Source organism: Nelumbo nucifera, chromosome 2 (genome assembly GCF_055504915.1).
Source record: "Nelumbo nucifera cultivar China Antique chromosome 2, China Antique-T2T, whole genome shotgun sequence".
In the NCBI taxonomy this organism is placed as follows: domain Eukaryota; kingdom Viridiplantae; phylum Streptophyta; class Magnoliopsida; order Proteales; family Nelumbonaceae; genus Nelumbo; species Nelumbo nucifera.
The window spans coordinates 83,060,192-83,132,280 of record NC_142650.1 but is presented as its reverse complement, the minus strand read 5'-3'; the positions used below and the strand labels follow the sequence as shown (position 1 = coordinate 83,132,280).

At 41.1% G+C, this 72,089-nt stretch overlaps 2 protein-coding genes and 1 pseudogene across 2 annotated transcripts; 1 reads left to right on the top strand and 2 right to left on the bottom strand.

The window, feature by feature from the left end:
* Positions 1–1,561: 1,561 nt before the first annotated feature.
* LOC104589244 (uncharacterized) lies at positions 1,562–5,689 on the top strand. The gene is made up of 2 exons (XM_010247496.1): positions 1,562–1,801; positions 4,481–5,689. The coding sequence occupies exons 1-2, from the start codon at positions 1,562–1,564 to the stop codon at positions 5,687–5,689; spliced, it is 1,449 nt and encodes a 482-aa protein (XP_010245798.1).
* A 13,049-nt stretch (positions 5,690–18,738) lies between these two features.
* LOC104589239 (P-loop containing nucleoside triphosphate hydrolases superfamily protein) lies at positions 18,739–36,425 on the bottom strand. The gene is made up of 4 exons (XM_010247488.3): positions 36,136–36,425; positions 20,949–21,080; positions 19,814–20,005; positions 18,739–19,382 (listed from the first exon to the last, which is right to left on the bottom strand). The coding sequence occupies exons 1-4, from the start codon at positions 36,406–36,408 to the stop codon at positions 19,044–19,046; spliced, it is 936 nt and encodes a 311-aa protein (XP_010245790.1). The 5' UTR covers positions 36,409–36,425; the 3' UTR covers positions 18,739–19,043.
* LOC148802386 (small ribosomal subunit protein uS19 pseudogene) lies at positions 21,088–36,128 on the bottom strand (annotated as a pseudogene).
* Positions 36,426–72,089: the final 35,664 nt, after the last annotated feature.

Below are 72,089 nucleotides of genomic sequence, written 5' to 3'. Positions count from 1 at the left end.
ATTGGGTGACAAATATAGGGATCTAATGGCCCTTCAATACGAGGAAGACCTCTATTTATGGGGAGGTCCCGAGATCCTAAAAGGTAGGAGATGAGGATACTCACTCCGTATCAGGAAAGGGAATATATGATTCATTGCCAATTATTGGGTGTGCTACTAGGTTTACGCCACATGTCTCATGAGGATCTTCTCAGTGATTGGCTTTCCTTATCCTTAAGATCCCTCATTACTCACGTGTGCTACTAACCTCTTTGCACACTATAACTAATCCTGCATGGCATCAGTGACATTATTGTTCGGCGGATGGCGCTTTGTTGGCTCTACGTGGCAGCTCGCCATGTCCTTTGCTGTCATGGGTTCCACGTGCCTCCGAGTATACGCGGGCCTCGCCATGGGCTCGGCCTAGGTTCCCCCTGACCCGTCGCCACGAGCGCGTTAGTGGGCTGTGGGTTCATCGCACGCCTTAGCGGGCGTGGCTTCATCACACATTCTTGAGGGCTTGGTACTCTCGGATGGATTCAGTTGTGGTTTCTTTGGGTTCTAACGCTGACTTTACTCGGTGAACTGCGGGTTTATCGCGATTACTACGATACGTATTTTGGGTTCATCGCAGGGATGCTAGTGTGCTGCTGCGGGTTCATCGTAGCGTAGGGGTTGGTTGTGAGCTGCTCGCGTGTGCTTTGTGGTGTTAATCTTGATGTTTGATATTCTCTAAGGGTCTGAATGAGCACTACATACCTACATTAGCCCCCCTGCTTATCAGTAAGTGGAAGCTTATCGATAAGCACATTGTCTTTTCATATTCAGGTTTTGTGATTCGCCTATGTGCATTGGGTCTGGAGTTTTTCCTACCTTACATCTTTGTGTAAATCCCGTGTACCTTGTGTTCATGTTTGACAGTTCATTATAATCTATGGCTTAGCCCCCCCCTGTCTTTTGGTGATTTGCTTTCTGGCGGCAATTAGTGTCACACACTAATTATGTGTTCCAGCCCCCTAGCTGTTGACAGGAAGAAAATTAGCAAAAGGCAATACAAATTATAGTTATGGGTGTTGCTTGTTAGCAGTAGATGGTTGTTTTGCTGCATGGTATTGATTGATGATGGACCACTTGGTTGTTGTTATCATTTGTTATTAATGGGCGTTTGAACAGGCATTGGGTGATGATCATTATTTTGTTTATCCTAGTGTGATGAATGCCTCATGCGTCATTTGGGTGTTTAGTCTTTAAATTACGGTGGTGCGCGTGTCATTATATCTGAATGAATGTGTCGCTGTGTCCTGTTTTTCGGAGAGTGGACCTATAAGTTATTTTCGACTACTTTTCATGACGATTCGCCTGAGTGCATCTGTTTGGCTTCCTTGCTATTGGGTTATAGTTATCGATATGTGAAGTGAGTTGTGCTTTAAAAGGTGTGGTGTGCCTCGTTGGTTTACGTCTTGCCTACTTGCTCTTGGCTTCCTACTGTGTTTGTCATATTTTCTGTACTTTACATTCAGTGATGGCCCTTGATCAGCACAGTGCATAAAGAGAGGCTAGGGTTCCTGATGTCCTGCACATGATGGACATCAGTGAGGCCGTTGGTTCCATAGCGTCATCTCTAAAAGGGTCATCACTTAAAAGAGTGGCAAATAATTCGGAACTCGCATTGGTCCATGGGTTGCTCATGAAATATTGTGATGAGAATAACGTGGCCCCTTTGGAGTATGAGGCTGTGGACGGCATTCTCGTCCAAGGTGTTCGTTCGCATGACAGGTATACGGTGACCAAATCTGTGGAGAAATTTGTAGTAGCTATTGGGGTAAATTTCTTAAAGCACCCTTAAGGTTTAGCTAATTGACTAACTCCACCCCTAATGTTTGACTATTGTCTTAAAGTACCTATTGTTTCTGAAAATTGCCCTCACCGTTAAATCCTAACGGAGGAAGGTGAATTGTCACTTTTACCCTATCTCACATGAACGCTCCAAAATGTAAATTACATTTTTGACCATCGCTTTAATACAGTTTTGTTGACTGAGTGGAGAACTCAGTTTCGCTGCCTAAATGGAGAAAGAACACCATCGCCTAAATGGGTTACCGCTGCAATTATCATGGAGATGTGGAGGCATATAAGAAAATATGGCAGGTCGTGAAGTGCTACCAAATACGCACCCCGAAGCATTTCTCTAGGGTGATTATGGTAGTTAGCTAACTTAGGTGGAGGCGGCAATCCCCTCATCATCTACGGTGGTGGAATAGACCCAAACCCCAATGATCCGGTAGTGCTAAAGATTTCTCACATGGCTATCAAATCTTGAAGAATAAACTGCAACAGATGGAGCCACCGGAGAGATTGATTATTTTTAGTTCATATGTTGTTTCTGTTTGTTTCTATTGTTGTTCCCGTTTCTGCGGTGGCGGTGGCGGGTAGAGATGATAACAGGGAGGGAGATTCCATTTTTTACCCGAACTAGTGGATCAGATTTGACAAAGAACAACAGTAGTTGCAGAGGCGACAGCAGCAGTTTCTCGACGGAGCAAGCAACATCAACCATATGATGTCACATGTGAACGGCTCGTGACGGAGACTTAATAGTAACGGATATGTTAGTTAATTGTCAGAAACAGTAGGAGTACCTTAAGATAATAGTCAAACAGTAGGGGTGGAGTTAGTCAATTTGCTAAACCTTAGGGGTACTTTAAGAAATTTGCCCTATCTATTATTTAAGATGGCTAGTTGCCTCCCTTCGAACTACCTTCCATCGTCGTTGGTCTTGCATTGAATACACTTGCGATGATGATGTACAATATTATGAATCTCCCTTTAGATCAGTTGTCGTGGTTCATCTTCGCACAAAGGTTGAAGACCTATGAGTGTTTTTCGGCTATCGGTTTTCGCATCGGGCATATTAAAGAATGTGTTGTCCTGCTGGCACATGTATTTTGAAAGGCTAGTCTTGGAGAATCACCATTGGTTTAAGGGCGGTCTCTGAGCGACGTGCGCTGTCGTATTGAGGTAGCCTAAATAATGCTCACTAAAGCTACCGAGAAATTAGAGGCCCTTATGGCGGAGTGCAGTCGTCAGCGTGAATTAGTGGCAGAATATGAAGCAAAGGTGGGAAAACTGAAGGTATTCGAGTCTCGAAGGCTTCTACTTGAAAATATAGTGTTGATGAGAGACGAGTAGGCCGCTTTGTGAGATGTGCATATGAATTTCTGTAATCATTTTAGCTGATTTGGTGTCTTTAAAAGCTGATCGCAAACGACCTCAGGGCTTTTTGAATTCAGTTATATCTATGTGATACCGCTTGCTCATTGTCGTTTATTGTGCTTTGAGCGACATTTCTTCTAATGGGCTGTGTACTGACGTTGTTGTCTCTCTCTGGACGTGGGTGTAGGGGGTTATTACTAACAACGCTAGGTACCAGCCTCTATAGTTGCTTTGGGCATTAGTATCGCTATATGCCCTTCTCGAACTGCTGTTCTAGCAGGGAAGGGAGGGGTAGAGCCCCCTTCTCTGTGATCATTGGATCAGCTTTCCAATGTATGTTTCTTGTCGATTCCGGGTGATTTGGTGGTTTATTAGGGTGTTGTGGTTGAAGGGGAATTAAGAGAACAATCTTTGAGGGTGACCACGTGGCTCGTTGTTCGTGATTCCATAATGAATGCCAGTCGGCCGCACGTGTAGGGTTGCTCCGGTATTCGATACGCATGTGTGGCGTCTCTTTTGAATTAATGCACCGTTTTGGTCCCGCCTTTCTAAGGATCTTTAGGTAAATTCCCTCGGTTGCTTTTTCACTAAGCATCATATTGGTTCCTGTACGGGCGTCCCTTCTTTTTCTCCGGCACTGTTTGGCGTTCTGTATGTGTGGGAGGAGTAGAATCGCTATAAAATCAAGGGAGAGGAACTGCTTCAATTTTCCCTTTACATTTTCTTAGTGTCTCCGTAGGGTTCTAGTGTTGTTGTTTTCCTAGAGTTCCTTGTACTCCAAAGTTGTTTATGTTCCTTTCTTTCATTCTTTGTCTCTCCATTCTGTATCTGTCTCTTCCTCCTCATGGCTGCTCGTTCGAATAGACCAGACTCCTTTTTTTCCGACTTCGTAAGGGAGGTTGATACTACTGAGATGTTAGTGCAAAGGGAGGCAGCCCTAGGGGTTGATGGTGGGCGGGGTTTCTGGCCTCCCATGCTTGTGTCCAGGGGTGAGGGTGGCTCTTTTGTAGATCAGCCTGCACCACCAACCGTGCCCACGGCCAAGGAACCACCCTTCACCTAGGAAGTTGTGGACGAGGTACCTCCCACAGGATGGCGAGCACCTCAACTTGACAAGTACGATGGAAACACTGATCCCGCTGACCATATCGAGGCACTGAAGGCTCAGTTAATGTTGCACGGAGCCTCCGAGGGCTTGATGTGCAAAACCTTAGTGGCCACCCTCACAGGTCCAACCCTAACCTGGTATTCCTCCCATCCTCCATGCTCAATAGCATTGTGGGAGCAGCTGGAAACCCAGTTCCGTGCTCAGTTCATAGCGAGTCAAAAGCATTGGAAGACCTCAACCAGCCTCGTGCAGGTGCGACAGAGGAAAAGTGAGCCCCTCAGGGACTATCTGGCAAGATTGAACAAGGAAGCACTACAAGTCAGGAACCTTAACCAGTCTGTGGCTGTCACCGCTATTCAACATGGCCTCCACCCATCCCCATTCAACTTCTCCATCTCCAGGAACCCTCCACAAACCCTGACTGCGCTGATGAGCCATGCACAGAAGTATATCAACACAGAAGAAGCGCTGACACAACTACGGGATGAGGAAGAGAGGTCTGACAAGAGGAGAGATACTGAGGAGCGAAAGTCAGAAAGATCAAATCTAGACCATAAGAAGCAAGACCGCCGACCCAACCATAGACCACGGACACCCCCGCCGAACTATCGAAACTTCACGTCACTCAATATGCCACAGTCTGAAGTCCTGATGCAAATCCGTGACCGCAACTACATTCGTTGGCCCGAGAAGATGAATACACAAAGCAACAAAAGGAATCACAACAAGTATTGCAAGTTCCATAGAGATCATGGCCATGACACGGAGAACTGCTTCAACCTGTGCAACCACATTGAAGACCTAATCAGGCGCGGATACCTCGATGGGTTCATCAAGAGCGAGAAGTTGGCACACGAGGAACGACACACGAAGGATGCTCGACCGCTGCCCCGAGCTCCCCCTACTGGTGTGATCCATGTCATATCAGGTGGAATCGCCGCAGGAGGGGAGAGTAGCTCGGGGCGCAAGAAGTATGTGCGATTGTGCGAAATCGACAACCAAGGGCACAAGAAGAAGCACGACCAGTCCATCACATTCACCAACGATGACCTTCGAGGGGTTCAGACCCCGAATGACGACACCTTGGAAATAGCCGAGGTGGCCAACTTCAAGATAAGGCGGATCCTGGTTGACATAGGTAGCTCCGCCGATGTACTCTTCGAGGACGCATTTGAAAAGCTCGGCATCGACAAAGAGCGCCTCACCCCTGTCAACACTCCCCTAATGGGCTTCTCTGAGGAGTCCCTCCTACCCATTGGAAGAATAACCCTCCTCCTATTGATTGGAGACGGTGACATCACTACGACGAGCATGGTAGACTTCATTGTGGTTCGTTGCCCCTCTTCATACAATGCCATCCTCGGTAGGCCAACCCTTAATGCTCTGTAGGCTATGGTCTCCACACTCCATCTCACCATGAAATTCTCCACCGAATATGGCATAGGAGTAGCACGTGGAGACCAAAGAACTGCACGGCAGTGCTACTTGCTCTCCTGCCGAGGACCACACCCAGCCGCGGAAACATTGATGGCAGAAGCTTATGACCTAAGGGACGAAGTGAGAGCACAATGCGGCCAACCAGTCGAAGACCTCATCCAGGTGTCGCTCAACGAAGAAGACCCTGAAAGGACAGTCCATGTCAATTCTCTCCTAGATGACCACCTTTGGGAAGAGCTTGTACAGCTACTGAAGGACCACACCGACATATTTGCCTGGTCGGCAGTAGATATGCCAGGGATCGACCCTAAAGTCATCACACACCATTTGAACGCCGACCCCCCGCTACCGACCTATCAAGCAGAGCAAAAGGAGTTTCACAACAAAACGATAGCAAGTGATTGCAGACGAAGTACAAAATTTACTCGATGTCGGCTTCATTTGGGAGGTCAAGTACCCCGACTAGCTAGCCAACATGGTAATGGTGAAGAAAAACAATGGGAAGTGGAGGATATGCATCGACTTCATTGACCTAAACAAAGCCTACCCCAAAGACAACTTTCCTCTACCAAGGATCGACCAACTTGTCGACACAACGGCGGGCCATGAACTCCTGAGCTTTATGGATGCCTTTTCAGGGTACAATTAGATTCGAATGCATCCCGATGACCAGGAGAAAACAACTTTCATCACCGACCGCAGTTTATATTATTACAAGGTCATGCCCTTCGGCCTCAAGAACGCCGATGCCACTTACCAACGGTTGGTGAATGAGGTGTTCAAAGATCGGCTCGACCGAAACGAAGAGGCATACATTGACGACACGCTAGTGAAGAGCAAAAAGGCCAAGTAGCACCTTGCCAACCTAAAGGAAGTCTTCAGTACCCTCAGGAAGTATAAGATGAAACTGAACCTAACAAAATGTGCTTTCGGGGACGGCTCGGGTAAATTCCTGGGGTTCATGGTGACAAAGGGAGATTAAGGCAAATCTAGAGAAAATACAGGCCATCCTCAATATGCAATCGCTTCGAACCCACAAAGATGTGCAACGACTCACCGGTAGAATAGCCGCCCTTAGCAAGTTCATGTCCAAATCCACGGATCGGTGTTTGCCCTTCGTTAAAGCCCTCAAACAACCGAAGGACTTCCAATGGACCGAGGAATGTGAACGGGTCCTTTCAAGAACTGAAGCAGTACCTAAGCTCACCGCCTCTCCTCACCAAGTCGAGCCCAGGGGATGAGCTATTGCTCTGCCTCTCAGCCGGGGATGAGGTCGTCAACTTGGTACTGGTCAAGGAGGAAGACTGGGTACAAAGGCCAATCTACTACACCAGCAAAGTCCTTAGTGGCGCGGAAACCCGGTACTCCAACTTGGAGAAAATGGCTCTGGCTCTGGTTACCTCGGCCAAAAAGCTCAGGACATACTTTCAAGCCCACAATATTCAATTTGTCACCGACCAATTGCTTAAGCAAGTCCTCCAAAGGCCGAATGCATCTGGCCGCTTGATCAAATGGAGCGTGGAGCTGAGTGAGTTCGACACCGAATACACACCCCGACCCACGATCAAAGCTCAATCCCTAACTGATTTCATTGCTGAATGCACATTCACAACTGAGGATCCTGCCCCGCCACCACAAGTATGAACCCTACACGTGGATGGCTCATCCAATCAACAAGGCATCAGAGCTGGCCTTATTCTCCTCGGCCCAAATGACACGGTGTTAGAGCATGCCCTCAGGTTCGAGTTTAAAGTGTCCAACAACGAATCTAAGTATGAGGCCTTGATCGCCGGGCTACGCCTCGCCTTAGACCTAGGAGCTCAGAGAGTAGAAGCCTTTAGTGATTCTCAGCTGGTAGTCAACCAGATCAATGGACAATTTGAGACGAGAACGCTCACGATGGTAAGTTACCTACAGAAGGTGCAGGAGCTCATCCACCGACTAGAGCACTTCAACATCCAACAGATTCCTCGAGCCGAGAACATGAGCCGACGCGCTAAGTTAGCCAGCTCCCCAAGAACCGACCTCGGCAAGATAGCACGGTTGAACACTCTGGCCCAGCCGAGAATCACACAGACAGCTCTCCTCATCCCCCCGGTACAACATGACCCATCCTAGATGGACCCCATAGCACAGTACTTCCGGGAAGGCACACTTCTAAAAGATTGGATAGAAGCAAAGAAACTCCAGCACAGATCAGCCCGGTATTGCCTTATCCAGGGTCAGTTCTACCGCCACTCACACAATCTCCCCTACTTGAAATGCCTCTCCCTATCCGAGGCAAACTACGTCCTTAGGGAGATCCACGAAGGTATCTATGGAGATCATCCCGGCGCACGCACACTAGCACACAAGGCACTCTGGCAAGGTCATTTCTGGCCGACGATGAAGCAAGAAGCAACCCAATTAGTTCGAAGATGCGACAGTTGTCAGCGACACTCCAATCTCCATCACCAGCCTACAGTCCCCCTAAAGCCAATCACCAGCTCATGGTTGTTCGCACAATGGAGGATGGACATCCTCGGCCCCTTCCCCACTGCGGTTGCTTAGAAAAAGTTCCTCCCGATGGCGGTGGACTACTTCACCAAATGGGTGGAAGCCGAAGCTCTAGCATGCATTACTGTGCATAATGCCCATAACTTTTTTTGCCAAAGTATTGTCTGCCAATTCGGTATTCTGCGCATCCTCATCACAGATAACGGGACACATTTCACCGACCGAAAGTTCGAGGCCCTCTGCTCTGACCTGAAGATCGACCATCGGACCACGGATGTACACCGACCCCAGAGCAATGGGCAGACCGAGGTGACCAACCGAACCTTGTTGCACGGCCTGAAGACTTGGCTAGACCAGGCCAGGGGGAGGTGGGTCGAGGAACTGTTGAGCATACTCTAGGCATACAGGACTACTCCGTGGATAGCCACCGGTGAGACACCCTTCAGCTTGACCTACGGAGCTGAAGCTATGGTACCTGTAGAGATTGGCTCTCCAACCCTCTAGACTGAGCTCTTCGATGAAGACCAGAACGACAAGGACCTCCGCGCAGAATTAGACAGGATCGAGGAAGCCCAAGACCGAGCATATGTCAGGATGGTAGCACAGCAGTAGAGGATGGCGAAGTACTACGACACAAAAGTCAGAAGACACGAGTTCAAGACAGGTGACCTCGTCCTCCGCAAAGTCATAGTGCCCACGCTCAGAGAAGGAAAGCTCGGACCAAACTGGGAAGAGCCGTATAGATTCACCAAGGTTCTTGGTCCGGCCACGTACAGGATCGAAGACCTAAATGGCCGACCAATATTAAGGAGTTGGAACACAAGAAACCTTCGGATGTACTATCAATGACTCAATATTAAACAGCACCTTGTTCAAGCAAAACATTGAGCGCCCGACACACCACATGCGCATACACCACACAGAACACACACGCCACTACACGACCAAGCTACACGACTGCACTACACGACCGAGCTACATGACCACGCTACACGACCATACATGTCTAGCTCGGTATAACCCATTGGCTCGGCTGACCTCCGAACGACTTGAGCCCACAACGCACAACTAGGCAGCGTATTGCCGACCTACCTGACTCAACTAACCTCCGAACGGCCTGAGCCCACAATGCATAGCTTGGCAGCACATCGCCGACCTACCTGACTCAACTGACCTTCGAATGGTGTGAGCCTAAAGCGGAGAAGAACGCCCACGCCCCTCAAGGCCTGAGGACGGCCAACCAAACTCTACTCGCCTACCGACTAAGTCGGCAAAAGCTAGCCAAGCAACGGCTAGCCCTCGAAGGGCCCTAACGGCACCCGAGACCGGAAACTAAGCATCCCAAAGACGAGAGCTCGGAATGCACTCTCGCTTCACAAGTCGGAGGCTAAAGATTTCGGCCAAACCAAACCTTGGCCAAGGCAAAGCCGAGGAAACAAAAATAAAATATATAAGTTGCACACAAGTTTGGAACAAGAAAATTTCATTAAGTTAAAGCAACCAGTACATTAGGCGAAAGCTTGGCATACCGAGCCATTACAAGAGCAACAAAAAGAAAAAGAAGGGACCCATGGTAGTTCAATCCGCGGAAGGGAAGTTGGTGGCCTTGTCATCCCCATCTTCATCAATGTCACCACATCCGCCTTCCTCCCCAACAAGCTCGTCTGAGGTCGGGGGCATTTCATCGTCATAGACTTCCCATGTCTGCGCAACATTGGATAGCTCGGGACAATGGCACAGCGCTCTCCGCCGGAAGACGATAAAACCTGCTTCGTAGGAAGCCGAAGCATACCGATCCATGTTCTGCCGAAGTTCCACTAAGTTCTTGTACCACGCCACTGCCTCCTCGGCGGCTTCTTGCTTCAGTCGTTCCCTCTCTACCTTGAGTTTGATGATCCTATGCTTTAAGCCATGAACCAACTCTACTTTCTCGGCCACCTCCTTCTCTAGTGCAGCATATTGCTCCCCGGCCGCCTGAAGCTCGGCCAATTGCGCCTTCAACTGCAGGTACTCGGAATGCTCCTTCTTGTACCACTGCCGCAACTCACGAAGGCGGTCAACCACAACAATGGCCGAGCATGCGTTCTGCGAACACTAGGTGCAATGTTAGCACAAGGAAACACACTTCAAACAATGAAGGCACTTAAGTATGAACTTACCTGAGCTGCAGCCCGAATGAGCGAGCACTCTAATGTGTTGCTCCCAGTACTCCCGGCCTCTTCAGTGATGTAGGACATCATCATTCCGCGGAGCAGCTGCTCGGGAACTCCGGGAGTCTCTAGCCTATCCCAACTACAAACTATCCAGCACGGCACATGGATGTCCGAGCTGCTGCTCCCCACCTCGACCTGCGTAGGGAAAGCCGTTTGGCGAGTTTCCCCGGGTTCCATGACCACTACGTCCTCGTCGTCGTTCCCATGCCGCCGAGCTCTCTTCTACCGGCAAGGTGCCCTCTCGAAAGACCTCGGAGGAGGGGAACTACCTCAGCACGGACTTGCAATACCGCACCATCCCGGTTCCGCCTCTGGCGATTCTCCTTCATCCGGTGTATGATCTCCTCTTCACTCGCCATTTCTACACCTACATCACAGAAGCACGACAGTAAGTACAAGAACAAAGAAGTAAAGAAAGTACAGGAAGATAAAGCAACAATAAGGACATACCAGCCACCCTACGCATCAGCCCACCGAGCATCAACATCTCCGAGCATGTATACACAGTTACGTTTATCTCGTGGATCATGCTCAAAGCCGACCTTTCCTCCCAAGTAAGCGTTGACCATTGAGATTGGGGCACTCTCGTTCTCGGCTCTTGTAGCACAGCCGGGAAGGGGAGGCCCCCAGGATAGTGGACAAAGAAGAAAGTCTCCTTCCAGTGCTTCACAGAGGAATGAGCCCCGACCAGCACTTTGACGTTCTTCCTAGTCGAGAAATAGTAATAGCCCTGCTGGTGAGGTTTGAGTTGAAGAAGGAAGCTCACCATATCCAGTGTCAACTCGATAGCACGGACGGCACAATAGGACAGAAGGACGACCAAAAACCTAAAGGAGTTCGACATCAACTGCACTTGAAATACTTAGAACCATGTAAGTACCTCAGCAACCCCTTCGTTCAAAGGAAACCTCAGCCCGACTTCCAAATTGTTCTCGTACATACAAAGTTCGTCGGGCCGAGCATCGGTTTCCACCTCGTCGTGTTGTGGTCACCTCATTCGGAAGTCCTCGGGGATGTCATACATAGCTCAGATCCGAGCCATATCCTCGAGGTCCAACGTACAAGGTGTGGTCCCAAACCGGCGACAAACCCGTAGCGGAAGCTCGGCTTCTGCACTAAAGGGACCAACCTCGGCCTCCTCAACCTCGACCCTCTCAACCTCGGCATCCTCGAAAACCCCAACCTCGGACTCGTAATCAGACCCACTAGAACCAGAAGAGATAGAAGCAGAAGAAGAATGGGAAGATGAGGAAGACATCTTACCGAGCTTGAAGCCGAGGAATAAAAATAAAGCACTGAGCAACGTTGACAACTCCTCGTCGAGCTATCCCAGCAACTCCTCTCGCAAATGGCAAGGGGAAAATGCCCCTCCACCCCTTTTTATAGCCCATAGAAACGCGAATCGATGCCAGATCTACGATAAAGATCAAGCGCCGCCTTGACAAAGCTCGGGAAGACCAATCGACGCGACTGTTACTGCAGACGCAAAGCCTCAGAAATCGAAGCAACAACCTTGACAAGCAACGGCCAGGGCATGAATTGCTCCGGTCCACCCCGCAGTAGCAGTCCAACCACCGATGCAAGTGGCTGAGGTTCGCCCAAGCCCAATGGGTCAACCAGTTCAACTGGTTTCCTCGGGATGCCCAACAACAAAGGAGGCCTCGCTCTGCCCCAGCCGAGCATCCCACCCTTCGACTTCAAAACTGGGGGAGTGGTGCTCGGATCCCGAAATTTCAAGAACAAGTTCCTCAGTCGAAGAGCATCATAATAGCTCAGCACCCGCGAAGCCCCCAACTCTGAAGCCCGACATACCACAACCGAGCATCATAATAGCTCGGCACATGCGAAGCCCCAAACATCGAAGCCCGCCATACCACAACCGAGCATCATAATAACTCGGCACCTACGAGGCCCTCATTCTCGAAGATCGGCAGGCCACAACCGAACGTCACAACAAGCTCGGTACCTGGAAGCCCTCGAACATCATGAAAGCTCGGCACCTGGAGGCCCTCAGCTTCGGAGCTCGGCAAGTCATAGCCGAGCATCGCAATGGCTTTAGTCCCACAACTCGGCACCCACAAGGGCCCCATCTCCGTAACTCGGCACCCCGTGGCCGAGCATCACAACCTCAATTCCAAAGCTCGACCTCTGACCGGAAACAAAAAGCCATTCCTCTGCATACAGACGAGCTGATCCCTGACTCCGAAAGCTCGACACACCATGGCCAAGCATCACAACGGCCTCAACTCCGAAATTCGGGCCCAACTCCAAAGCTCGGCACACCATGGCCGAGCATGACCATGGCACAGAAGCTCGACTTCCACTTGGCAACAGAGCCACTCCTCGGCCCCACTAGGAGGATGGACCTGGAAGCTCAGTTCGACACCTCGGCACTCTGTCAAGCTACGCAACCGCACAACACTTCAGACCAAGTACTCCCCCTCTTTGACTCCAGAACTGGGGAAGTGGTGTTCGGATTCCGAAGTCGAAGATCTTAGAGTCCTGCAGCCGACGATTGCGGCAGGCGCCGAGGAACACCAAAGGGGCCAGACGCTCATCCTAACATCAACTTGGAAGTTCCTCAGCCAAAGAATGAGTTGGACTACTTCATTCCTCGACTTCAGAACTAGAGGAGAGGTGTTCGGGTCATGGCTAAGCTGGCCCTGCGAGACACGTGGCCGCCCAACTATAACCCTGCCACGTCATCCTAGCTCGGCCACGTCGGCATAGCTCGGGCGAGCTACGCTATTATTGTGGCCCCCCATCTTATCCTTCCAGCCACGTCAACTACACATCACAGGGATGAGCACAACTACAGATAAGGAGGAATAATGAAGATGACTCCGCTGGGGAACAAGACTATCCCAAAAACCTCGATGGCTAACCTCATTTCGACAACCCCGGAAGATCAATCCGACCATTACATAGACCTTCAGCTATAAAATGGTACTCCACGCTCGAGGTAAGGGATCCCCAACTTGTAAGACCTACACTACTATTTAGCTTGGACCAGCATCCTTATATCTCAGCCCGACCACCTACCACCTCCTACTGACTTGAGCGTCGGAGTACTTACCCGGGGATAACCCCTCGAGCCTCTGACTTCTTCTTCCTTGATCACAAGTCTTAAAGCACAGCCTCGTCCTTGTAACTCAGCCCTGCTCTGCCAACAAGAACTATCTGATTGTTCTCCTCAGTTCGTGCACCACCTCAGATTGAGTAGCATCAATTGGATTATGTTAACTTTTATGATTTTGAGTTATGCCTTATGGTGATTGTCATATGAATGAAACATTCATTTGTATATCACATTGCATATATAGATATTTAGAAACCTATTGTCCTATTAGGAGAGTGACCAGTACACTTGGAGAGTGACCAGTACACTTGGGCCATTGGGACTAAGAACTCGATGAGACTAGTGGAAATCTCTCAACCAATCACTTACCTAAGAAACCTACATGGATGAAGGTTTGAAGATTGGTGACATGAAACCATGGATCTACGTGTCACACCCAACCTCATGCATTATACTAGAATTCCATCGGTGAACCGAGAGTTTTTCTTTTGCAAGAGAGCTTAGCATGGAGTAGGACGTGTGTTGATTGTCATTTTATTTTGCCTTTTTTTCTCTTGTATTTTTTATATATTATGTTACTTAAAAGACAAAAAAAAAGAAAACTCATTTAAAACTTTTCTTTTCTTCCAAACACATTTTTATCAAATAAAGTGATTAATATGAGCATGTTTTCCCTTACTTTTTCAAATGTTTTGTAAATATCTTTTTTATTTCATTTTATATTTTTCACAATGAAGGTCCATTCGTTCTTTTTCTTACAACATTTGTCATTGCATTTTGTATTCCTTCGACTTAGTCAACCATAAAAGCATTGGTAACTTCTCTAACCTCAACCCCTTGACCGATCCATCAGTTAACCATACCTAGCACCCCTAGCTAGACTATTTTCATCCTAATTGCAACTGGAGCTTAATAAGTTAATACCCATCATAGTTAGCTTCTTAGCTCTCATTTTTTCATTACCACCTCAAACTCAACCCTTAGATAACCAACACATAGCAGCCTAGCCTATCCATAGTTGGCTAGTCCCTTCCCAACTTCATGCATGTTTTTTATCAGTTTAGGTTTTGACTTCAGTTGGTGTCAATACCGAAATTTTGTTCGCCCCCCTCTATCCACTTCTCGCACTCTGGATACCTGATTAGACCTTTTCATTCATTTTAGAATATGTTAAAACTCCAAGAAACCAAATCTTGCCTCATATACCCTCAAATCCACCGTCGAATCCACAAGATTCCCTTCTACTAATCACAATTGTGCCACCTCACCACACTGTCATACAATCAGACTCTCACATGAAGTAAAACCTTTAAACAACCAGCTATGCCAAATTTCGGCCTTAAAATCCTCCAAATCCTTTTTAAATGAACAAGAACATGCTCAAAACCTTGATCTAAACCAATCCACAACTTTGATCGAAGATCCATCACTCCCATATAATTTGGAATGTTCAAATATACTTACCATCCAAAAGTTCATCTAAAAAATTCCACGTTTGACCTTCCATCGAGTAAAGATTCTATTTTAGCAAATCTCATTAATCCAAACTTGTCAACCATTGATCTCCATCATCCTAATCCCATTTGACCAATCAGACCTCACTACTATGATCAAAGACTCAAAAAACCCCAATACACCAATTTTCATACTGAATTTACCTGTTTGACCATTAAACTAGAAAGATGTCATTTCGCGGATAAAATCGCCCCTTTATATGTGCCACCCTAAGACCACAAAGGAGAAAGGGCCAATGTCATCCCTTCACTTAATCCCTCCCTAGCCTATTAGACTAATTAGGATAAGCCAAGTATACCAAAATAACCCCAAAACTCCAAAATAACCCCTCTTGACACTAGAAATTAACATAAGAGCCATTATGGTAACTTCAAATTTACGTTTCCTGCCACTAAGATGTCAGATTCAAACTTAACATGAACAAATTTGAAAACAACACCATTGGGCATGACAAAACCAAAGGAAATCATGAGAACCTCAGATTGACTGATTGAACCCCTGGAAATCTTCTGAAAAAGCTTGTTAAATTGAAATTTTGGGGTTTCTTTGCATGCTCAAGCATATCTAAAGCCTTGAATACATGGTGAGTTGTCTCAGACTTGCAAGGAAAACCTAGAGGAAAGAACGAAGAACTTGTGAAGGGTAAAGCCATTCTCAAATCTTCAATCCTACTCCTCAAGAAGTGGTTGCATGATCTTCCTTTGTTTAGAAATACATGGTGGTGATCGGGGCAACTCCACTGATTTGCTGCAAGAAACAAGTGGCTAAAGTTCATATTGCCGTAGTATGGAGGATGCACTTGGGAATCTTGCCATGAAAAACTAAACAAAAAGGAAAACCATGATCGAAAAATGTGAGGGAATAGGAAGAAAGAAAAGGTAAAAAGGAAAAAAGAGAAAAAAAAAATAGCAAGATAGAAAGATAATGATCAATTGAGCAAATATTGTTTTGCTATATTGCAATATTTGATATGTGGCTTCTCGATCAAAGGCTTGAAACAAGGGTTTCAGAAAGAACAAGCACACCATTGACAGCACAATCTAACACTAAAGAATTCGACTCCCGCAATGTTAGCCTTCAATGTTGATAACACTAAAGAAAAGAGAAAAAAATAGCAAGATAGAAAGATAATGATCAATTGAGCAAATATTGTTTTGCTATATTGCAATATTTGATATGTGGTTTCTCGATCAAAGGCATGAAACACCATTGACAAGGCAATCTAACACTAAAGAATTCGACTCCCGCAATGCTAGCCTTCAATGTTGATAACACTACAGCCATGGGTAGGGGTGATCATGGGCCGGTCTAAGTCAGGCCTGGTTGGGCTTAACACCAATGATAAGGGCATTAAGCTAGGACAGACTCAACCTGATGCTTTGGGCTCATGACATCAAACAATAAAAATTTAATTATTTAAGTTTTTCAATTTAAATTGCATGCAAATGTAATAATACAAAAAATATTACACAAGCCAAAGCTAAAATGGGCTTGCTAGGCTTTAGGCCTATAGCATAAAAATATCATTTAATTGTTAGGCTTGATTTAGCTTGGGTTACTATCCTTTTATAAATGAAGGCAACATTCTTGAGAAATGTAGAACTTTGAACAACACTAAATAGTTGGTGCAACCATCGAGTATTTTCTCAAGTCCCACATTGCTCAGGGAATGAGAATGAAGGCTTTGTTTTCATCTATATAAAGCCTTATTTAGGAGAACAGTTTTAATACTTGAATTGACTCAAGTGTTGCCATATGTGCGAACACATCTCAATTCATAAATATTTATTTATATGCTAAAATAAAGCTTAAAACTTTTATGTTTATATTTTTTATATAAAATAATAAACATTTAATATAAAATAAAGTATACTTGTGTAAATATAACATATAAAATATAATACACATTAGGGTAAAAGACTTAAACCTCCCCTGTCAGAATAAGATTCCATTAAATTTAACATAAACAATAAAAGACTCTTTTATCCTTCATTATTCTCTAAATTTAAAAAACCACCCAAACTAGCAAATAAAGAATTACTATTGTCTTCTTTCCTAGAAGGGTAACTATTATATCGGTATGATGTACAAATCCATCTCTTAACCTTTTGTTAGAATCATTCAAGTTCTCAATCCTAGTACGTTCAACCCATTCATGATTCAACCACAAACTTATTTATTTATTTATTTTGGGTAATGATTCAACTACTGGCATAGAAACCCTCTGGATTGCCCACAAAATGAAGCAGTTAGATTAAGAACTCAGTGCAAGCAACCTCCAAAATAGTGGTGTACAGCCATTCTATCAACAAGCCAGATGCAATCATATCTGACCAATAGACAAGGCCCAACCCAAATGAGCAAAGTGGCAATACCTTATGGTGGTGTTGTTGGTGAGAGGCAGTCGTTTGTGGATTGTAGACGTTAGTGGTTGGGTTGTACAGGGAGTGCAGACCTCTATCACGTTTTTGGGTATGTGATACATTGACACACTCAAAACAGGGCAATGGACAACAATGGACAGAATTGGGTTTTAGGAAAAAAAATAACTCCCACATAATGTCTACTGCTAAGGGATTTGGACGGAATACTATCATAGGGAAGCTTTTGTCTTATGACGTCACAAGGCATGGGAGGTCTTAGTCCAATTTGAAGGAGGGGATGTTTTTACCCTACAATATTATTATATATAAAAATATGTATATTATATATATATATATATATATATATTGCATGTCAGGTCCCCCCTATGGGTCAATTAATTGTTGATCCCCATACGGACACAAGGCCTCTATTTAGAATATTATCTTCATTAACCATTATTCTAAAATTTTCTTATTAATGATCCTTCTTGAATTTTAAAAATCATAAAAAATAATAAACTGAATTTAAGTCTGGTCAACCACGTTTGACCATCATAAATCATACTTAATTGTTACAATTCCATAGTCAGCCATCGTAAACCTCTCAATGTTAGAAACTGATACATAACGATACCAAGTGTATCAAATGTTAGAAACCGATACATACATGGCCATTTCAATTTTGACATTATCAATTAATGCTGTTAGAAGTTTTATGCATGGCTGCTAAAACTCGAACACAAATCAGTCAGAGGAAATAGAATGATTCTTTCACTAAGCTGTAAGGCTGCAATTTGTTGAAATAACATGTATTTTAACTTTCTACGACATTTTATCAATCAACTTCGCACAAACTATTGAAACTTTCTTATGTCTATCTTTGTATTTATTACTTCATCATTTCAGACAGATTTAGTTTTATTGATATTCTTGAGAACTGTTTAAACTTTAAAGTGTATCCACGCATACCCAAGGCCTATCCAAATGTATTTTAAAATTGTCTTCTCCTAAACTGAGTTTTTGATACTCCAAACCTTGGGCAATAGATGCTCGGAGTTCAGGTTCTATGGGTCCACTTCTGATGCAAGGAGTAATATTAATTCTTTTACCATTTTCCAATGTTTCCTTGGCATATCCAAATGGTTACACTTCACATAAACTATTAAAACTGTTTCTTATGTCCATATTTAATCATTTCAGACATAGATTCAGTTCTATTGATATTCTTGAATTTATTTGAGTTCTTAAGTTTTTCCATGTATACCCAAGGTGTATCCTATACTCTGCCTTTCTAATACTCCAAACCTTGTGCAATAGATGCTCGGTGTTCAGATTCTGAGTCCAATTCTGATGCAAGGAGTCTCCTAGCACCATCTTTAATTTCATTCTAAAACCTGAATGCTCCACAAGGCATTAAATAAATGATTGTAACTCCAGACCAGATATATGACTTTATATATCTGAACTCTAAATGCACTGCACCAACCAAGCTTACCAGCATATCCCTTAGTACAGCAAGGAGCTACAAAACAAGGTTCCCTGAAGGGCTTCTTAAGGATAGACCTTAGGGTAGCTGCAGACAGTAAACTATCATGAATAATAGATTAGGAAGGAAAATAAAGGAACTCATTCTGTACAAACTAGATGACAGCATTCCTTTGCTGAACTCTAGCTTTCTCTGCATCAATGATGGACTCCACCATTTTAACAGAACTCTCAAGTTTCCCCTCTTCATTCACAACCACATAGTCAAATTCCTTTAGATGTTTGATCTCCTCACGGGCTGTAGCAATCCTGACAAGAAGTCTGTCTATGGTCTCTGTCTTACGATCAATAAGTCGCTTCACAAGGGCTTCCTCATTCTCTGCAAGAAGGAAAATGAAGATAGCAGAGTCTCCAAGGATAGACCTCAATGTAGCTGCCCCTTGTATGTCCACCCTCAGAACAATGTCAAATCCCTTCGACATGAAATCATGAATCTGGATACCAAGACAAAAGGCCTACGTTACCAAATTATATAAAAACCTGGTTTGTTTCTCCAAATGCCTAATAATCAACAGAAATACATGCAGAAACCTGCATAGGTGTGAATCAACCATTTAGAGGGTCCCACTAAAAAATGTATATACTAGGACAGAAAGGATCAGATCAATCATAACTCTAAAAAGTTTATATTCATGGATCTTCATTTTAATGAATCAGAAAATACCCCCAGCTGTCAAAAGTTGTGAATCTATACCTACCTTCTGAATTAGGAACAGAGACTCCCACCCTTTTCTATACATGTCTCCTAAAAAGGGATGCAAAAAATAAGCATTGTAATAATACCACAAGGCTAAACTACACTATGTTTTGTTTCCAAATGAAAAACTCAAATGCAAATTAATATGATACAGTGGTACACAAGTACCTGTTGCTTTGGGATCCCTTTATATTCGCCGTAAACAAGAGCATATTCTAAGAGTTCATTCCTCTCAATCATTGAAAGAAACTGCTCTTTTGTAACAAAGTAGTAATCTTTTCCATCCACTTCACCCGGTCGCTTTTCTCGGCTTGTTGCTGTGACAACAAAGTGAATGCCATGCCGAACTTGCTGTAGCCTCTGTCATAAGACCACTAATTAATAAAAGATTGGGAATCCTTGGAAACTATGGTCTTCCCAACTCTTTAAAACAATAACATAAAAAAGGCCATTACCCAATGGTGATCTAAGCAATCCAAGGTCTTTGTAGGGGTGGACTGGGTACCATTCCTATCCTCCAGCATTTTTATTTATTTATTTTTTCATGAAGTGGCTCCACCAAGGCTCAAACCAGCATTCCCATGCTTGTTGGCACAAGCAAAAAACCCTTCAAAAATATACATGCACATACCCAGAAAAAAGAAAAAAAAAACTCCTAAGCTACTATGTAGTCATACCTTTATTTAACTAGGAAAGTTACCAAGTAGACATCTAAACACAATGCCATTATAGCTGGCACCACAACCTGGAGACTGATGGTGCAAGTTGAGATGCTTCACAATGGTCATGACCTAATTGGCTATTGTGGTTAAAGATGTCAATAATAATCAATGTTTCCTAAAAGGGAGTGTATGGCCTTATATTATGTACATCAAATTGAAAGAGCAGCTTTGGAGAATGGTAAAGTATTAACTGGCAAGAATGGGAATACAGGTTTGAGTCTGAGAGTGGTGTGAAAAAAATGCCAAAGGCCATTTGATGACAGCTGGAATGGCTGAACTGAAAAGCTTATTGCTTTGTCCTTTAATGAATAAGTTTTCAAAGGTAGTAGGCTCCTTTAATGACTGAAGCTAAAGTTCAGTAGATTACTATGTCCTTGAATATTTAATCATTTAATTATTTTATCCAATAAAAGACAAAGCTACAAGTCATTAAATTCAGCAATTTCGGCTGTTACCAAACGGCCCCCACGTCAATATCCATCCAGTTCACCCCTCTCAAGACCCGAGATAACTGGACAAATATTGCATGAAGACCCTTTGAGGTGTAAAAATTGAAACAACAAAGAAAATAAAAGTGATACCTTGATGACAGCATCTTTACCAACACCACTTGGTCCGCTGATGACAATAATCAGAGGGTTTGGGGTTGGTGATAGAGGCTCCAAACTAAAGGATGAACCCAATGCAGCTTCAACCTCCCTTAACAAATCAGCCTACCAAGGCACCCAAAAGGAATGTTGACATGACAAATATAGATGCTATACTTTTTTTTTATGGAAAAAAAAAATCAAATGCATATACAAGATGCTATACATTACAATCATTTACTACATTGTAAACCTATTTTGAATGAATCAACAGTTAACAAATACTTGAATTTTTCAGAATTTGTTTCAAGAATTAATGCATGTACAAATGCTCAATTCAGGTAAAAACTCACAGGGTACATTACAGAGAACTTTGTACTTTGGACAGTATGACACTTGCCCCCTGTACTTTTCTCTTTTATGAAACTTACCCCTGTACCTTCATATAATGTTCAAACCCCGTGAAAGTGTGTACAGTGAGTTGGCAATTGGCAATTAACCGAATTGCCAACAAACATTTCCTATGCATTTTGGAGGGAGGAGGCATTGGTTATAGTAATGGAGGTGGTTATACAGGCTAATATGAGTAAGGAGAAGCTAGAAACAGGATAGGACAATAAAGAGTCAATGGTAAGGGCAATGATAGAGGCAGACATAGACCTAGAGGTGAGTAGTTGGACATGACAGAGATGGTGCCGATGAGAATGGTCAAGGCAGAGGTGAAGAAGAAGATTAAGCAGATGGTTGTCTGTGGACAATAGTAGTGCTGGAGGATATGAGGGAGGTGACAATGTTGGGGATAACAGTGGTAGAAAAGGTGGTGGAGTGAGTGAAATATTGATGGATCATTTGGATATCGCAGATTAGTTGACTACTCTTATGAGGCCATTTTTATGGCTAAGATTGGAGGAAGTGGTAAAGGCAAGTGAAATGATGAAGTAACGAGTAAACCAGTGTGAAAGCAGTGGTGTAGAGAAAATTAAATTGGTCATTGTTGGCAAAAGATTTTTGCTGAGGATGTAAAGGATCAATTATCAAGCATCCTAGCTTTTTCCCATTCTTTTTTTTTTTTTTTTAATCTCTGAAATCTAACAGAAAATCTGATTCGTGAACCCCCCCCCAAATAAAAGTTGGAACACAATCAAACAAAGATTGGTTAAGTTTAAGACCCTATAGATATTTTCATGTCATTCATTTTTATATATCCCAAGACAATTCATGGATCAAAAGTTATGGTCTTTTGTATTTGGAGACCTAATAATACCATATTTTTCAAAGAATTGCCTAGGCAACTAGGAGCCCTTGGCTAGGCACCTCACCTAAATGCCTTGACTTATAGCAACAAGGTGCCCATCTAGGCAACTATGCACCTGCCTAGGCAATAAAAGTAACACAGTTACCTTATTATAATATCATTCATGTTGCTACATCTTATTAATATGTGTAAAGCATTCTATTATCATACTATATATACAATTCATACTTTTTTTTTTTGTTTTCTACTCCCTCCCTCCCATGTCTACATTAAATAAAACAGCAGTTCCACCCGTGTTCTTTTTCTCTTTAAATTGCTCTATATCTTACAATTTATCATCTAAAATTATAGCCTTTGTTAGTCGTCAATTTGATATGAAGCTGATCTATTAAATCCTTATTATCCTTTCCTCACACATTAAATAAAACAGCAGAACCCTTGTTCTTTTTCTCTTTAAATCGCTCTCTATCTTAAAATTTATCATATAAAATTATAGCCTTTGTTAGTTGTTAATTTGACATGAAACTGATCTATTAAATCATTATAATAGTACTATTTTTAAAGCATTAAAATTAATATATCCATAAAAAAAAAAGTGTTGAGATTAATATATTTGAAATATCATTGTCCTAGATATGATGATCTGCCATGTATTGAGAAGAAATTTAATGCTTTAAATAAAGAGAATTGTTATCTTTAAAATTAAAATGCATGTTCAATAGTATATAAAACTATGGTAAAAGTCAAATTTTAGTTTTTTATTTTGTGAAATTTTATTGCCTAGGGCATACACCTCTTGAATTGAAGGCAACTCTTTACTTCCTAAAATTTAAACTCTAAGAGGTTCATGTACAGGGTTTAGTCCCAATAAGAAGGCAAAGACCTGTTGCTAAGAAACCAACTTCTTATGGGCTTTAGCATCACCATTATGTTTCCATTCTATAGCCTGATAGTGGTCCAATTCCTTCCATACTGAGATAAGGGCTGAATAATAGGCTGACAAACTACGGTTCCCCTATTTACAAGTTGAGGATTCAGCTTGTAACTAATAAATCTTGGCATAGTGCCTTTGCTCAGAATAGGTGGTTTTGGCATGTTCCCATATCTCACTACTGTCCACATCAGTTTCCATGGTTGCTAGAAGCCAAGACATCACCATACTATTTTCTTGGTCCCACCTATCATGTTCAACTGTCACATTCTTGGGTTCTTTCACTCTTCCATTTATGTAACCAGTTTTTCCATTGGTTGTTACATAAAAATTTACACCTTTAGCCCACTCCAAGTAGTTCAGGCTGTTTAAAGGGGTAATTGGCATAGAAAATTGAGACTCTTGTAAAAAATGATAATTGGAAATTAGTGGATCAATCAAAAGGGAAGAAACCTATTATGTGTAGAAGTGTAATTACAGTAAAATACAATGCAAATGGTTCAGTTGAAAGACACAAGGCTCGACTAGTTGCAAAGAGGTACACGTAAACTTATGGTGTTGATTACATGGAGACATTTACACAAATCACCAAGATGAACACCATCAAAGTTTTGTTGTCACTTGCTGCAAATTTCTCATGGCCATTATTCCAAATGGATGTTAACAAAGCTTTGTATGGTCTAAAGCAATCTCCAAGAGCATGGTATGACAAATTTAAACCAGCCTTGGGAAATTTTGGCTATGTACAAGCCCAGTCTGATCACTCTTTTTATCAAGAAACCAATTCAGCCTTGACTCTTTTGGTTGTGTATATTGATGATATTGTTGTGACAGGGAATGATATTGATGAGATTAATTCACTTAAGTGGTTACTCAAGCAGGAGTTCGAAGTGAAGGATCTAGGTGAAGGTATTTCTCAAGAATTGAAGTTGTTAGATCCAAGCATGGTATTTTTCATCTTCCAGAGGAAATATGTCCATGATCTCCTAGAGGAAATTGGAAGGTTAGGGATTAAACCTGCACACACCCATTGAGCAAAATCATAAGATAAATGCAAAAAAAGGTAAGCCTCTTGAAGATAAAGGTATGTATCAATGGTTAGTGGGAAAGCTTCTGTAACTTTGTCTAACACATCCTGGCATTTCCAATGCCATCAGCGTTGTTAGTCAGTATATGCACTCACCTAGGATAGCTCATCTTCTAGTTGTTGAAAGAATTCTGGCCTACTTGAAGAGGTGTCCAGGCCGAGGTATACTCTTCAAGAATAATGGTCATATGAAGATAGAAGTGTACATTGATGCAGATTGAACAAGGTGTGTTGATTATAGGAGATCCACTTCAGGGTATTGGCTCTTGTTGGAGGAAACCTTGTTTCTTGGAGTAAGAAATAAATGTTGTTACTCGCTCCAATGCTAAAGTAGAGTACTAGTCTATGGCTAATGGTGAAGCTAAAGTGTTATGTCTGAAATCCTTATTTGAAAAATTGGGCATTGAGTATGAAAAACCCTTGATGTTGTACTATGATAACCAAGTTGCCATTGGCATTGCTCATAACCTAATACAACATGATAGAACAAAACATATTGAAATGAATCAACATTTCATCAGAGAGAAAGTAGCTCCCCAAGATGTTTGCCTTCCTTATGTAGCCTTTGATATGCAACTTATTGATCTCTTCACCAAAGCAGTTGCCAAAATCAAGCTAGAGACAAATTTACACAAGTTGGGAATGATAAATATCCCAACTTGAAGGGGTGTATAGAGATGCAATAAATTAGTTCGTGGTCCCATTGGTTATTATTTCTTATTGTCTTGTTATTTTGTATTAGACTGTTCCTTGTTTTTCTTTCTTACTAGGCGGTGGGGGTATTAGATTTTAAGTGATTAATATAAATTGTCTTTAGGATGGCAAGATAGTTAGATTTTCTGTACCCCTTTTTTTCTCATTCTTCGTGTCTTCTACCATCTTCTTCTCCTTCCCTTTTGTTTTCTCTCTTCTTTTTTTTTTGATGAATAATAGTAAGTTTATTGATTCAGAAGCAAATTAGAGTGAGTTCATACATCATCCCAGTGAGAGGCGCGAGCTGCAGCCCCTCCTTGAAACTTACAAGTAAACTAGGAAAGAAAAACAAGAATCACAACTGAGCCCAAAATAATTCTTCCCTATTTACCCCTTGCTTAGCTAACACATCTGACAAGGTATTTGTTGATCTCCCCACCCACTGTACAATGACCAACATATTCCTTGTCAACCAACTAAATTTCTTCATTTCATTCTTGTATTGCCACATAGCCTCTTCAGAATTTTTCAACCAACCCACCACCACTTTGGAATCCCCCTCGATTATTAGTTGTTGTACCCCCAGCTGGTTTGCAAATTGGACCCCTTGTACAACAGCTAAAAGTTCTGCCCTGATGGAATTCCCAATTCCCAAAGGACCTGAGTAGAGCAGCAAAATCTCTCCCTTCTCATTTCTCAAAGCACCCTCCATTCCGGATAATCCTGGATTACCCATGCTGCTTCCATCAAAGTTCAACTTAATTGAGCCTTCGGGTGGAGGAGACCAGCTTGTAATTGATTTGGCCTTTAAAGATGAGCACCTTGCTATTGCTAACCAATTTCTCCAAATGTCATTAAAGGAGAATTGACGAAAGATTTCCAAGGTCTTCAGCCAATGTATTGCCTTGTTTAACACACAGTCTTTCAAATCTTTCTCTCTTCTTTTTCTTTACTAAAACAGGTTTGAATACCATCGATTGTAACCAACTTACAATAGAGTTCCAAGAGAGAAAATATGGCAAGTCTTGGAAAAGAAAGGCGTCCCCAATAGGTATATAGATCTAATAAAGGATATTGTGAGGGTGCAATAACCAATATATCTGTAGGAGAGACATCAGATTTTGAAGTTACGTTGGGTTTTCACCAAGTTTCAACATTTAGCCCTTGCGTATTTGTATTAATCATAGACTAATTGACTAAACATATTCAACATATTCAGGAGGTCCCATGGTGCATGTTGTTTTTTGATAAATGATAGAATTGTTTTAATCGATAAAACGAATGAAGAATTAAATGCAAATGAGGATACACATATGATTGGAGATCAAGAGATGATACAATGTGACCTTTCTGGTACCTTTGTTCAAGGGAGTGATTGAGGAGGATGTTTCCCATAGAATTAAGTGGGATGGGCAAAATGGAGGGGTGCATCCGAAGTCTTATGTGATAGGGTCAAAAAATGAAGCAGAATGTTGGGCAATCAAGAAACATGTCTAAAAAAATGAATGTGGCAGAATGCATATGCTAAGATGGATGAACAGAAAAACTACAAAGGATAAGGTCAAAAAATGAAGTCATCAAAAAGAGCCAAGGATTAGCTCTAATCGATGATAAAATGAGAAAGTAGACTAAGATGGTTTGATCACGTGCATAGAAGACCACTAACAGCACCTAGAAGAAGAATTGATCAGTTGCAAGCTAAAGGGGCCATAGTTTTCAAGGCACCAAGGCGAGGCTAGGCGACCACAGGGTGCCCAGGCGCCTAGGCATTGGAATTTTAAAATATTAATTTTCTTGAGTTTTTACTTTATCTATGCTTCTGTAAGCTATTTTATTGGTTTTGTGTGCTAACTAGCAAGCATGTACACTAACTATTTTAATGGAGATCGAGGTGCTGGCAAAATGGCTCAAGCTAATATTCCCAAATATTCTCAAGATCCTTTGCAAGGAATCGGTGGTCCAATGACTAGGGCAAGGACAAAAATGATGAAAGAGGCTTTACAAGGCTTAATCATGGAAGTGCATGACAAAAAAGCTGTTCTAGAAGATTCTAAGACTGTTCTAGAAGTTTCCAAAGCTTCACCAAGAATAATCACCTATCTTTATGTGCAAGACGATGTGCAAGGCTTAGATCTTGAAGAACAAAGCTTGAAATCCATGACATAAGACCAAGGCACATGGACATGATAAGAAAATTCTCAATCCGCATGCTAAGATGTATTGATGGGCTTGGTGCATGGACATGATAAGAAAAGGCCCAATCCGCATGCTAAGATGTATCGATGGGCTTGTTTTTTTGTCTTGTTTTGTTTTACTTTGACTTTTCTATGCTTACTTGTCATTAGTTGTAGTCTTTTAGAAGGATTCCTATTTCAAGGCAGATTTGTTTTCCTAAATTAAAGGGATCCTCATTAGTTAGGAGTTTCCTTATAAGATTAGGAGTTTCCTTATAATATAATGATGTTTGCATGCCTATATAAAGGCCACAACTATGTAAAACGAGATCATCAATAATATAGAAGTATTTTCAGCAAGCTTAGCTTTGCCTTCTTGTGTTCTTGATAGAATACAATATCTTAACTCATCAAGGGAGTGATCAACCTTTGTGGCGTCTTCAAGATTGGATTCTTTAGGGACTTAGTTTCCTTAAGGTTCTAATCTGATCAACTACAACTTGTTTTCTAGCTTCTGAGTGTGCATAACAAATTGATTCAAGAGTTCCTAGAGTAGGTCGTCTAGTGGGTTCTTATCATTTTACTCTATAAATCATTCAAATGAGTATAAAACTATAAATTTCATATAACTAGCAAGGATGTACACAGTACACTAACTATACACTAACTAGCAAGCATGTACACTAACTATTAACTAAAAAAAATAAATAAATAAATAAGTGCAGGAACTAGGAAGGGAGGAGAGGAGTATAGGGGCAAAAGAAAAAGAGGAAGAAAAGAAGTATAGGGGATTAGGGGCAAGGAGGAATATAGACCCCTGTTTTTTCAAAAAAAAAAAGGGACTGAGAGTCTGAGACTATCGACTAAGAACAGTCAAGGGCGGAGAGGAGTATAGGAGTGGAGCCCCTGTTTTTTCAAAAAAAAAAAAAAATAAGGGACTAAGACTAGGACTAGCGACTGAGAACAATCAGGGGCGGAAGAAGAAGAAGAAGAAGAAGAAGAAGAAGAGAAGAAGAAGAATGAGTGGAGGTATGGAGGAAGGGAGGAGTATAGGGGCGGAGCCCCTGTTTTTTCTAAAAAAAAAAAGCAAAAAATGACTGAAGCTGGGCTGGAAGAAGAAAAAGAAGAAGAAGAAGAGAAAAACTTACCTGCTGAAGCTGAGGTGCGATGGAGTTGGGCTGGGGAATGAAGTCTTCGGTTCTCCTCCCTCTCCAATCGAACCGAAAAAACCCTTATGCATGTAATCGAAGAAGAAAAAGGCTTTTATTGTTGTCTTAATAATAAAATAATGATAGTATGTAACCGGTTTTATTTTAAAAGAATATAACATCTAATAAAATATCAAAATAACAAATTATAAAAAAATTATTAGATGTATGTAGGTGCCTGCCTAGTTGCCTAGGTGCCCACTTAAGGATCTGGGCGGGTGTCTAGTATACAAAATCCGGGGTATTTGGGTGAGGAGCTCAGGCGCCCATGGAAAACCGCCTAGTCGCCTTGACAACTATGGAAGGGGCTAGAAAGGCTAGGAGTAGACCAAAAGGGACATGGGTTAAAGTAATTAGAAATGAGTGTATGACCATTAAATATAATGGAATGGTAAAATGGGATTCATGTACCCCATATAGTTGGGATAAGGCTTGGATGATGATCATCAATGTAAAAGGTTGATCGAATAGATGCAATTTACATTTCTAGAATGTACTTCAAGGGGGATGCAAGGGTTCTCTACAAGGAAGCAGTTATCTTCTTCTCATTCCCCTTAGTGGGAACTTCTTAGCTTACTCTTAAAGAAGAGGAAATTGTTAGGTAGAAACCAAGTGACAATCATATTGCATAGTACACTTTTTGAGGCATAGAACAAGAGTCTATGTCCAGTAGATTGTCAATGAAGATGATCAGTTGGAATGTGAGAGACTTAGGGAACGAAGGAAAAGGAGAGTACGGAAGAATTTTCTGAGGAATAAGAAATTGAAAGAATAAATGAAGAATGGATGACGAGTATTTGGGGGAAAAGGAATAAGATATGGGTTTTCCTACCTGTTGTAAATAGCACTAGAGGGTTTTAGTTGCTTGGGAAGACAATCAAAGGGTATGCGTGCAGGAAATTATTGAAAACTTTACATTGTCTATGAAATTTAGAGAGAGGAGTGGGGCTGAATGGTGGTTAACAAATGTATATACGCCTACATCTTATAGAGAAAGGGAGAACTTGTTGGTGGAATTATATGGTTTAAGTAGGGTTTGTAAAGGGGCTTGGTGTGTAGTAGGGGACTTTCACACCACCCGGTTTTGTAGTGAGAAGAACATGGGGCCCTCGAGAATTTCAAAAAGCATGAAAAGCTTCAATGACTTCATTAATGAATGCATGTCCCATTGATGAATGCACAGTTCACTTGATCTAATCTACAAGCAATGCCAATGTGTTGTAAGATGGATAGGTTTCTAGTAACAATGGACTGCGAGGACTTTTTTGCGTTAGTGGTTAAATCTTTGGCTAGACGAATCTCTGATCATTGGCCTATTTTGTTACAACTTGATGGAATTATGGACCCACTCCTTTCAGGTTTGAAAGAATGAGGATTACACACTCCACCTTTAGATAGAACATTGAAGATTGGTGGAGGGAAAGTTGGGTGGAAGCGTGGACAGGATTCCAATTCATGAAAAGGTTAAGGTTAATAAAAGCAAAACTGAAGGAATGGAATCGGCAAGTGTTTGGAGAGTTGAGGAAAAAAGGTGGAGTTGCTGAGCCAAATAGAGCTTTCAGACAAAAAGTGAAGGGGCTTGGATGAGGAGGAAAGACAGAAAAGGATGGAAATGAGAGTTGAACTGGAGGCAACAATTAGAAAGGAGGAAATCTGTTGGCGCCAAAAATCTAGATGTCAATAGTTAAAAGAAGGGAATGGAAATCACAAATTTTTCCATGTGATGGACAATTGAAGGAGAAAGAAGGATATGATTTTGAGAATGATGCATAATTGGAATGAAATACAAGATAAGGATGAGATAGAGGCTATTATAACTTCTCATTTCAAAGGCTTATTTGCCCTGACTTGCCAACATAGACACATTTTGGAAGGGATTCAATAGGAAAGAATTCTGAAAGCGTTAGCTAGGAAATTGGAGGAACCATTTTCAATGGATGAAATCAAGAAAGCAGTGATGGGAACAGGTGGTGATAAAGCACCAAGACCTGAACTTTGGCCTTTATCAGGAATGCTGGGAGTTAATTAAAGAGGATCTGAACGGAATATTTGATGAATACAAAAGAGGGAAAGGTAGGAAAGGGGATGAATGCCACCTTTATCTCCTTGATTCCAAACTGTGGGGATGCAGGTTCAATGAATGAGTTCGACCTATTAATCTTAACACTAGTTTGTACAAGACTGTGGCTGAAGTCTTTTTGTGAGACTGAAAAAGGTGCTTCATTCTGTGGCACCATATGAACACAGAGCTTGTCAAAGAGAAATTTTGGATCAAATTTTGAAAGCAAATGAAGTTGTGGAGGATTTTAGGAGATCAAGAAGAAGAGGCTTTATTTTCAAGTTGGATTTGGAAAAGGCTTATGATCATGTTGGCTAGGGATATCTTCAGTGGGTGATAGAAAAGATGGGTTTTAGGTAGAGATGGATCAGATGGATGGTGTGATGCTTGAGGTCAATTCATTTTTCGATACCCATTAATGGGACCCCAAAACATTTTTTCAAGGCAACGGAGGGCATTAGGTAAGGAGATGCTCCCATATTGTTTATTTTGATTATGGAAATTTTCAACAAGCTTTTGAGAAGGGCGGATGAGAGAGACCTTCTTAAGAGTTTTAGAGTCAATAGAATAATCAATTAGTCTCTCATTTGCAGTTTGCAGATGACACATTGATTTTTGGGGAGTTTAGGGGAATTCAGGATGTGAGGACTCTTAAAAATATTCTGGAGATTGTAGAAAAAAATAACAGGGTTGAGAATAAATTTAGTCAAATGTAGCTTGCTGGGGATACAAATGGAAGATAAGGAGTTAGAGGATTGCACAGCAATTTAAGCAATGGCCAATTAGGTACCCTTCTAGGAGGTGGTTATTGAAAGGTTTGCTACAATACTGAATAACTAAAAGAAGATCTACACTTCTAAGGCTAGGTGGCTTAATTAATTAAGGCCACTATGTCTAATTTCCAAATTTATTTCTTGTCAGTGTTCAAGGCCCCGGCAAGAGTAGTACAAAGAATTGAGAAAATAATTAGAAACTTTTATGAGACCCAGGAAGCATGAAAAGAGATAATCTCATGAGTTGGGGAGAGGTGTAAAGCTGAGAGGGGGTGGGCTTGGAATTGGGAAGGTGATAAAAAAGGCTTTGTTAGGTAAATGATTGTCGAGGTTTCCTAAGGAGGAGAAGGCATTATGGCATTTAGTTATTAAAAATATATAAAGGTTGTTGCTAGAAATTCTTCTTTGCATATCCCATGGAAAACTATTTTGACCATCTTACCAACCTTCATACAACATATAAGGTATGATGTTAATTCCGGTACCAAGGTGAAGTTTTGGGAAGACATTTGGTGGGGTAATTCTACCTTTCTTTAAGCCTTTCCTAGAACATACAACCTTTCTTTATCCAAAAATATTTCATACTTTCATTAAGCAAATGAACCTTGACGAATGGGTAGTACCAATACCTGGCCTACCATGTTTAACTGGCTTGTAAGTGATAGAGAACTCGGCAAGGTAATGACCAATCATTTCGGGCTTGATTTCGACCTGGTTGAAGGTCTTTCCATTATAAACCCTAATGATGCTTCCAATCATTTCTGGTATATGATCACGTTTCGAAGGTGAGTTCTTACTGGCTCTGGCTTCTCACCAGGTGGAGCCTCCCATTTCGCCTTACGTAGTTTCTTGATCAAAGCCATCGGCTTCCTCTTCAGGCCTCGTTGAAACCTTTTGCAAGCCCTGGCATGGAAGAGCTTCACAAGTCCATCAATAGACATGTCAAGCAAAGCATCCAAATCGACCCCTCGGAAGCTGAACTTCTTAAAAGTTCTCTTCTTTGGCTGCCATGGAGCAACATCTATTTCGGGATCCGCCTGCATGACTGAAGATGAAGAACCAAAAAAACCCTAAAACCCTAAAGTAGCAAGCAAATCCTCTCCCTCTATCACGGCTAAAACTTCAAATTTTAGCTATACAAGAGGTGAATCTATTTTCTAGGAGAGTAGACGAGAGAGTATGGACCCAAAATGTCAATGGTACCTTTTCTTGTTCTTTGTTTTTTAAAACATTCTACCAACCAATTGAAACAACCTTGTTCATGGTAAAAGAAATTCGGGGCAATCCTATCCCTCTCAAGGTGAAGGTTTTTTGTTAGGAAGCAGCCAATCAAGTTTTTAACACCTCTGATAGACTACAAAATGGAAAAGTTGGTGTTTTTCCCCTCATGTGTGTATCCCCTGCTTGGGGAGTGGGGAAAGTACCAACCATCTCCTCTTGCACAACATCTATGCCTCCCAGGTTTGGGAAAATTTATTTTCTTTCTTTGGATGTGATTGGGAGACACCACATGAAGTAAAGGAACTCTCAGCACCAATAGTATGAGACACATTACAAAGAGGCAAAGATTCTATAGCAATGTGTAAGAGAGGGTTTCTAAGTTAAGGGTCAACTGGAGGAAAAGTGGTATAATAGGAATTAATATGGAAGAAGGGGAAGTCCTCAATTTAGCAGAATTATGGGGGTGTGAGGCTAGGAGTTGGCCTTTAGATTACCTAGGTCTACCACTTGGAGGAAACCCTAGGTCAAATCGTTTTTGGAAGCTGGTGGTGGAGAGATTTGTAAAGAAATTAGCTTTGTGGAAAAGAAATTATATCTCTCTAGGAGGAAGAATAACTTTAATCAGAGCTACCTTGTCAAATCTCCCCATTTACTTCCTGTCCACTTTTCACACCCCAAGTAGAATTGTAGGGCAACTAGAGAAATATATGAGGGACTTCTTATGCGAGTTGGGAGAGGAAAAAAAGAATCATTTAGTTAAATGGGAACAAGTTTGCAAACCAAAGGAAAAAAGGTGGCTAAGGTTTAGGGAACCTAGCTCTTAGAAACACTACTTTGCTAGGTATGTGGTTGTGGAGGTTTCCTTTTGAAAGAGATAGGTTGTGGCACAAGGTCATTGAAAGCATTCACGGGGTGGAAGAAAACAGTTGGGATGCAAAGCTAGTCCCCCACACAACCTCAATTTCTCCTTGGAAAGCCATTCATGAGGTATACCCAACTTTCTTCAACTTAATTCGTTTTGATGTGGGAAAGGGTAACAAAATCCAATTCTGGGAAGACCTTTGGATAGGGGAAACATCACTTAAAACACAATTTCCTGAACTTTTCTCCCTCTCTAATCTCAAAGGAAAATTTGTTTCCAGAATGGGAACCTTCTCCCCTCAAGGTTTAAATTGGGAATTAGGCCTCAAAAAGGGACTAAGGGAGAACGTATGTGATTTTCTTTTTTTTTTTTTGATGAATAATGAATGTGATTTTCTTATCCACCTACTTGGACTCTTAGAGGCTGCTTTTTTGGGTGAAAACCTTGAGGACTCTAGAATTTGGTCAGCATCTTCCGATGGTTTGTTCACTTGCTCTTCTTTTATCAAAATCCTTACCTTCCCACTTATGTAGGGGTAGACTTCCTGGTGAAAGAGATTTGTAAGCTTATTCCACATAAAATCCAAGCTTTCTGTTGGGAAGTTTTCCTAGGAAAGATTAATAGTTGTGATATGCTGCAGAAAATAAGGCCTAATACCTACCTCTCCCCTCATATGTGTTTTCTATGCAGGGATAGTGGCAAAACTCTCTCCCGTTTATTAATCTCCTGACCTTCTGTGCTTTGCATTTGGGAGTTTTCTGTTTTCTCTTTGGTTGCAGGTGGAAAGTTACAATGGAAGCAGTAGTTAGGGTGGTTTGGGAAGAAAGGAATGGAAGAGTCTTCAATTGGAAAACTAGATCTTTGGAAGAGATTTTGGAAAGCATCAAAATAAAGGTTGCATACTAGGTAAAAAACCTTGGAAAGCTTTCATGTTTTCACTGTTACTGATATCTTTAGAGCTTGGAGCCTTGGACAGAGGTGGCACAATCATCGAGAGAAAATGAAAAGATAAGGCTGGATTTGAAACCTCCTGAAGGCAATAAAGGAAGCTGAATTTTTTTTTATCAGCAAAGCAAAGGTGAACTTTGATTGTAGCTCCTTTGAAAATCCGGGTATGGCTGGAGTAGGTGGTGTGACCAGGAATTCTGAAAGTAGAATACTGGCTCTCCATTCAGGACCCATAGTACTCTGGCAAACTCATTGAAAGCAGAACTTTTGGCCTTGCTACAACATCTTCGATTAGCAAAACAACTGGGATACAGACAGATGGAGGTGGAAGGAGATTCAAGGCTAATTGTTTCATGGGCTAGTGGTAGAAGACTCCGTGGACTCTTAGACATGCTTTTAGGGAAGTGGAAAGTATTGCTAAGGAAATGCTGAATTTAAATGGGTGGAAGGACTGCTAATAAAAAAAAATGATTTCAAAGGCATCACCATAACTGATCTGTTAAGATGATGGAAAGTAGTAGCTGATTTCCAAGTTGGAAGACCTGAAAGGTTGGTAGAATGAAGTGTACCACTAGTGGGAAAAATCAAATTTAATTTTTATGGGTGTTGTCTCAGTAATCCCGGAGTTTCAGGTATTGGGGGTGTGATAAGGAGTTGCAGACAAGATAACCGTAAGTAAATTGTAAAAGTTTGTAAAACCTAAGAATGTAAGAAATTTTAGCTTGAGCCTTTTTTTATAAGTAATTTTAGCTTGAGCCTTGAGAGGGTGAAAGAAAGAAATACCAAACTGATTTTGAAATGGTTGTGGTGTTTCTCCATGAAACCCAATTCCCTTTTTAAGCAGAGAATCTATACAAGCATTGCTTAAACAGAAGTAAATGGAATTGCAATGCATGGTGAGGCAAAAATGTGGCAGATGAGCTTTCTAAATGTCCAGAAAATGAGTGTGGCAGAAATGTGTATGCTGAGATGGATGAGTGGAAAAACTAGAAAGGATAGGATCAGAAATGAAGTCATTCATAGGAACATAGGAGTAGCTCCAATAGGTGATGAAACGAGAGAAAGTAGACTAAGATGGTTTGGTCATGTGCATAGAAGACCTTCAACAGCACTCCTAAGAAGATGAATTACAAATTGAATAGTATAGAAAGGAGAAGGGGTAGACCAAAAAGAACATGGGTAGAAGTAGTACGAAACGTTTCAGTGCAATAATTTAACAATGATATGGCATTAAACAGAACAGACCGGCAAAACAGGACTCATGTAACCAACACCATATAGATGGGACAAGGCACAGATGATGATGATGATGAACTTTCTAAATGTTTAATAGTACATCATACGTCTGATACCTGGTGCTGGCAAGTATTTTTGACATATTGTATTCTGGTGTAGCATATTATTTATATGAATAAGTTGACATGGTCAGCAATCAAACAAAAATCCAGGCATAAGTACTCAAGACTCTTTAGGTTGCATTTGCAGCCTTCAGTTATTATGTAAAATGCCGTTTACGTTTCATACAAATTACCTCATTACCGGCCCAAAATCCAAAGAAATTCTTCGCTAGCTCAGAAAACTAATTCTAGTCTTTCAACAAGCATTATACAGGCACTCGCCGATGTAATCCAACCGTTTGATAAAATGACTAAGCATTTCTAAGGATATTAAGATAACCATTTTGGCCATAACTTTGTTCCAGAAATGAGTATTTACCGTCCCATCCAATCAACTCTATGAAAACGGTTACTTCAATCTGCACGGTATGCAGTCTACCAAAACAATATGATGAAGAATGAGACCTCGCGTGCAAAGAATATAAGAAAACAGAATCACCAACATGAAAAGGAACCTTCCCGCCTCGCAGATGAACGTAATTCAGTAACATTGTGGAAGTAAAGACTATGTTTCTCAAACAATCTATCATCATAAACTTGAACAAAGCCATTGTACGAGAGAGAGAGAGAGACCTTATCTGCAGTAACGGGAGGTCTCCTGGTGTCGCCCATCTGGAAGGCAGAGGACATGCGAATGGAAGACAGGCAGATATTTCTTTGAAATTTCAACCACCTACTTCGGTCGGAGAGTCTCCCTCCGGCAGGAATCCAAAGACGGCCGGAGAATTCTCTGGAAGATATTAATGGAGACGGGGGAAGGTCTCGAAGGTTAAGTGAAGAAAAGATCCGACGGAAGAGCATCGAAGATGACAACGATCTCTTAAGGCTTAAACCCACCTTCCCCATCTTCGTGTGTTGCCATATCTTCTTGCTCTAATATATCTGGGCATTTTTACAGTACCGAAAAGGTTCAGTACCCAAATGATTCATCAAACAAAATTATTGGTTGATCATTATTTTATCAGGCACCATACCTGCCTTAAACTTCCTTTGAAAAAAAATATATCTTTAGGTACTGAATGGAGTTGATCGTTATTAGTTTATCATTAGTTTATCAGGCACCATACCTCTGCTTAACTTTTGTAACTTGTGAATGGGATTGAGCACGGTTTTGTCATCGTAATTGAGCCAGTGCAGTTGTGACATGGTTATGTATAAGCATTGCACTGTATGGTTGGTTGCGTGTAGGTGCGGAGTGACGTGGTCAGTCCCCAAATTTTTTAAAAATCTAAAGAAGGTTAGCCGCCAAATATTTTAAAATTTTCATCAAAAACAACCTCTAAATTTTCTGAAAGTTTCAACAAAGAATGACCCCCAAATTTTCTGAAAATTTAAACAAAATTATTAGGACTAATCATGGTTCGGGCCGGGCTTAGCACCAATGATGAGGGGCTTTAAGCTAGGCCTAGGCCTAGATTATAAGCCCAAGCCCGGCCCTACACGAGTCCGAACCGGGCTTATGGGCTTTCCGGGACTAATGAGTAAAACTTTAAGTCCATGTAATCAAATAATAAAATTTAATTTATTTAAAATTTTAAACTAAGTAATATGTAAATGTAATATATATAAAAAAAAATTACAAGTCGAAGTTAAATTGGATTTAGCTAGGCTTTAGGCCTATGGCACAAAAAACAAGGCATGAGGTTCATTTAATTGTTAGATTTGAATTGGCTTAGGCTATTTATACTTCTATAAAGGAAGGCAAGGCATTCATTCTCATTCGTGAGCAATGCGGGACTTAGAACAACATTAAATAATTAGTATAATCATTGAGTGTTTTTTCAACTCCTACATTGCTTACGGATTGAGAATGAAAGCTTTGCTTAGGAGGACATTTCTCATACTTGAATTGACTCAGTTGTTGTCATATGCATTAATACATTTTAATTCATAAATATTTATTTATATGTTAAAATAAAATGTAAAACTTTTTGTATTTAATATAAAATAATAAACATATGTATATGCGGGCCTTGGGCTTAAGTATTAATTAAGCCCAAGCCCGTCCCTATATTTTTCTAGGCTCGATGTGGGCCTTGGCCTGGGCCAAGCTATACACAAAAATCTAGGCCCAAGCCTAAAAATTTGTGGGTTGGGCCAGTCCGGGCCAAGAATAATCAGCCCTAAAGAATATCCCCCTGTATTAGTGGGGTGGTGTTAAATAGTATTGGGCGATGAAAATTTGTTGGAGGGAGATTCAAAATTTCAAGAATCTCTCTCCTCCCTCCCTTGTATTTTGAGTTTTGTCTTTTCCTCTTCCCTCTCTTGGCGACCGATATGCGATCACCCAACTGTACTGTAGGGGGCAAATGTGGTTTTAAGGAGAGTGACCAAATGACACGACTCAACCCTCCTCTCTGCAAATTCTTAGTTTCACTGTTCTACAACACTACGCTATTGCAAGTTCCCGATTTGGAAAGCGATTACCGATAAGTTTCATTATGCCTTCTTTACTATTTTCCAACAATCTTAAAACCGCATTTATGGAACCTATACTAACCCTTTCATGAGGAATTAGATACTGTCAACAGTTCCCGATTTCTCTAAAATTGAACCTTTCAATGGAACCAATTACAAGCGTTAGACACAATGCCTTTTGTTTGCCTTATAATAATTAGGGGTAGCATTTGCTTTGACTGAACCGAACCCATTAAACATGGAGGAACCAGCCCATTCTGCTGTTGCAAAACACTAGACTACGATTAACCACCTTTGCACAAACCATATCCTCAACTGCCTGTCCAATGAACTATACAATGTCTACTCCTCCTACAACTTTGCCTATGAAATATGGAATGCTTTGGATAACAAGTATGCTCTGGAAAATGCTGGAAATAAAATATATATATATATATATATATATATATGTGTGTGTGTGTGTGTGTGTGTGTGTGTGATTGCCAATTTTCTGTATTTTTACAATAAAAAAAGACATGGACGTGTTTGCCCAAATATATGAGTTTCAAGTTCTTGTGGGGGAACTAACAAAGGAAGGCATGATACTGCCAAATGAGTTCATTGTCGGTTCTCTCATAAAGAAATTGCCACATACATGGAATGATTTCAAGACTAATATGAAGCATAAAAGGAAGGACACTACATTGGATCAAGTAGTGGTCCGAATTAAAATAGAATAGAAAGAATAGAAAGAAAGATGAGGATCAGATTCCCAAAACCAATCTAGTTGAACAAACGACTACAATTTTTATAATAAAAGAAGACATGGACGTGTTTGCCCAAATAGATGAGTTTCATGTGCTTGTGGGGGAACTAGCAAAGGAAGGCATGATACTGCCAGATGAATTCATTGTCGGTTCTCTCATAAAGAAATTGCCACATACATGGAATGATTTCAAGACTAATATGAAGCATAAAAGGAAAGACACTACCTTGGATCAAGTAGTGGTCTGAATTAAAATAGAATAGAAAGAATAGAAAGAAAGATGAGGATCAGATTCCCAAAACCAATCTAGTTGAACAAACGACTACAATTTTTATAATAAAAGAAGACATGGACGTGTTTGCCCAAATAGATGAGTTTCAGGTGCTTGTGGGGGAACTAGCAAAGGAAGGTATGATACTGCCAGATGAATTCATTGTCGGTTCTCTCATAAAGGAATTGCCACATACATGGAATGATTTCAAGACTAATATGAAGCATAAAAGGAAGGACATTACCATGGATCAAGTAGTGGTCCGAATTAAAATAGAATAGAAGAATAGAAAGAAATACGAGGATCAGATTCCCAAAACCAATCTAGTTGAACAAACGACTGCAAAATTCAAAAAGAATCTAAATGTAAAGAATAATAAGAAATTCAAAAAGCAACAATAGAAAGGAAATTGCTATGTATGTGGCAAATCCGGGTATTACAAGAAAAATTGCCAATATTAAAAGAATAAAGACTTTGGGAAACCAAAAGTCAATTTAACTGAAGATGTTATTGCAGTCATGGTAACTAAGGCAAACTTAGTTAATAAGTCGAAAGAGTGGGTATTGGTGTTAGACAGTGTTTGCTCTTAGCTCCAATTAGATTGATGTATATTTGACATTTTTTGTAAATGAATAAAAGTACATAATTGATTCATGTTATATCTGATATGTTTCTGGGTAATTACCCTTAAACTAGACACTTATGAGACTCGTGTTAGTTTATAATGTTTACAACCATTGGATAGACCTAGGGAGGTTTATCTTGCCAAGGCTGACACTAATATGCTGCCAAGTCGGTTGGGGCACCTTGTCTCAACTGCCAGGGTTAGACTCGAAGCACATGTACTGTGGGTTACTTGAAACTCTGAACCAGACCATTTTCCAGTTATGCCCTGGACCTTGGAGATAGATGTGCAAAACTGAAAAGTTACACCTAACCCATGGACTTAATTATGGTACTGCACTAGGTGTTGGATTGGGTTGTCTTTGATATGCCAATCAATGAGATCCTTAGCGGGGTCAAAACCTGAGTATATTGGGGCAGTCTGAGAATTCACCTGAATCGAATCATTTTCTAGTTATGCCCTGGACCTTGGAGACAAATGTGCAAAACTGGAAAGTTTACACCTAACCCCTAGACTTGATTATGGTACTGCACTAGGTGTTGGATTGGGCTATCATTGATATGCCAATCAATGAGATTGTTAGTGGGGTCAAAACCTAAGTACGTTGGGGCAGTCTGAGAATTCACCTGAGTGGGTGATAATAGTGACAGAATCAGCCCCTTTGTCGAACAAAGTGATTGATCAGGAACAACACTCTCTCTGATGAAAACCTAAACTGTCGGCAGTTGATTTCAAACTTGTTTGTGATATGCTTTACAAAATACACACACACACACATATAGATCCATCTTGAGTAGAAAGTGCGACACTATACCTTGCAGTCGAGGGGGAGGTCCTCTCTTATCAGACAGTGTTTGATCATTATGGGTTGAGAGGTTAAGTGTAAGACCCTTTAGGGCTTATATACCTAATGGGCTAATCTCACTTAAGACCATAGTCCTTGGGCCTTCATAAGGTGGCTGAACTCAAGGACCATTTAATGTAAATCTTGGGCCTGTTAAGAGTGAAGGGATGACAGATCCATCATATGGATGGCCGAACCCTGTAGTAAGGTTGGGCGAAATTTCAAAAATTTCTCTCTCTCCCACGTGAGAATCACATTCCCTATTTTAGAAAACTGCATTTTCAACGATCAATCTTGAACCTAAACCAGACCAAATCTGAAACCAAAAGGGAGTGGAGGGTTATACCTGATACGAAGTAACAATAACCTCCAATGAAAGTGTTCACGCCCAAGGAAAGATCCAAAGACTGCTTCCACCGAAAATGACACGGTGCAAGATGAAGCAGAATCAATAGGATGGCTCTTCAGCAAGAACCTGATTCTTCAACAAGAATCTGATGGAGGGCTAGTGAGCACGACTTTTGATTACCTTTTCTGCCAAAAGGTAATAGAACTCTTCTTGATCGCTCTCACAAGTGGAGATTGAACTGGTATGGCGGTAGGAGTAGGAGAGAGCAACAACAGAAGACTGAAGCAGTCAAACAATATGTTATCCTCTCTCTTAAATCAATAGACTGATGCATGAATTGGAGGTTCACCCTACTTCTCTATTTATAGCCTTAAAGAGAGGTTGTCTTAATCATGTTAGGAGTTTCCTAATCCAAATCTTGTATTTGGATCTGGACTCTCTTTAAAAGATAAAGACAGTTTGAGACAGTCTGAGTGGGGGTCAAAACCTAGGTATGTTGGGACAGTCTGAGAATTCATCTGAGTGGGTGATCATAGTGACAGGATTAGCCCCTTTGTCGGACAAAGGTAATGATTGGGGATGCACTCTCTCTGATGGAAACCAAGACTGTCAGCAGCCGATTTCAATTGTTGAAATTTGTTTTGCAAAATATATTTTATACGATATATAAAAGTATATATATTACGATTCTAAAATGTTTGCAAAAGGTTTTAATTCCCGGGATCCATATAAGCAGAGAGTGCAACACTGTTCCTTGTAGCTGAGGCAGAGGTCCTCTCTTGTCGGGCAGTGTTTGATCATTATAGACTGAGATGTTAAGTGTAAGACCATTGAGGGTAATACCTAATGGGCTAATCTTGCATCTGCCCACAGTCCCTTGGTGTTTCAGGGGGTGCACTGTCCATTACAAGGCGGCTTGGCCCAAGGACCACTTAATGTAAGTGATGGGCCCAATAGAGGCCCATATGATGGGTTTCAGGGGGTGCACTGTCCATAACACTGTATTCGGCCAGGCCTTGTAATAAAGGTTGGGCTGAACCCATGTGGCTGATGTGTAGATCGATGTTTAGGTCCCACGCCATACAAGAAAGCCCAACTGGGCAGCAGTGGGTCGGTTAGTTTAGGCCCATATGATTCATGTTCCTATGGTGTGTTTCTATGTAATACCCTTAAACTGGACACTTAATGAGACTCGTGTTAGTTTAGAATGTTCACAGCCAGTGGGTCGGTTTGGGGAGACCTATCCCAATAAGGTTGACACTGATTTGCCATCTAGTCGGTTGGGGTGGCCTGTCTTAGCCGTCAGGGTGAGACCCGAGGCACAGGCAGTGTAGGATTAATGGGCAAAACTGAAAAGTTACACCTGACCCCTAGACTTGATTATGATACTGCACTAAGTGTCGGATTGGGTTGTCTTTGATGTACCAATCAATGAGATCCTTAGCGGGGGTCAAAACCTGGGTATGTTGGGACAGTCTGAGAATTCATCTGAGTGGGTGATCATAGTGACAGGATCAGCCCCTTTGTCGGACAAAGGTAATGATCAGGGATGCACTCTCTCTGATGGAAACCAAGACTGCTGGCAGCCGATTTCAATCGTTGAAATTTGTTTTGCAAAATATATTTTATATGAGATATAAAAGTATATATATTACGATTCTAAAATGTTTGCAAAAGGTTTTAATTCCCGGGATCCATATAAGCAGAGAGTGCAACACTGTTCCTTGTAGCCGAGACAGAGGTCCTCTCTTGTCGGGCAGTGTTTGATCATTATAGGCTGAGAGGTTAAGTGTAAGACCATCTTCAGTGGGAGCAGTTTTTGGATCCTTCCTTGGGCGTGAACACCTTCGTTGGGAGATATTATTTCTCCGTATCAGGTATGATCCTCTCCTACTACTTTTGTCCAGATCTGGTTCGATTAATGGTTCAAGATTGATCGTTTAAAAATATGATTTTTCTAAAATAAGGAATGCGATTCCCAGTTGGAGGGAGAGAAATTTTTGAAATTCGCCCACCTTATTCGCAAGATTTGGGTGTCCATATGATGGATTTCTCATCCCTTCATCAGTTATGTTAGTTTCCAGAGAAGGATGGAGAACAAAGAAACCATTCTCAAGTTCTCCTTTTGCGAGGAATTTGTTATTTTTTTTATAGTAATCATATTACTAAAGAGAACAAAATATCCATCGCACACAGTTTTGAAACAAAAATCAATTTTTTCTCAAATTAGGTACATAAAGACAATTTTTCAGTACAATAATTCCTTCTCTGAAAATTAACTCTATAGTTCCTATAGTTGTAGCTGCAACACTTGTAGAAGTCCCCAAGTAAAGAGTCACATCTCCGTCACTTAAATCTTCTGCTTGTCCTGAACCCCTGCAGTGAGTTACACACATGAGTTGAAGCCCTAGAGTCAATACACCAGGAAACAGAAGTTACCAACAAATTGGTTTCTATGACAAAGGATTTGAAATTACCTTGTTTCTTAGACTCTAGGTACTGAGGACAGTTCATCTTCCAGTGGTCGGCCTGTTTGCAGAAGTGACAAGCATCTGATGCTTTGTCCTTCCTCTACCTTTTGGACATGGTAGTTTTCTTCTGAGGCTTTTTCTTTGTCTTCCTCTTCTTCTTGCCCGATTTACCAGCTTCAACAAGCATGGCAATGGGCTCATCCTTGTTGATCAGTTCCTCTGCCCTCTACAACATATTGTTGAGTTTCTGGATGCTAACATTTAGCTTATTCATGTTATATACTTCATGATGAACTGATTGAAAGGAGGCAAACAATTTAGGATGACGTCAACTTTGGTGACATGATCAAGCCTGGATCCAAGAGCCTCAAGTTCATTGATGTATCCCATCATCTTAAGACAATGGTCATGAACTTGCTGGTTCTTGGACATCTACGTGGTCATGAACTGTTTCAAGACCTTTTGACGAGTAGAACGATTCTGCTCCTCATACATCGTCCTCAGACTATCCAAGATATCATTTGTCACTGTATCGGATTATCTAAGGAGGCTATGATGTAGCAGCGGGTAGGGGAATTTTTCTCTTCCCATTCTTGATAGTCCCTCCTACGGGGCTCAGAAGCCATATCACCCGGACGATCCGGAGTAGGGTTTTTAGCTACTTTGTCCAATTTTTCGGATGTCAGGACCAGCATAAGGTTATGATACCAGTCAACGTAGTTTGAGCCCTTAAGTTTGTTGTCGTCCAATAATTTAGCGCCCCACACCATACAAAGAGAGCCATGTTAGTCATCAATTAAAAGGGGAGGTGAACCCACTTACTTAATGGGCCTAGAGCCCAACATTAATATGATTAATCAGTATGGGTGAATCTGGGTTTAGATATGGGTTTGGATCAGCAAATAAGGATAAGAGGATAAGTTTTATCCACTTAAAGAGTCCAGATCCAAATAGAGATTTGGATTAGGAAACTCTTAATCATATTAGGAGATAAGCTCTTTAAGATCTATTTAAATAGAGGAGGGCGATCTGCCAAAAGGTTACACACTGCTTTCAGTTCTCCCTCTCCTTCTGCTCTTACCGCCATATTCCCTATTCAATCTCCATTCTTGGACTGATCAAGATTGGATCTTGATTTTAATTTTTACAAGAAAAATCAGATATGAATTCGTGCTCACCTCCCTTGCTTGATCCTTGCTGAAGGATTGTAGTTCTTGTTGAATGACTACATTGTTGATCCTGTTTCATCTCAAGCTGTGCCATTTTCAGTGGAGGCAAGATTTGGTGTCCTCTTTGGGCGTGAACACCTACTTTGGGAGCTACGTTTGTGGATTCCGTATCAGGTATAGCCCTCCCTTTATTTTGGTTCCAGATCTGGTTCGGTTTGTTTAAGGAACGATCATTGAAAATGCATTTTTTCTAAAACTGGGAATACGATTCCTGGAAGGAAGAAAGAAAATTTTTGAAATTTCGCCCAGCCACCCTGCATGGTTTGGCCATCCATATGATGGATCTCCCTTCCCTTCAATTGGACACTGGTGCTACCAATCACATATGTGGGGACTGCATCTCTTTCTATGAGAAACTTACAAACTTCGAAGGCCATCGGCAAAGGAAAGGTGCTCCTAAAATTGACTTCGGAAAAAATCTTGATGTTGAATGATGTGCTACATGTGGCAAAGATCAGACAAAACTTGGTATCGGGAGCACTCCTCAACAAAGTAGGACTGGAGCTCACATTTGAAGTAGACAACGCTGTGTTAACTAAAAACAATGTATTTATTAGAAAAAGGATACAATGCTGGTGGACTAGTTGTCAGGGGTCCGATTCCCAGGTTGAACGGTCCGATTGCCCGTTCTAAAAAAAATAAAAAAATATAAAAAATAAAAAACAATCAAAACTGTTCGAATTCAAGATATACATCGCAGCCGGATCAGAGGCCATGGGATGCCTATTAGCACCGGAAGATGACAAAGGTGTAGAATTTCTCATATACTATGCCAGTAGGACCCTTAAGCTAGCTGAGAAGAACTATTCCCATATGGAGCAGCAGTGTTTAGCGCTAGTCTTCGCCACACAAAATTTCAGGCACTACATCCTTGGTCAGAAAGTCAGACTCAACGCACGGAATAACCCAATTAAGTTCTTTATGAACAGACCTCGCCTCTCCGACAGACTTGTCAATTGGATAATGCAACTTAGTGAATATATGATAGAATACATCCAACCCAGGGCCATTAAGTGTCAAGCAGCAGTAGGCCTGTTGGCCATCTTCCCTTTAAGTGGCGATTTTTCCATATCAGAAGCAATACCTAGAGACATACCCATGGTTGCGGCGGCCAAAAGTAGTGAGTGGGTCCTGACCTTCGACGAAAGTAGCACCAGCACCTCGGCCGGCGCCAGGTCACCTTAACCTCACCTGATGGACAAACATCTGCCTATTCTTCCAAGCTCTATTTCCCCTGTTCTTACAACATAGCAGAGTATGAGGCCCTAGTCTTAGGTCTGATCAAAGCAAAAGAGTCTGGGGGCAAAGAAAATCAAAGTGATCGGTGATTCTAAATTGATGATTGGCTAGCTCGATGAAACTACAACAGAGAAGGAATTTGAAGGCATGAGAGATCCATCATATGGATGGCCAAACCCTGCAGGTAGATTGGGCAAAATTTCAAAAATTTCTCTCTCCCATGTGGGAATCACATACCTAATTTTATAAAACAACTTTTCAATGATCAATCTTGAACCCTAAACTAGACCAGATCTGAAACCAAATGGTAGGAGAGGGATATACCTGATACGGAGTAGCAGTAACTCCCAAGAAGGTGTTCACGCCCAAGGAAAACGCCAAAGACTGCTCCCATTGATGATGACACAGCGTAGGGTGGAGCAGAATCAGCAGGTGGTTCTTCAGCAAGAACCGAACTCTATAGCAAGAATTCGATTGAGGGTGAGTGAGCACGACTTCAGATTAGTTTTTCACCAAAAACTGATATCAAGAATGCTTCTTGATCGCTCCTACAGGTGGAGAATGAACTGGTAATGGCGGCAGCAATAGAGGGAGGCAAGAGCAGAAGATGGCGTCAGTCTAACTGGGGTTCGCCCTCCTCCTCTATTTATAGCATTAAAGAGAGTTTCTCCTAATCCCATTAGGAGTTTCCCAATCCAAATCTCATTTGGATCTGGACTCTCTTTAAGAGATAAGGATAAACCCTTATCTTATCTACAGATAAAGATCAACCCTCCTAATCTTATTCAAAGTTTCCTAATCCAAATCTTTATTTGGATCTGGACTCTATAAGTGGATAGGGATAATCCCTTATCCTATCCACTGATCTAAATCCCAGAACCGCCCCTCTTTAATTAATCAAATTAAATATGTTCGATTTGGGCTTTAGGCCCATTAAGTCCATGTGCTCACTTAACCTCCAAACTGCTGCCCAGTTGGGTATCCTTGTATGGCAATGGACCCAAACATTGATCTACACATCAGCCACATGGGTTTAGCCTAGCCTCTGTTACAAGGCTTGGACGAATTCACTGTGGGAAACAGTGAACCCCTGAGTCCATCACCATGGGCTCTTAATGGACCCAACATTTACACTAAATGGTCCCTGGGTCAAACCACCTTATAAAAACCCAAGGACTGTGGGCAGATGCAAGATTAGCTCATCAGGTATTACCCTCAATGGTCTTACACTTAACCTCTTAGCCCATAATGATCAAACACTGCCCGACAAGAGAGGACCTCTCAATCGGATGCAAGGAACAGTGCTGCACTCTCTACTCACATAGAATAGGTAACCCATGGAGCCCTTGGGGTAGCCTACGAATAGGCAACGACTAGTCTTGGATTTCAATTTGTCCGCACTCGCTCTTTTAACATGTGCCGGACAACCCCGAATCTTCAAGTGTCTCACACTTAGTTTTTTCCGGTCCAAAGCTCCTAGGGAGTTTTCGGAACTGATTTGGTTGGAACCTGGTTTAGCACGTATATCACAGTCTCCAATGCGAAACCCCAAAAGGATGTGGGCAACTCTGAGTGTACGAGAAGTGATCGGACCATATCCAATAAAGTCCTTTTCCTCCTCTCTAACACACCATTTAGTTGTGGTGTAGCAGGAGGAGCTAGCTGTGATATTATTCCGTTGACCTTTAAGTAGTCCTTGAATTCGTCAAAGAGATACTCGCCACTTCGGTTCGATCGAAGGGTCTTAATTTCTCTTCCTAACTATTTCTCGACATATTGTTTGTACTCTTTGAACTTTTCAAATGATTCAGACTTGTGTCTCATTAGGTACACATAACCATACCGGGAGTAATCATTGGTGAATGTAATAAAATAAATGTGTTGGTTACGTGTCCTAACACTCATGGGACCACATACATCAATATGTATAAGGTCAAGCGTGCCTGTACATCTTTCGGGCTTACCGTTAAATGACCGCTTCGTCATCTTACCCAGAAGGCAAGGTTCACAGGTTGAAAGATCTTCTACAGTTAGAAAATCCGAAGGACTATCCTTTACCAACCTTGTGATACAATCTATGTTAATATGGCCAAGTCGGTAATGCCACAGGCACGTGGGATTAACTGTATCACGGGTTCTTTTTTTGGGGATGTCATCCGACGTAGTTTCGGTTATGTTAGTTTCCAGAGAAGGATGAAGAACATAGAAACCATTCTCATGTTCTCCGTATGCGAGGAATTTGTTATTTCTTTTGATAGTAATCGTATTATTAAAGAAAACAAAATATCCATTTGCACACAATTTTGAAACATAAATCAATTTTTTTCTCAAATTCTATACATAAAGACAATCTGTTAGTAAAACTATTCTTTCTTTGAAAATTAACTCTACGGTTCCTATAACTGTAGCTACAACACTTACAGAAGTCCCCAAGTAAAGAGTTACTTCTTCATCACTCAGTCTTCTGCTTATCCTGAACCCCTGCAGTGAGTTACACGCATGAGTTGAAGCCCTAGATTCAATACACTAGGAAGTAGAAGTTACCAATAAATTGGTTTTTATGACACAAGATTCGAAATTACCTTGTTTCTTGGATTCCAGGTACTGAGGACAGTTGCTCTTCCAGTGGCCGGTCTGCTTGCAGAAGTGACAAGCATCTGATGCCCTGTCTTTCTTTTCCTTCTTGAACATAGCAGCTTTCTTTTGAGGTTTTCTCTTTGCCTACCTCTTCTTCTTGCCCGATTTACTGGCTTCGACAAGAATAGCAATGGGCTCATCCTTCTTAAGCAATTCTTCGGCCCTCTACAACATATTGCTGAGTTTCTGGATGCGGAGGCAAAGAGTTTAGGATGGCGTCCACCTTGGTGACATGGTCAAGCCCGGATCCAAGAGTCAAGTTCATTAATGTAACCCATCATCCGAAAACAATGGTCATGAATCTGCTGGTTCTTGGACATCTGCGCGGCTATAAACTGTTTCAAGACCTTCTGTCGAGTAGAACGATTCTGATCTTCATACATCATCCTCAGACTTTTCAATATACCCTTGGACAATTCGATCTAATCGATTTGTCGCTGTATCGGATTGTCCAGGGAGTCAATGATGTAGCAGCGGGCTAGGGAATTTTTCTCTTCCCATTCCTAATAGTCCCTCATTCGGGCCTCAGAAGCCCTATCACCTAGACGTTCCGGGGCAGGATTCTTAGCTACTTTGCCTAGTTTTTCAGAGGTCAGGACCAATATAAGATTACGGTACCAGTAAGCATAGTTTGGTCCCTTAAGTTTGTTGTCATCCAACAATTTAGCGAATTGTCCATTTGCCATTTTTGATAAAATGCAAACATTAGTCCACAACCTAATTTGATTCATGTTATCTACATAGATATGGCTTTTAATTTATGTTCCATTTCCATCTATTCATCTCCGAGATTTCCTTCCTATCTCAGTGACGGAGACTATGAATTATGTCTTTACAAATGTGGAAAATCACATAGGGTGCATGGAGCCAACTATTTCAACTGCATAACCCCACCACCTTTCTGTGAAGGATCATATCCACTCATCTTATGAGCTTTCCCTTTGGCCTCTATCAGACAAGGTTCATTGCCATTTTAGGTTAAACCTTTCTGTCCAATGACTGTTCACCCATCATATTCGTGAACACCAACATACCATAAGAGAGTCTTCCATTTTAGGATAGGCCCCTCCCACATCGGTCTATGATGCACCTATCATCTTATGAAACATTCCAACAGATCCCACAGCAAATGGATAGCCCAATTTTATGGTGCGTTTCCTCATTATTGAAGGACCCATTTTCATGCTAATGATGGAAGGCCTTTAGAGAGTTCATCATATGAATCTCCCTATCACATGCACCCATATATCAGGAGGGAACAAAAGTTACGCCCTAATTTAATTTATGTCAAACCAAAGTGGCTCCCACTGATTTTCATAAAGCCAGATTTCGGTGGGCCTTAAACGGCTAGGGTTCCGCACCTCTTTAGGGGAGGTGTGGGGCCCACCACAAAGGGAGGATCATCCAATGATATTAAGGACACCATGGCAATGATGTGCATTCAGCCATGGTGTGCGCAAGAGCCACTATCATATCAGCATGGGCCAAGTACTTATGGCCCATGAATGTTGCACATCACACATCCATACATCACATGTAGGAATAAAATTGATCCAATAAATTAATATCTGTAAAGCCCATTATTGAGAGCCATAATTCATAATATTTCTAATTAATATTATCTAGGTATATGGGTTGAATAGCAAAGAGCAGTTCGACCCCTATAGCTTTATCTATTTAATGGCTTAAGTAGTTTTACCACATTAAAACTGGGCTTTACAGGTGTGGGCCGAATTAGGTCTTGCAATTAACTATCAATCCCTTGATCCGAGAGTGGAAAATTAGGGCTGAGAACAGCCCCCATCGAACCACAGATTTGATCTAACCTGTTTGGTCCAATCTGGTTCGAATGGGTATAGGGTTTGATTTTTAATTCAAGAATTAATTCAAGATTTGATCTGAAATTAAATTATTAATTATAGACAATCAAGAATCAATACTAGGGCTGTTCACATATCTGCTACCTGCAAAATAGATGTTAGATTACAGTTTGTAGTTTCACAAACTACAAATCACAGATAGCGAAACCCTAATCTACGAAATCTCCTCCTTCTGCGCGATCAACTTCGAACTTGATTGAAAATAAAATAGAAAAACCCTAATTTTCTATTAATATTACATCAAATCAAAATACTATACATTCAATCTAGAAAATTAAAAAAAAAATTAATTACAGACCAGAATGTAAAGAACTGCAAATTGTAGTTTTCCTGCGCCATTAAAGAATGCGATCTCCACCGTACGAACAACCCATCAATCATGATAACTAAAAAGAAAAATTCTAAATATATATTAGATTTAAAGGATTTAATTTTAGATCAATCGCCCTTAATCTGGGAACCGATTTCCCAGAAAATCTATTATCTGTGCAAATCGGGTAGAACACCTTGAGCCCATTTGCGTAGTTTTAGATCTGATCAATTTTGGTTCAAGACTTGAACTTGGCTCTGATACCACTGAAGGGATGAGAGATCCATCATATGGATGGCCAAACCCTGCAGGTAGGTTGGGCGAAATTTCAAAAATTTCTCTCTCTCCCATGTGGGAATCACGTACCCTATTTTATAAAACTGCTTTTCAATGATCAATCTTGAACCCTAAACCAGACCATATCTGAAACCAAAAGGTAGGAGAGGGATATACCTAATACGGAGTAGCAGTAACTCCCAACGAAGGTGTTCACGCCCAAGGAAAACGCCAAAGACTGCTCCCACTGATGATGACACAACGTAGGGTGGAGCAGAATCCGCAGGTGGTTCTTTAGCAAGAACCGAACTCTTTAGCAAGAATTCGATTGAGGGTGAGTGAGCACGACTTCAGATTAGTTTTTCACCAAAAACTGATATCAAGAACGCTTCTTGATCGCTCCTACAGGTGGAGAACGAACTGACAATGGCGGCAGCAATAGAGGGAGGCAAGAGCAGAATATGCCGTCAGTCTAACTGGAGCTGTCTTCTCTCTTGAATCTGTAATCTTGAAGGATAAACTGGGGTTCGCCCTCCTCCTCTATTTATAGCCTTAAAGAGAGCTTCTCCTAATCCCATTAGGAGTTTCCTAATCCAAATCTCATTTGGATCTGGACTCTCTTTAAGAGATAAGGATAAACCCTTATCTTATCTATAGATAAGGCCTGGCCTCTGTTACAAGGCCTGGCCGAATTCACTGTAGGAAACAGTAAACCCTAAGTTCATCACCATGGGCTCTTAATGGGCCCAACATTTACACTAAATGGTCCCTAGGTCAAGCCACCTTATAAAAACCCAAGGACTGTGGGTAGATGCAAGATTAGCCCATCAATGTTGTAGCAGGGACTGGGCTGAACCCATGTGGCTGATGTGTAGATCAATGTTTGGGTCGCACACCATACAAGGAAGCCCAACTGGGCAGTAGTTTGGAAGGTTAATGTGCACACAGACTTATTGGGCCTAAAGCCCATTTCGAATTGGTTTAGTTAGACTAATTAAAGAGACGGGCGGATTTGGGATTGGATCTGCAGATAGGATAGGGTCTTACCCTATCCACTCAGAGAGTCTAGATCTGAATACAGATTTGGATCTAGAAACCTCCTAATGAGATTCGGAGAGAGCTGATCTAATCTGCAGAAAAGATACGGTCTTATCCTTATCTCTTAAAGAGAACTCTTTATCCAAATACAGATTTGGATTAGGAAATTCCTAATGAGACTAGCAGCTCTCTTTAAGCCTATAAAAGGAGGAGGGGGTGAACCATTCATCCCATCCCAAATCCCAGAGATCAGATCTCAGTTTACATAGAGAGAAGACAGCACTAGTGTGACTACGCCATCTTCTCCCTGCGTTCTCCTCCAATTGCCACCCTAGCCAGTTCAACCTCCATTGTTGTAGGAGCAATCAAGAAGCGTTCTTGATATCATTTTTTGGTGAAAAACTGATTGGGAGTCGTGCTCACCTACCCTACAGCGAATTCTTGGTGAAGGATTTGGTTCTTTGGAAGAACACTGCTGATTCTGCTCCACCCTACACTGTGTCATCTTCAGTGGGAGAAGTCTTTGGATCCTTCCTTGGGCGTGAACACCTCCATTGGAAGATATTATTTCTTCGTATCAGGTATATCCCTCTCCTACTATTTTGGTTCAGATCTACTTTGGTTCTTGGTTTAAGATTGATCCTTGAAAAATGCAGTTTTTTCTAAAATAGGGAATGTGATTCCCAGATGGGGAGAGAGAAATTTTTGAAAATTTGCCCAACCTACCTGCAAGGTTAGGCCATCCATATGATGGATCTCTCATCCCTTCAGTGGTATCAGAGCTAGGTTCAAATCTTGAACCGAAATTGACTAGATCTGAACCTGTGCAAATGAGCAGAAGCCGTTCTACCCGATTTGCGCAAATTAGGGTTTTTCTCGGAAATCAGGCGAATGATATGAAATTAATTTCTATAAATCTGGAATTTATTTAGAACTATTCTTTATTATTTTCTTGATTTATGGGCTGTTCGTACAAAGGAGATCAAAATCTTTAATGGCGTAGAAAATCTGCGATTTCGCAGTTCTATTCATTATGGTCTGTAATTATTTATTTATTTTATTTTTTAGACTGAATGTATAGGTATTTGATCTGATGTAATATTAATAGAAACACTAGGGTTTTCTATTTTATTTTATTCATGATCGAAGTTGGCAGCGCAAAGGAGGAGATTTTGCAGATAAGAAAATTGCTATCTGCGATTTGCAGTTTATGAAACTGCAAACTGTGATCTGAAATTTGTTTTAAAGTTTGGAGTTGTGCGAACAACCCTGTGGCAGATTCTTGTTTGTTCTTTGATTAGTAATTAATTTTTGATCATTTCTTGAATTATTTCTTTAATTAAAAATCAAACCCTAAACTCATTCGTACCAGATTGGTCCAAACTGGTTGGGCCAAATCTGTGGTTCGATGGAGGCTGATGTCAACCTTAATTTCCCACTTTTGGGTCAAGGGATTGATGGTTAATTAAGAGACTTAATTCGGCCCACACCTGTAGGGGCTAGTTTTAAAGAGTTAAAACTGCAAAAGCCCACTATTTGCTGGAAAGCTATATGGGCCAAACTGCTAACTGCTATTCAGCCCATATACCTAGATAATATTAATCAGTAATATTATGGTTTAAAATGGGCTTTAATAATAGGCTTTACAGATACTAATTGATTGGATCAATTTTATCCTTGCATATGATGCATGGATGTGTGATATGCTACGTACATGGGCCATAAGTACTTGGCTCATGCAGATACGATAGTGGCTCTTGCGCACACCATGGCCGAATGCACATCATTGTCATGGTGTCCCTAAAGATAATTGGATGATCTCCTTCAGTGGTGGGCCCCACACCCCTGAAAAGGATTCGTGCGGAATCCTATCTATTTAGGGCCCACCTAAATCTTGTTTTATGAAAGTCAGTGGGAGCCACTTTGGTTTGACCTAAATTAAACTTGGGCGTAACTTTTGTTCCCTCCGGAAAAATGAGTGCATGTGATAAGGAGATTCATATGATGAACTTTCTAAAGGCCTTCCATCATTAGCATAGAGATGGGTCATTCAGTAATGAAGAAACACACCATAAAATTGGGCTATCCATTTGCTACTGGATTTGTCAGAGTGTTTCATAAGATGATAGGGGCGTCATAGACCGATGTGAGAGGACCTCACCAGAAAATGGGAGACTCTCACGGTACCTTGGCATTCACGAATATGATGGGTGAACACTCACTGGACAGAAAGGTTTAACCTAAAATGGCAATGAACCTTGTCTGACAGAGGCTAAAGGGAAAGCTCATACGATGAGTGGATATGATCCTTCACAGAAAGGTGGTAGGGTTATGCAGCTGAAACAGTTGGCTCCATGCACCCTATGTGATTTCCCACATTCCTAGAGATAATTCGTAGTCTCTGACATTGAGATAGGAGGGAAATCTCAGAGATGAATAAATGGGAATGGAACATAGATTAAAATCCATATTTATGTAGATAACATGAATCAAATTAGGTTATGGACTGATGTTTGCTCTTTTATCAAAAAATGGCAGACAAACAATTTGCAAAGATGTTGGACGACAATAAGCTTAAGGGCCCAAACTTTGCCGACTGGTACTGTAACCTAATGCTGGTCTTGACCTCTGAGAAACTGGATAAGGTGGCTAAGAATCCTGCCCCAGAATGTCCGAGAGATAGGGCTTCTAGGGCCCGGAGAAGGGACTATCAAGAATGGGAGGAGAAAAATTCCCTTGCCCGGTGTTACATCATTGCCTCCCTGGACAATCCGATACAGAGGCAGTGCTATTAGATCAAACTAGCCTATGACATATTGGATAGTTTAAAGACAATGTATGAAAAACAGAATCATTCTACTCGACAGAAGGTCATGAAACAGTTCATGACCGCACAGATGTCCAAGGGGAAACAGGTTCATGACCATTGTCTTCAGATGATGGGTTATATCATTGGGCTTGAGGATCTTGGATCTGGGCTGGATCATACGACCCAGATAGATGCCATTCTCAACTCTTTGCCTTCATCCTTTAATCCGTTCATTATGCTCTATAATATGAACAAGTTGAATGTCAGCGTTCAGGAACTCAGCAATATGTTGCAGAGGGCCAAAGAACTGATTAAGAAGAAGGTCAGCGTTCAGGAACTCAGCCATGCTTGTTGAAACTAGCAAGATGGGCAAGAAGAGGAGGGCAAAGAGAAAGCCCCAGAAGAAGGTCACTAAACCCAAAAAATAGAGGAAAGACAAGGCATCATATGCTTGTCACATTTGTAAGCAGACTGGCCACTGGAAGAGGAACTGTCCTCATTACCTGGAATCCAAGAGAGGTAATTTCGAATCCTGTGTCATATAAACCAATTTGTTGGAAACTTCTGCGTCCTGGTGTATTGACTCTGGGGCTTCAATTCATGCATGTAACTCACTGCGGGGGTTCAAGGTAAGCAGAAGGCTGAGTGAAGGAGAGGCGACACTTTACTTGGGGACTTCTACAAGTGTTGCAAAACTGTGTAAAATTTGAGGAGAAATTTGATTTCTGTTTCAAAACTGTGTGCGGATAGATATTCTGTCTTCTCTAGTAATATGATTACTATTAAATGAAACAACTGATTCATCGCATACAGAGAACTTGAGAATGGTCTCTATGTTCTCCATCTTTCTCTAGAAACTAACATAGCCGAAACTACGTCGGCTGATATCCCCAAGAAAAGAATTTGTGATATAGTTAATCCCACGAGCCTGTGGCATTACCGACTTGGCCATATCAGTATTGATCATATCACAAGATTGGTAAATGATGGTCCTTTGGATTTTCTAACTATAGAAGATCTTCCCACTTGTGAGCCTTGCCTTCAGGGTAAGATGACGAAACAACCATTTAATGGTAAGCCTAAAAGATGTACTGGCACGCTTGACCTAATACATACTGATGTATGTGGTCCCCTGAGTGTTTGGACTCGTAACCAGCACGTGTATTTCATTACATTCACCGATGTTTATTCTCGGTATGGTTACGCGTACCTAATGAGAGGAAGTACCATGTACTGCGGGAGATTGTTGGTAGAGGGGACATCCTGATTCAAAAGGTAGCGTCAGCGAAAAATGTAGTAGACCCATTGACTAAGCCCCTCACATAGAAAGTGTTTGAGAAACACGTGGAAAGTCTGGGACTTCGGCTTATACTAGATTGGACCTAAGTGCAAGTGGGAGCTGTTAGACAGTGTATGCGCTTAGCTCCAATCAGATTGATGTACATTATGACATTTAATATAAATGAATAAAGTACATATTTGATTCATGTTATTGTGGTGTGTTTTTGTGTAATACCCTTAAACTAGACACTTATGAGACTCGTGTTAGTTTAGAATGTTCACGACCGTTGGAAAAGTCTGAGGAGATTTATCCTGCCAAGGCTGACATTGACTTGCCACCAAATGTAAGGGTGGCCTGTCTCAGCACCTAGGGTTAGACCGGAGGTACATGTAGTGTAGGTTTACTTGAAATCCTGAACCAGACCAGATTTCCAGTATTGCCATAGACCTTGGTGATTAATGGGCAAAATTGGAAAGTTACACCTGTCCCCTAGATTCGATTACGATACTATAGTAGGTGTCGGATTGGGCTATCTTTGATATGCCAATCAGTGAGATCCTTAGAGGGGGTCAAAACCTTGGTATGTTGGGATAGTCCGAGAATTCATCTGAGTGGGTGATCATAGTGACAGGATCAGCCCCTTTATCGGACAAAGGTAATGATCGGGGATGCACTTTCTCTGAGGAAACCAAGACTGCCGGCAACCGATTTCAATCGTTGAAATTTGTTTTTGCAAAATATATATATATATATGGTGCAAGATTAGGAACACCGGCAACCTACTACCCGTAGAGAAATGGACAAGCAGAAGCCACAAACAAAACCTTAATAAGGATGCTGAGTAAAACAGTGGCTTATAATCAAAAGAATTGGGCAGAAAAGCTATCAAAAACCCTCTGGGCCCATTGCACCACCATCAAGAAGAGCACATAAACCACACCTTACTCATTAGTATATGGCTAAGAAGCAATGTTGCCAGCAGAAATTTGGGATGTGTCTGCTTGCGTAGCCTTCACAATGGGGAAAAAGGTCAAACCTGAAGATATGGATCACTTACTCGCAGGTAAGCTAGAAGCCATAGATGAAGTCATAGATAGGTCCTTGCAAAGATAGACCAAATACAAACAAGCCCTAGCTACAAATTTCAATAGACTTTTGAGACCTATGAACTTCAAATAAGGAGATAAGGTACTCAAGACAACGATAAATGTTAGACAAGGCAAGTCTACTAGAAAATTCACCCCAACATGGGAAGGGACATATACGATCAAAGAGACTCATACATTTGGCTATTATATATTGAAGACTGTAGATACAGGGGAACAAGATGAAACAATCAATGGCTATTAGTTGAAACCTTACTTTGAATAACACCTTACTTATGTAATTTCATTACTGCATGTACTTACTTTAGAAGTGAATGTATCAGGAACACTGTCTCAATGTCTCTGCTTTCTTATGCAATTGTACTTTACTTATGAATAAATGTGTTGAATTCCTAGTACATATATCAACAATTCGCATTCTGCGATAAAGTTTCTTTCACAGTTTTGTTTGCAATAAACTCTTGATGTATCCATATATTTTGATGATGTGACAAATTCATAGTTCCTTGCTTTGAACAATAGAATCTGTATAATAACCTTCAGATATGTTTTCCATCTACACTCACATTCCCTGGCAGCCCCAGGCGTGCTCATATTCCCTGGCAACCCCAGGCGCACTCAAATTTCCCGGCAACCTCGAGATGGCCCTGGCGACCCCAGGCGTGCTCACATTCCCTAGCAACCCTAGGAAGGCCTTAGCAACCCCAGACACACTCAGATTCCCTAGCAACCCTGGTCAGGCCCTGGCAACCCTAGGCACGTTCGTATCACCTAGCAACCCCAGACTTGCACTCAAATTCCCTGGTAACCCCGAGAAGGCCCTGGCAACCCTAAATGTGCTCATTTCACCTGGAAACCCCAAACTCGCACTCAGATTTCCCAGCAACCCCGGAAAGGCCCTAGTAACCCTAAGCACGCTCATATTCTCAGGTTATGACAACATTCATCTTAATCCTTAGGAAAATTGCATCCTCCTATGAAAATATTCAATTCCCCTTTCCTATGCTCATGCTAAGTTGCTTGCATTATATGGAGAAAACCTTATTGCACCTAGCAAAGTTTCGAGAAATGGAACAACAATCGATTTCTTTCTTCTCTCTAACGATTTGTGATTAGAGACCAGACATACAGAGGCATTCACTCATGGTGAAGGTTCCCAAAATATTTGATTTTGATTACTTGGGTTTTATCTGATACCTATAGACACAATTTGCGATAAAGTTTGTGACTCCGAATACTCGCACCATGTTACTCAACAATCGTATTGGGCCTTTGAACCTGAAACCACGCCCAATAGGTTTTGATAAGTACCTACGGTGCGATGATGTTAGTCTTCAATTTTCTTCAGAATTGCATGGCTCAACGTTAACATACATTCGGTATATTTTGGGAATCAGTATGACACTCGATTCCTTTCTCTAGCGGCCAATGATTAAAGTCTGAATTGTACTAATGTTAACACCCATTCACGTTTACAGTCCAATCATAGAAGTACTCAATTGCGACAAAAGTTCGCAAAGCACCTGACTTTAAATGATTGAATCTTATTTTTACAATCACACCGAATTTCCAAACTAAGAAGTATGCACAATTTGTTTCGCTAACACGAAGAGTTGCGATAATGTTTTCTTCAAAGCTTTGATTCTGGGTGAACATATGATTACTTTAGACATGAACGTCGTATCTCACGAAATCACAAAATTCCCTTAAAATTCAAAATCCTTTTATTCGCGATTAAAGTTTTAGCAGATACCGATTGCCTTTTCATAACCGATTACACCTAAGTCTCGAAATGATGTTTAAATCTTACTCGAGCATAAACAAAGTTACTTGGGGATGCACTAAAAATACTAACTGCGGTGAGGAATCCGATGAGATATGAACTTCAATTTTTTTCTTTTTGTGATGATATTTACCTCTCATACGCAAGGAAGTCCATTACAATGTCAATTAAACCAAAGTTACGATATCATTTGACTTCCACATACTTGATACTCAAGGACAACCGTGGTTCTCTGTTAATTTGAAAAACATGCCCAATACTCCTTTTAGAACAATATGATACAACATTAGCACACGAAGGGCACATTTTAGAGACACAACCCTCTTTCTTTGATCTACGATTAAGTTGTGAGTCGTACTCAGCACAAAAACCGTATTTCATAGAATCAAAGTTTTCACAATATTGATACCCTTTTATCACTAATCAAAAAGCTCTCACGAATATGGGTCACGTTGCAGACCACAACACCACGCTTAAACCCAACCCACGTATGAACGTAATAGCGATAAAGTAACTAAGGCACAAATAACAAACTAACAACAAAAAAAAGCATTTTAGCAAAAAAGTTACTATTTACATCTAGTCCACATTATCTTTCATTTTACAATAACAATTTTACATTCATGAGATGGCCCACTCCTACCTCTTCACGACGATAGACTCCAAGGCCTGGCCACACCCCTCGAAGCTTTTCAGATCTTCTAATTCCGCTTCATACTCAGCAAGGATCTTCTGTTATCTTGATTGTTCGGCCTTGAGATCCTCAAGCATGCCCGTAACCTTGGCGATGCTAGCTTCAACTACCTTCCAAAATGCATGAGCCAACATCACAACATGGTGCTCGATAGGCAACGACTGGTTTTGGATTCCAACTTGTCTGCACTTGTTCTTTTAACATGTGCTGCACAACCCCAAATCTTCAAGTGTTTGACACTTGGTTTCTTTCCGATCTAAAGTTCATATGGAGTATTCGGAACCGATTTGATTGGAACCCGATTCAGCACGTAAATCGCAGTCTCTAATGCGTTACCCCAAAAGGATGTGGGTAACTCTGAGTGTATGAGATGCAATCGGACCATATCCAATAAGGTCTTATTCCTCCTCTCTGAAACATCGTTAAGCTGTGGTGTAGCAGGAGAAGCTAATTGTGATATTATCCCATTGTCCTTTAAGTAGTCCCTGAATTCGTTAGAGAGATACTTGCCACCTCGATCTGATCGAAGGGCTTTAATTTATCTCCCTAACTGTTTCTCGACCTCTTGTTTGAACTCTTTGAACTTTTCAAAAGATTCAGACTTGTGTCTCATTAAGTATACGTAAACATATCGTGAAAAATCATCGGAGAAGGTGATGAAATACACGTGTTGATTCCGTGTCCTAACACTCAGGGGACCACATACATCAGTATGTATAAGGTCAAGTGTGCCAGTACATGTTTCAGGTTTACCGTTAAATGGCCATTTCGTCATCTTGCTTTGTAGGCAAAGTTTACAGGTGTTAAGATCTTCTACAGATAGAAAATCCAAAGGACCATCCTTTACCAACCTTGTGATTCGGTCAACACCGAAGTGGCCAAGTCGGTAATGCCACAGACACATGGGATTAACTGTATCACGGGCTATCTTCTTGGGGATTTCAGCCGACGTAGTTTCGGTTATGTTAGTTTCTAGATAAGGATGTAGAACATAGAGACCATTCTCCAGTTCCCCGTATGCGATGAATCTGCTATTTCTTTTAGTAGTAATCGTATTATTAAAGAATACAGAATAATCATCTGCACACAGTTTTGAGACAGAAATCAAATTTCTTCTTAAATTTTGTACATAAAGACAATCTTTCAGTACAATTGTTCATTCTCAAAAAAGTAACTCCACGGTTCCTATGGCCGCGGCTGCAACAGTTGCAGTAGTCCCCAAGTAGAGCGTGACTTTTCCTTCACTGAACCTTCTGCTTACCTTGAACCCCTGCAGTGAGTTACACGCATTAGTTGAAGCCCCAGAGTCAATACACTAGGACGCAGAAGCCACCAATAAATTGGTTTCTATAACACAAGTTTCGAAATTACCTTTCTTGGATTCCAAGTTGGCATGATAGTTCCTTTTCTAGTGGTCGGTCTTCTTGCAGAAGTGACAGTTATTCGATGCTTTGTTTTTATTTTGCTTCTTGACCTTAGTGGCTTTCTTCTAAGGCTTCAATACCTTCCTCTTTCTCTTGCCTGTCTTGCTAACTTCAACAAGCATTGCTACAGACTCATCATTTTTAATCAGTTTTTTAGCTCTTTGCAACATATTGTTGAGCTCTTTCAAGCTGACATTCAGCTTGTTCATGTGTTATAGTTCATGATGAACAGATTAAAGAAAGGAGGCAAAGAATTAAGGATAGCATCTATCTGGGTTGCAAGGTCCGGCCCTGATCCAAGAGCCTCTAGTTCGTTGATGTATCCCATCATCCGAAGACAATGGTCGTGAATTTGTTGGCCCTTGGACATTTGTGTGGTCATGAACTGTTTCAGGACTTTCTGTCGAGTAAATGATTCTATTCTTCATACATCGTCTTGAGACTGTCCAATATGTCCTTGGCAAGTTCGATCTGATCGAACTACCTTTGTATTGGATTGTCCAAGGAGGCAATGATGTAACACCGGGCAAGGGATTTTTTCTCCTCCCATTCCTGATAGTCTCTCCTTTGGGCCTCAGAAGCCCTATCACCCGGACGCTCCGGGGCAGGATTCTTTGCCACTTTGTCTAACTTTTCAGAAGTTAGGAGCAGCATAAGGTTCCTGTACCAGTCGGCATATTTGGGGCCCTTCAGCTTGTTATCATCAAGCAACTTTGCAAATTGTCCGTTTGCCATTTTCTGATAAAAGAGCAAACATCAGTCCACAACCTAATCTGAGTCATGTTCATTACATAGATATGGATTTTAATCTATGTTCCATTCCCATTTATTCATCTCTGAGATTTCCCTCCTTTCTCAATGACGGAGACTGTGGGTTGTCTCTGGAAATGTGGGAAATCACATAGGGTGGGGCCAACTGTTTCAGCTACATAACCCCACCACCTTTCTGTGAAGGATCATATCCACTCATCATATGAGTTTTCCCTTTGGCCTCTATTAGACAAGGTTCAGAGTCATTTTCAGGTAAACCTTCCTGTCCAGTGAGTGCTTACCCATCATATTCGTGAACGCCAAGGTACCGTGAGAGAGTTCCCATTTTCTAGAGAAGCCCCTCCCACATCAGTCTATGACGCCCCTATCATCTTATGAAACACTTAGACAAGCCCAACAGCAAATGCATAGCCCATTTTCTGGTGCGTTTCCCCATTACTGAAGGACCCATCCTCATGCTAATGATGGAAGGCCTTTAGAGAGTTCATCATATGAATCTTCCTATCACATGCACTCATATTAGCTGAAGGGAACAGTTAATTATGCCCTACTTTGATCTAGGTCAAACCAAAGTGACTCCCATTGACTTTCATAAAGCCAGATTTTGGTGGGCCTAAATCGGCTACGGTTCCACACGTAACCTCTCGATGAGGTGTGGGGCCCACCACTGAGGGAGGTCATCCAATGACCAAAAAAGGACACCATGGCAATGATGTGCATTCAGCCATGGTGTGCGCAAGAGCCACTGTCAATCGAGCATGGGCCAAGTACTTATGGCCCATGTACGTAGCACATCACACATCCCTACATCACATGAAAGGATAAATTGATCCAATCAATTAATTATCTATAAAGCCTATTTGAAGCCCATTTTAAATCCATAACATTAACCATTAATGTTATCTAGCTATATGGGCCGAATTAGGGTTGATGGGTTCGGCCCATATAGCTTTATCCGCAGAGTGGGCTTTTAGCAGTTTTAACCATTTAAAATTGGGCCTTTACAGGTTGGTTCGAATTAACCATTTAATTAAATATCAATCCTCATGCCCATCAGTGGGAAAATTAGGGCTGACTTTCAGCCTTGATCGAACCCAAGATTTGGTCCAAACAATTTGAACCAATCTTGGTTTGAATGGGTCTAAGGTTTGATCTTTAATTAAATTTTTAATTCAAGAAATTATATTGAAATTAAATACTGATAAAAGAAAATCAAGAATCAGTCAAACAGGACTGTTTGCACTATCCATCCTTCAAAACAGAGGTTAGATCATAGTTTGCAGTTTCATAAACTGCAAATCGCATATTGCGATTCTCCCATCTACGAAATCCTTCCTTGCACCGCCATCTTCGATTCAAAAATAAAATAAATAGAAATCCTAATTTCTATTAATAATTACATCAGATCGAATGCCTATACATTCAGTCTAAAAAATAAAAAAAAATATTTTACAGACCAAATGTAATAAACCATAATCTGCAAAATCGCAGGTTCCCTGCGCAAATCAAGACTTCGATCTCCTCTTGTACGAACAACCCATAAATCAAGAAAATCATAAAGAACAATTCTAAATAATAATCAGATTTATATAAAACTTAATTTCAGATTATTTGCCCATAATTTTGGGAACAAAATTGCCAAAACCCTTATCTGTGCAAATTGGGTAGAATGCCTTCTGCCCATTTGCGCAGGTTCAGATCTGAAACAAATTGCTTCAAGATTTGAACCATGGCTCTGATACCACTGAAGGGATGAGAGATCCATCGTATGGACACCCAAATCTTGCGGAATAAAGGGGCAAATTTCAAAAATTTTTCTCTCCCTTCAACTGGGAATCACATTCCCTATTTAGAAAATCATATTTTCAAAGATCAATCTTGAACCATAAACTGAACCAGATCTAAACCAAAAAGAGTAGGAGAGAATTATACCTGATATGGAGAAATAATATCTCCCAACGAAGGTGTTCATGCCCAAGGAAGGATCCACAGATTGCTCCCACTGAAAATGGCGCAGTGTAGGATGGAGCAGAATCAGCAGTGTTCTTCTCCAAGAACTCTATCCTTCGCAAGAAACAGCAAGATGGCACGTGAGCACAACTTCCTGTCAATTCTTTCACAAAGAACTGATGTCAAGATCGAATCTTAACTTCTCCCACAGAGTTGGAGATCGAACTGGATGTCTGGTGGCTGCAGGAAGGAGGTGGCAAGAATGATTTTCGCAGGGATTGCAGAAATCTTTCTTCTGTGATTTCAGCTCTGAAGAGGATGTGAGTATGTGTCTTCTAAAGGCTACCGCCCCCTCCTTCTTTTGTAACCCTAAAAGATCAGCTCCTAATCCAATTAGGAGCTGCTGATCCAAATCATATTTGGATCAAACATCTCTTTAGGTGATAAGGATAAACCCTTATCTTATCTGCGGATTAGATCAGCCTTCTCCTAATCTCATTAGGAGGTTTCTAGATCTGAATCATATTCAGATCTAGACTTTCTGAGTGGATGGGGTTAAGACCCTATCCTATCTACTGATCCATCTCAGAATTCACCCATATTTAACTTATTAAATTAGTCCAGTTCGAAATGGGGTTTAGACCCATTAAGCTTATGTGCTCACTTAGCCTTCCTAACTGCTACCCAGTTGGACTTCCTTGTATGGCGTGGGACCCAAGCATTGATCTACACATCAGCCACATGGGTTCGGCCCAGCCTTTGTTACATGGCCTGGCCGAATACATTGCTATGGACAGTGCACCCCCTGAAACCCATCAGATGGTCTCTATGGGCCCAACACTTACTCAGTGGTCCTTGGGCCAACCCACCTTGTAACACCCAGGGACTGTGGGAAGATGCAAGATTAGCCCATCAGGTATTACCCTCAACGGTCTTACACTTAACCTCTCAGCCCATAATGATCAAACACTACCCGACAAGTGAGGACCTCTCCCTCGGCTGCAAGGAACAGTGTTGCAATCTCTGCTTATATGGATCCCAGGAATTAAAACATTTTACAAACATTTTAGAAACCATAATATATATACTTTTATATCTCATATAAAATATATTTTGCAAAACAAATTTCAACGTTTGAAATCGACTGCCGACAGTCTTGGTTTCCATCAGTGAGAGTGCTTCCCCGATCATTACGTTTGTCTGACAAAAGGGCTGATCCTGTTACTATGATCACCCACTCAGATGAATTCTCAAACTATCCCAACATACCCAGGTTTTGACCCCCGCTAAGGATCTCACTGATTGGTACATCAAAGACAGCCCAATCCGACACCTAGTGCAGAATCATAATCGAGTCTAGGGGTCGGGTGTAACTTTCCAGTTTTGCCCATTAATCTCCAAGGTCCAGGGCTATACTAGAAATCTGGTCCATTTCAAACATTCAATTAATCCTACACTGTATGTGCCTAGGGTCTCACCCTGGCAGCTGAGACAGGCCACCCCAACCGACTTGGTGGCACCACAGTGTCAGCCTTATCAGGCAGGATAGGTTTCCCTAGACCGACCCACTGCCTCTAAACATTCTAAACTAACACGAGTCTCATTAAGTGTCCAGTTTAAGGGTATTTCACAGAAACATACCAAGGGAACATGAATCAAATATGCATTTTTAATCATTTACAATAAACTCATAAAGTACATCATTTTGATTGAAGCTAAGGGCATACAAAACTGTCTAACAAGGGAAGCAACATAAAGAACAACAGCAGCAAGATGGCACTGACTATCTGCGTCCCTGACCATTACATCCCTTGCACCGTGAGACTCAAACCAGAACTCCAGCCATTGATCTATTGGCATCTTCTCCTGAGAACTGTCCGATCCACTTGAACTTTGTACGTTGTGATCTCATGGAGGAGCTCGTCACATAGCCCTCTATAGTCAGCAGGAATAAACTTGATGTGTTGGAGGTGCTAGGCAGATACAACACCCCCTTTGGGTAAAGCCAAAAGGGCAGCCACATCTTCCACCGTGACGGTAAACTCCCAAAAGCCCCAATTAATGTGTGGGTACGACAGCACTCGTGCTCCAACAAACGTCCAACGTACTTTACCCCCTCCCTACCAGTAAGATCCATGTAGAAATATATGAATCTAAGCATACCAGAATCCAGCAACATTCGGTAATACATAGGGTTTTCGAGGACATACCCCACCCAAGCAGTATAGCTACTAGGGGATTTTGCGCTATTGGTTTTGCACTCCTAACACTTATAGAACACTTATAGAACACAAACTGGTTCAACTGCCCACATAAACACAACAATTCGTTTCCATGAATGGGATCGAATATACCCTTCACACCCCTTGAAACCGCGACTAGAGGCCAAAAACCCTGCTCCCCTTCGGCTGATATAGCCGCTTCCCTTTCCAGCAGTAGTTCTGCCGAATCTACTTCCCTAATGAAATCATAGAAGGGACACTCGACCCTCTTCTCCCCTTTCTTCTGGCAAGGATTCATAACGAACAAAAAAATGAAAGGCAGAAAATATGAAACGAAAGAGGCAACCAAAGGACACGGAGAGCAGTACAGAGACAATAGCAAGAAGGTAAAATGGAGAGCCGATGCGGTCTCCCTACACTTTTATAGAGAATTCCCCATGCGTGCAGAATACCAAACGACGCCAGAGAAGATGAACAGATGCCAGTACAAGACCCGAAATGATGCTTAACAAAAAAGTAACTCATGTTAATTTATAGAAACACCCTCTAATAGGCGGGATGAGACAACACATTAATTTAAACAAACTGTCACATCATCAACCACCACTTTAAAAGACCGGATATCGGGACCATGCCACACGCGCAAGTCCACACATTGAATTCAGAATGATGGCTAAAAAACCCCTAATGACAACTGCCACATCACCACCCCTCGCACATCTTTGTTCCCAATAGTTACCAAACATAACATGCCATCGGGCACCGCATATCCATCCTACACCGTGGACCCACATCAAGACCCATTCAACAAGCAAGGGGACTTGCCACCCACACCGGCATAGAACACATTAGTGCCTCCCGCTAATCCCCTCACAATCAATGGTTGGGGGGGCTGAAATTCAAAACTCAATGCGATCTGCCCATCGACAAAAAGGGGTAACACACATTGCTAATCCCTGTGCCTCCTGCTCAGGGGGGATGAAATTCAAAATTCAACACAAGATCGCCCATTACCAGAAAGGGGTAATACACAGTACAATACACAGTGTCTTTTGCTAATTCCCATCCTGTCAAAAGTCAAGGGCTGAAACGCATAAACAGGGCATAGCACTGCCCATTGACGGAAAGGAAATCATCAAAAGACAAGGGGGCTAATGCAAGAAAACCCCATAGCAAACGCAAGGTGCACATCATCTACGCAAACTTACAAAATAGGGTAAATCCGTAGACCCAATGCACACAAACGAACCCACCACAAGACCCAAAAAAACAAATGAGAAAACAAAGTACTTATCGACAAGCTCCCACTTACCGATAAGCAGGGGGCTAATGTTGGTATTTAGTGTTCATTCAGTCCCTCAAAGAATATCAAACATTGTATTGATACCACATGGATGCATGCGATCAGCCTACAATTAACCTTCCTTCTGCAATGAACCCGTGATGCACCACAGGCCTGTGATGAACCCACAGCGTGCATCGCAGAACCGATATAAACCCACGATTCATTGCATGTTCCCGATGAGACCTACACATGTTCAGACCTGCGATAAACCCTCAACCGCTGCGATGCCACAGCCCATTAAGGAACCGTGTCTAGACACCACCTGCGCACGCAATGACAAAGGGACAAACGTGGCGAGGCGCCGCCTAAGGCTAACAAGATGTTGCCCGCCAGACGGTGATGTCACTAGCGCTACATCAATTAAGTAAGGAATGCAAGAGATGGTAGTACACGTGAGTAATGAGGGCTCCTGAGTGAAAGGAAAGTCGATCCTCAAGAAGATCCCCATGAGACACATGGCGAAACCCCAATGGTGCACTTAATGATTGACAGCAAGCACAATATCCCCTTTCCTAATAGGAGACAAGCACCTTTATCTTCTTCCTTTTAGGATCTTGGGATCTCCCACATAAATTGAGATCCTCTTCGTATTGAAAGTCATTCAGCAATCAAGCACCCTTACCATTGACTCCTAACTCAACTACCCAGACTTAACGCCCTAGTATGAGATCCATTCCCGCTCCAACTCTCGGTCTTTCTCTATCTTCCAAAGAGACCACTCCTCAATCTAGCCTTACCCTACCTACACATTGAAGTTAGTAAGTAGACTTTATAGTATAAATCCCTTTTGGGTTTAATTTCCACACCAATTTGTCTTCTTCACTTATGAAGGAATGATGATAGTTTTTATTTTTCTCCAAAGATTATTATTGAATAGATTTTGGACTTTTCTTCATTCCATCTTCAATTATTAGAATCTCTTATTTTAACCATTTTTTCATTACTATTTTGATTCAGATTATCCACCATTTGTTGACTAATAGGGAAATTTCCTACCTGGATCTCACTCTTAAGTCTAGTGGTTTTTCTATTTCCTATAACCCAACTGCATTCCTCTTCTTTTAAAAGGTCTCTTGCTCTAGTATACCTCTCTAGAGTCCAGATCTGCTGACCACAACACATTGTTGGCCCCACATTCTTTCAACCACACACTGGGAATATCCGTGACATAATGTACAAGAGATGTTCCCAATGTGTGGTTGGGTGAACATGGCAAGCAATGTGTTGTGGTTAGCAGATCCGAATTCACCTCTCCATGCTTGTGAGCACTCCAAATCTGCTACCCATAAATTGTTCCCACATCCCCACCCGTAGAGTTAGGGGTGCTCATGGTTCGACTAACCTACCCCTTTTTTGTAACCGAATTGGTATTACTGGATTTTGGAAAACTGATAACCGAAACCAAACCGAAGCCAATCGGTTAACCGGTTGACCGGTTCAGTTAACCGTCAATTCGGTTCATTGATTTTTTGGTTTTTATATTTTTACAGTATATATTATAAAATATATATATAAATATAAGAAAATTATAAATATATATAAAATATTATATTTTGAATAATAAATAATATATCATATATTATAAAATATATATTTATTTATAATGCATATTTATTAATTTACAATATATAAAAAATATAAAATATATATAATATACATAAATATATATATAATATAGAAACATATGTGTACCGGTCGGTCCCGTTAACCGTTGGTTTTCTATATTGGTTAACCGAAACCGAATTGGTACCTTTGGTTTTTTAAAAACATCGAACCAAAACCGAACCAACTGGTTTGGTTAATTGATTTTTTGATTCAGTTTTGGTTAGTTCAATTTTTCGGTTTTTTTTTGCTCACCCCTACATAGAGCAGTATCATCATGTATTGGGAACATCTCCCCATGAATGACTAGGGAGATATTATCAATGTGCAGTTGTAATGTCTTATGTGTAGAGATGTGGGAACAACTTGTGGGTAGCAGATCCAAGCCCGCCCATGAGATGCTCGCTTTAACCTTTGCATCTCATAAATTACAAGATTTTAAATATTCATTTTTAATCACTTTCACCTAATGGTTTTCCAGCTAAGTCAAAACTTTCCATCCCAATTTTGCTAAGCAAGCATAATTCATCCATTCACCTTATTTTAAGCTCCAAGCCTCCAACTACCTTTAATTTTTGGCTTACAAAGAGTATTCTACCCCACAAGATGTAGTGTTTTCTCTCACTTTTTCTCCAAAGGATTTTTTTTTCTTTTTTGAAATTGTCATTGTTTACCAACCTCTCTTTTGGAAATTTAAATGATCTCATAACAAATAAGGGCATTATACAATGGTGACCTTTAAAAGAGTCACTTTCCCCACATGAGATTGTTTATTTAATCTATCTTTGATCTTATGCTTTATTTTCGCAAAAGTATTTTTCTCAACTATTTCATCAAGAATATGGGCTCCCAAGTATATATACCTCATTTTAGATTTGGGAGAATTTAAAAAATTGCTAAATTTTTGTATGCCTATTGGAGGTGTTATTTGAACAAAAAATACTAGATTTTATGAAATTAGGTTTTGCCCTAAAGTCATTGCAAAATTTTCACATATTTCCCTTATTTTGAAAGCATTATTGATGGACCTTTGCAAAAATAAGACAATCGTCTGCAACTTGTAGAAAAGGAATATTTGGTTCAAAAAATGCATTTTGTTAGACCGTTTTAAGGGGAAAATGGTAGGAAATGACAATGCCTTGAATTCTGCATGACCTTCAACTGCTCAAAACACCAAGAAGGTGTTTCAAGCAATAGGATGGTGTTTCTTCCAAAGATCATGTGACGTGGATCCCATGTGGCCATTGAGTTGGTAGATGCTCTTCTCCAATGCATCGCGGTGTAGTGCAACATGGGGGATTTTTCTATCAAATTGAGAAGCGAAAAAAAGAAGCCACAGTTTGAAGGAATGGGACATATGCTTAAATGCATAGTTTGAAGGAAAATATAATTATAAGTTTAAACATATGAATAAAGAGTTCATTTTAGATTTTAATAGTCTTTGGATATCCATTTAGAACAATTCAAACTATTGGATATATATCCTGACACATTTTAGCTGTTTGATATCCAAAAAAACAAATAATGGTCATTAGATATGAAGCTAGATGAGTGTTATTCATAGGATAATCATGTTAGTACAATATATGTGTCATATACTATATGTTGGCAAGAAAGACTAATCTGAACAAGAAGCTGGCCAGAACCAATGGATATGACAAAGGCAAGGCTTATGCAAGGACAGGAAAACAAAACTCTTGGACCTCTAGTAAAAAACAAAGATTCGGTTGATATCAGGGAGCTCCAAAATCCAGATTTACCAACTCAGGCATGGTTTTGATTGAACCACAAGGAAAGGCTCAACAGAACATAAGGTGGATTCCAAAGAGGGTTCCTAAGGCTACTGTGAGTGCAGTTCCTCCGAATAGGAATTGCGGGCTGATAGGTAACAGTAGCTTTACTAATGATGATGAAGACAATGGGGTGAACAGTGGAGAGGATTTTGAAAATGAGGGTTTTGATGGAGGTAACGGTAGCTTTACCAATAAGTGCTTAATGGCCCAAATAAGCACTCCCAAACATGGCCTTATTATATCTCATAGGCCGGCTATATGCTTCTTTATGGAAACCAAAGTTAACCCTGAGAATGCTAAGAAAATTGTTAGGAAATTTTGTTATGATGACTATTTTCGCATTGATCTGATAGGATTTTCGGGGGTCTTTGGATTCTATTGTATCAGAGTCAAGTTTCTCTTCAACTTATTTGCTCAAATGATAGACTCACCCAGTTTCTTGTTAATGAAAATGCTTGAAACAAAAGTTGGTGGGGCACTTTTGTTTATGCCCCTTCAAATAAAATGGAGAAAATGACTATTTGGAACTAGATTAGAGACATTGCAATCAATATAAAAGGTCCATGGTGTCTGATAGGGGATTTCAACAATTATATGTCAATTGAAGACAAAAGAGGGGGTAGAGACCCTTGGCCTAGCCAAATGAGATATTTTAACGACTTTATTAATGATTGCAACCTAATGGAAATTAAAATAAAAGGTTTACACTTCACATGGAAGAACAAAAACGTAATGGAAAGAATTGACTGGGCCTTCAGTAATGGGGATTGGAGAGTCTAATTTCCAAATGTTGTGATCTCCAATCTCCCTTTTTTGGCCTCTGATCACTCCCCTCTCTTGCTCCAAGTGGATGTACAAAATTATAGGGGTCCAAAACCTTTTATGTTTTAATCAAAGTGGTGCACTCATCCTAACATTTTAGAAGTTATCAATAAGGGCTAGAATGTTGAAGCAAATGGCTCCAAACCCATCCAATTTATTAAAAACAAAAGAATAACCTAGCAAAGGACCTAAGAAAGTGAAGCAAGCTTAAATTTGGAGATGTTTTTAAAAAGAAATAAATCCTTATGGGGAGAATGAAGCAAACCCAAAAGGATCTTAGTGAATATATAAATAACTCTAAATCTCATAAATCTAGAGAGTGCACTCCACAAGCAACAGAACAAAATTCCAGAACGAGAAGAGATTTATTGGGCCCAACATGCCAGAATTGAACTATATTAAATTAGGGGACAAGAATAATAGATTTTTCCATATAATGGCAACCATTAGAAAGAACATAAACAGGACAGTGAAGATTGAAAATGAAGAAGGCATGTGGATAAATGATCAATCAAATAGTAAAAGATTTTTTCTAAGAAAATTATGACTGAAGATTTAAATATGAAGGAATCAATGGAGCAAATGAATTTTT

What these genes read in the sequence shown, in the direction of transcription:
- LOC104589239 (XM_010247488.3), bottom strand. Translation starts at nt 36,408, where the DNA reads ATGGGGAAGGTGGGTTTAAGCCTTAAGAGATCGTTGTCATCTTCGATG. An exon ending in GTAAAGATGCTGTCATCAAG is followed by an intron (nt 20,006 to 20,948) that starts GTATCACTTTTA and finishes GTCTTATGACAG; the next exon opens with AGGCTACAGCAAGTTCGGCA. An exon ending in AAGGGATCCCAAAGCAACAG is followed by an intron (nt 19,383 to 19,813) that starts GTACTTGTGTAC and finishes CTTGGTATCCAG; the next exon opens with ATTCATGATTTCATGTCGAA.
- LOC104589244 (XM_010247496.1), top strand. Translation starts at nt 1,562, where the DNA reads ATGGACATCAGTGAGGCCGTTGGTTCCATAGCGTCATCTCTAAAAGGG. An exon ending in AATTTGTAGTAGCTATTGGG is followed by an intron (nt 1,802 to 4,480) that starts GTAAATTTCTTA and finishes TTGTGGGAGCAG; the next exon opens with CTGGAAACCCAGTTCCGTGC.